This window comes from Chenopodium album, chromosome 2 (assembly GCF_948465745.1).
Source record: "Chenopodium album chromosome 2, dcCheAlbu1.1, whole genome shotgun sequence".
Classification (NCBI taxonomy): domain Eukaryota; kingdom Viridiplantae; phylum Streptophyta; class Magnoliopsida; order Caryophyllales; family Amaranthaceae; genus Chenopodium; species Chenopodium album.
The window spans coordinates 30,616,733-30,688,821 of record NC_137835.1 but is presented as its reverse complement, the minus strand read 5'-3'; the positions used below and the strand labels follow the sequence as shown (position 1 = coordinate 30,688,821).

The 72,089-nt window shown below is 37.2% G+C and overlaps 1 protein-coding gene across 1 annotated transcript; it reads left to right on the top strand.

Moving 5' to 3' along the window:
• The first annotated feature begins 37,738 nt into the window (after positions 1-37,738).
• LOC145597953 (aspartic proteinase 36-like) lies at positions 37,739-53,285 on the top strand. The gene is made up of 10 exons (XM_081654236.1): positions 37,739-38,143; positions 38,794-38,923; positions 40,224-40,471; positions 41,951-42,181; positions 45,338-45,500; positions 45,576-45,649; positions 46,958-47,045; positions 49,769-49,844; positions 50,784-50,855; positions 52,946-53,285. The coding sequence occupies exons 1-10, from the start codon at positions 37,857-37,859 to the stop codon at positions 53,098-53,100; spliced, it is 1,524 nt and encodes a 507-aa protein (XP_081510362.1). The 5' UTR covers positions 37,739-37,856; the 3' UTR covers positions 53,101-53,285.
• Positions 53,286-72,089: the final 18,804 nt, after the last annotated feature.

Genomic DNA, 72,089 nt, shown 5'->3' with positions numbered 1-72,089 from the left:
CAGAATGACAGTTAAAGTGCTCAAACAGCATATGTTGACGCAGGTCAAAATGATCAAAATGTGCAAAGTCAAATCGACAATGAAAATGATCAATCCCTTACCCTACGTAGGTCTCAGAGGCCGAGATCTCAACCTGATAGATATCTTGGTTTAGTATTAACCGAGATCTCAGAGGAAATCTTGATTATGGATGGAGATGAACCGGCAACCTACAAGCAAGCGATGGAAAGCACCGACTCTGTTAAATGGCATGAGGCCATGAGATCTAAAATGGATTCCATGTTTGAAAATCAAGTCTAGGACTTGGTTGACTTACCCGAAGGTTATACACCTATCGGTTGTAAGTGGATTTTCAAGATGAAACCGACAAAGATGGAAATGTATTAATTTACAAAGCTAGATTGGTGGCAAAAGGTTACAGACAAGTTCATGGTATTGATTACGATGAAACCTTTTCACAAGTCGCAATGCTTAAATCCGTTTGGATCCTCCTGGTGATTGCTGCATATTACAGTTATGAAATATGGCAGATGGACATCAAAACCGCCTTCCTTAATGGTATTTTGGAAGAAACTGTGTATATAACACAGTCTGAAGGTTTTGTCGACCAAAACAATGCTGGGAAGGTTTGTAAGCTCAAGAAGTCCATTTATGGACTAAAGCAAGCTAGCAGAAGTTGGAATTTGCGATTCGATGAAGCCATTGGGAAGTTTGGTTTTATCAAGAATCCAGATGAATCTTGTGTTTACAAGAAGGTCAGTGGGAGTGACTTCTTCTTCTTAGTCTTATATGTCGATGACATATTGCTCATTGGAAACAACATTCCGTTGTTAGAGTTTGTAAAGGCCTGGCTTGGAAAATGCTTCTCAATGAAAGACTTAGGAGAGGCTCAGTACATACTAGGCATGAAGATCTATAGGGATAGATCAAAAAGGATGATTGGATTGAGTTAAAGTACCTATATTGATAAGGTACTTGCTCGATTTGGAATGGAGGAGGCCAAGAGAGGTCACCTGCCAATGTCACATGGCATAACCCTAAGCAAGAAGCAGTGTCCACAAACACCTGATGAGCGGGAAAGAATGAATCTGATTCCATATGCTTCGCTTATTGGATCGATCATGTATGCCATGATATGTTCTAGACCAGATGTATCGTATGCATTGAGTGCTACGAGCCGTTACCAATCAAATCCAGGAGAGGCCCATTGGACTGCGACCAAGAATATCCTAAAGTACCTGAAAAGGAACAAGGATATATTCCTGATGTATGGTGGTTTAGAGGAATTAGTTATTAAAGGTTATACCGACGCAAGCTTCCAGACAGACAGAGAAGATTTCAAATCGCAATCTGGATATGTGTTATGTCTAAATGGAGGAGCGTTCAGTTGGAAGAGTGCCAAGCAGAGTACAACTACAGATTCTACAAATGAAGCCAAGTACTTAGCAGGTGCTGAAGCGGCTAAGGTGGTTGTTTGGATTCGTAAGTTCATTAGTGAACTTGATGTTGTACCTTCCATAAAGGGTCCAATAACCCTCTATTGTGACAACAATGGAGCTATTACTCAGGCTAGAGAGCCAAGGGAACATCAGAAAGTCAAACATGTCAAACGGCGGTTTCACATGATTCGAGAATGGAAATCAGAAGGTGAAATCAGAATTTGCAAGGTTGGAACGGATGACAATGTAGCAGATCCACTTACTAAACCTTTGCCTCAAGTGAAGCACAACAAGCACGTTGAGGAAATGGGAATCGGGCATGTAGGAGACTGGCTTTTATTTCATTATTTAGTGTTTTAGTTAAATTTTGAACATTTAATGTAAGACACTAAGAAAAATCATTCAAGTTTTGGAGTAATATAAATTTCATGCAATATTTTATCACTTCGTTTGCTATTTAATTTTGGTTTAGGATTAAATAATGAGTCCATTCGGTTCTTGGAATATTCAAAATAGGGTATCAAGACCAGTCTTGGTAAGGAAACACCTATTAAGTGAACGTTGAATATTATAATCGAAAATTATCCCTAATCGAGGTCATTTAAACGATGGACGATTAATGACCAATTGAGATTAGTGTATAGTCTGATTTATAGCACCGTTTCTTATGCTACGAGGACATGATTGTCATAAATCATTTGCACAGGTATTGGTTTAGAACCATACTGAATCGACCTATGAGAATACTTTAAGAAATTAAAACGTCATAAGTATACTTCTCATTATGGCTATCGGAACCTATTTCCTCGACCATGAGTATTGTGAGTTCTCTTGTTTGAGTAATAGTACGCTTTGATGTTGTCAAACGTCTGTCGTAATAGGGGATTATAACGGCAACACTCGGGCGGCTAGGTCCTCTCAGTAGAAAGAACTACATTACAAGACTGGGAATGTCCCCCTACTAAAATAGGGAAGATGTCTTTGTTGTATACAAGGCCTCTCGAAGAGCGAGACTGTAAAAATGCATGGCCGTGCTCGGATGGATTTTAGAAATCATCTGTTTATTGACAGACGGACTCGGAATCGAGAAACACTTCTGGACGTAATAAGGATGACAAAAAAAATCTTACCTTATAGTTCATGAAGAGACATTAAGTCACATAGGAAAAAGGTTGTACACTAAATGCGCACTTGTCCGGAAGGACAAGTGGGAGATTGAAAGGAATGGTGTCCTTCGAACAAGTGTACTATTCTGTTAGTGGGTTTAGAATTATTAGAAAACTAATATATTCAGTAAGGTCAAGTGATCGGAATGCCTGGGTGGAGGCCGCTTCCGATCAGTAATATTAATACATAATTAATATTACAGCTTAATCTTGACTGAACCCTTCGGGTCACACCCAAGCAACTAACGAACCAAAGCGACTAATTAATTATGAATTAATTAATAAGTTAATCAAGTAATTAATATTTAGATGTCGGGAATTCGAGCTTAGAGCGTCGAAACCGAACGTCGAAAGTCGAATCAAAAAATAGTAAAAGACGAGACATGAAAATAATAATAAATCAACAAAGACCAAAATACCCCTAGCATCGGGATGCCCCGAGCAAACCGAGTGCTAGGGGCATATGACCTAGCATGGTGGCTAGCATGCGCACCAAGTCGAGCATAGGCTGGCTGGTGCGTGCTAGCCCACCAATGCTAGCATCGTAAGGCTAGCAGCGCCAACCGCAACAATGCTGGGCCAAGGCGCAAGGCCAGCAGCAGCCCGCATCTTTGGTGCGTGGCTCGCTGGCTGAGAGCACGAGCAGCCCGCACAAGCTGCTAGGCTTGCTGACTGGCAGCGCTAGCAGCCCGCACGCTTGTGCTGGGCTTACTGGGCAGCCGCGGCAAGGCAGCCCACCTTGGGTGTCTTGGTGCCCAAGTGTGGGTGCCATGTGGCGCGAATTGAGAGGAGGTTGAAAGGGTGTGTTGGCCGGTTTTTGGAGAGGGAGTGGGGAGCAAGTTTGGTCCCCCCTCCTCTAAATGGTCCTCACCTAAACACTCGCATGAGCTTGCAACTTGTTGATTTATTACTAGTTTTATTATTAATTTTATTTTAGCTTTAAAATAAAATGGAAAAATCAAAATCTCCTACATTAATGGGAGAGCTTTTCACTTTCTTATTTTCCCTATAAATACCCAAGTTGGGGTATTGGGAAAATCACTTGAGTGAGAGTTGAAAAGCCATCACCATTGTGAAAACCTTTGAACTCATTAATCACTCGGGTTTTTGGTCAGGTCTTGATAACTCCAAAGCATTGGACCATTTTCGATGGTCGGGTTGTGGGTGGACTATCGTAGGAGGTCGTCGTATTTTCGAGGCTTGCTTTCAAAGTAAGAGCCCGTTCCGTTTGGGCGAAGCACGCTCCAAAGGTAATTATCTTGTCTTAAACTTGTGATTAATTTATTTATGCTTTATGATTTTATTAATTGCGAGTGGTTCTTTGGGTCGGGGTTGTTTCCGCAGTAAGTTGGACTTAATAAACCCCAACATTTCATGCTTGAGGTTTCTCACTCTTTTTTTAGCTCTTTTTTTTTTGCTTTATTTATTTTATTTTTATAAGTGTGGGCAATCCCGATCATGCGGTCTATCACTCACTTGGCATTCATGTTTGTCAGGCACGGTACCGAGCACTCGATAAGAAACGCAATCTGAGACGTGTTCATATCAAAGACATTTTCATGTTAAAGACATTGGAACACTTACCCTTTTGTAAACTTTTATTATTATTTTTTTTGCTTATTTTTTTGTTATTTTAATCTTTTGAATTCACTCAAGCTTTTTATGTAACTGAAAATTGCATAAGTTGCACACCATCCCATCCCAAGGTTAGGTAGATATGGGTTGAAAAGTAAAAGGTCTATCGTTAGACGAGGCTCAAAGTGGTTTATCAAAAAAGGATTGTATATTTGAAGGGTGAAAGGTAATATGATGTGGCTACAAGGGGTGCCTCACATCATTGGTATACCTCGTGCTTAGTTCAACATGGAATTTTTTATTTTTTTTAAAGCAATGTAATGAAATGATCATATGCAAGAAATAAAAGCACATTTTTATTAAAGGAGAAGAAATAATGATCCTACAAAATCAATCTAAGAAAAAAAAAGGTGTCTATGCTAGACTTATTGGGGAAAGGAAGAATAAAAGAAATAGAAAAGAGGAGGTCACGAAATCTCGTCGTTGAGGCTCGCCTCTGTCTTGTGTCGTTTGCTTTATCATCACTTGCTCTTCTTGCTAGCTGGAGGCATGGGAAGCTTGTCATTATTGATCAAATGCTGGATAGCTTCCTTTAGCTTCCAACAACTCTCAGTAGTATGACCCCTACCTTGATGATATTTGCAATGTTCATATGGATTCCAACTAGGCAATCTCTTTTCAGGTGCGAGATCTTGAATAGGTCCAATGGGAGTAATGAGTCCCTTAGCATGGAGTCTATCGAAGGCAGTATCGTAACTCATCCCAATGGGGGTGAAGTATTTCCTTAGTTGCTTCTTAGATCCTTGGTTATCCATGGCTAAAACTTCATTGAGATCAAAGGTACTAACATTGTTACTAGAGTGGGCGTTTTCTGAAGAAGAAGGATTTTCGTTCTTCTTTCCTTTCCAGCCACTGTGGTTACTATTGTTAGTATCTTTTTGCTTTGCGAGGTCATCTTCGATCTCGATGCCTATGTCATAGACGGTTTTGAAAGTATTCAAGTTGTGTTGATATTTTAAGTGCTTTGAATACTTTTCTTGTAAATTTTTTATGAACATCCTCACAGATTCTTTTTCGGAGGGCACCTCAATCATTTTAGCGGAAGTTTCCCTCCACTTATTGAAGAAAGAAGTAAAGCCTTCATTCTCTTTTTGTCTTAGCATCTCAATTTGTCTATAATCAGTTTCGACTTGAATATTGCATTTATACCTATCAATGAAAGTGTATACTATCGATTCCCTGGTAGAGGTTTTCTCTTTGTCAAGGGAGAAGAACCATTGTTGGCAAACGGTTTCAAGAGATAAGGAAAACAAGGAATGAAAGACTTTCCTATCAATCCCCTTAATGTTCATTATAGTTTCAAAGGCTGTTAAGTGAAGATAAGGATTATCTGTTGCCTTCAATTTAGGGATGTCAGTGTGTAGACACCCATTTGTGTCTCCCCAAAACCAAACCCAGTGATGAGTACCTTTCACGTCGAATCATAATCGAATAAAACGAAAGTGTGGAAAGGTCTAGTGTTGCGGAAAGTTTTTATTTTCTTTTCTCTTCTCTCTGTTTTTGAAAACCTATTTTAAGAAAACAGCCAATCCAGTTTGGTTGGTCCATGATATGGGTCCAATAGTAATGTAGTTGGATGGGGCTTGCAAAGACCTTTCCAACGATATATTATAAGCCCAATTCCGATGAATATTGAGGAAATTATGGTCAATTTACTAAACTGGGTCTGGTTTGAGCTTTATGTACGGCCCAATGATCTAGAGGAGGGCCTGATGAGTGTCATTTATGGCACTCATAGGGTAGTCTTTTAGGGTTATTTCTTTCCCCTTTTCATGCTTTCTTCTCTTATTTTTGGTCCTTTTTCCTTTAGTTTCTCTTTTTCCTCTTTTCTTTATGATTCTCGTGTTTTTATCGTGTTTTCCTTTATTTGGCTCTTTTTCCCTTTTATTTCCTTTCTTTGTTTACTTGTGTAGGTATTGTGAGAATCACTTTGGCAAAGGATTCAATTTGGGACCTTAATGAGCAAGCAAGGAAGAAGCATTTGGCTAGAGAGGGCTTAGAGAGGCCTTGGAGAGGCCTCGGAGAGGTTTCCAAGGCAAATCCAGCAGGCCGCGGGCGCGGGTCATCTTGCCGCGGGCACGGGCCTATGTTACTCAAAATTGCCAAAACTTGGCAGGAACTTGCCGCGGTTGCCCCGCAGGCTCTCCGCGGGCGCGGGTAAAATGGAGAGGCCACTCCATTCAGAGAGACCGCGACCCCCTGATCAGGCTTTGGGAGCAGGGGATTAGCCGCGGGCGCGGGTTTCACTGCCGCGGGTGAGGGTCTCTGTTGCCGTGGGCGCGGGGTCTGCCCAGATAGCCCGCGGAGGGTTCCGTACCCATTTCTCCGCGGGCGCGGGTCTATCGAGAGAGGGCGCGGGAGCTGCCGATTTCTTCTTTACTTATAAATAGAATTGTATTTCCTTTTTTTGAAACCAACTTTTTGATAATTTTCATTAGCTTAGTTTTAGAGAGAGAATCTAGAGAGAAGTTAGAGAGAAGTTCTTTGTTTTGGATTTGTAACTCAACATTTGATCAATCAAGTTTGGATTTCTACATTTTCAATCATCAATATTAGTGAGAATCTCTTCCTTCTTTCATCTTTTACTTACTTGCTATTTGATTTTTGCTTGTTGCTTGTTCTTCTTTGGATTGGAATTAGATATTGTTGATTATTTTGATTTCCCTTAGATATTGATATAGAAATGAAGATTAAAGCAATATCTAGTTGTTTGTTCTTAAATTTCACCATGATTAGTGAGTAGATTAGTTGCTAGGGAAAGGGGGAAGCATGTTTGATTAATGAAATTGCTAGTTGATGCTCTTTGATTGATTGATTTGTTGCAATTAAATTGGTTGACATAGTTTTGCATGTGATTGATTAGACTAGGAGTGATCAACCTATAAGATTAATCTAGATTGCATTGCAACTCTTAATGAACAATTGAATTGAAAGTTGCTCTAATTGATTGGGTTTGCTTGTGATTCTTCTTGATTTGCCTTTCATAGTGACACCTAGATTGACCTATAGGAGATAGCATTTGAACTCTCTTGATTGCTACTATTGTTTGTCCATTGCAATACTTGAATTAATTGATTGAGCTTTAAACTAGCATTATCATTGAACTTGTATGTGGAACCCATATCCCTAGTGTTTAGACCTTTGTTTTACTTGATTAGACTTGCTTTATTTTACCATAGTGCCAACCATAATATCAACTCCATCTTCGAGGTAGCTTGACTTAGACTCTGGTTTTCATCATTGCATTCCCTAGGGATCGACCCTTAACTTGCCCTATATTCATATAAGGTTGGTTAGGTGTTTACAAATTTTTTTTGACTTGGGGGAAGGATACATAACGACATACATTTTCCTGTTGTCAAAATGGCGCCGTTGCCAGGGAGTGCTATTGGTGCTTAGCTTTTGTTGTTGAGTGTACTTCATTTTAATTGAAAAAAAAAATACAAAAAGATTTTGTTTCTTTAGGCTACACTTGTAGCCGTGCTACTAATATTTTCTTTGAAGTTTTGCATGCATAGAGCTCGTGATCGATCCATTGTGCCTTTTGACCCGGAAATTGAGAGGACTCTCTCAAGAAGAAGAATAGCTAATCGATTCTCCTTGGGGTATAGTTCTTCAAGTGAAGAAGAGATTGAAGAAGAGCAAGGCATGAGAGAAAATCCGAGAGTGGCCTTGAAGGAGCTAGGAATACCCGGTGCTTATAGGTTTGAGAGCGGCATAGCTCCGCCTACAACACCGGCAATTGATTTCGAGATTCGGCCGACCATGATCACCTTAATTGAGAGGAGGCAATATAGTGGGGCTAAGAATGAGAGCCCGTTGAACCATCTTAAAGAATTTGAAAAATATTGCAACACCATCAAAGTCAATGGAGTTTCTCAAGAGTTCATACGCCTCAAGTTGTTCCCCTTCTCTCTCATAGGAAGATCCTTAGAGTGGCTAGATAAAGAGGTGAAGCCCAATTCCTTGAGAACATGGGATGATGTTACAAAGGCCTTCTTGTCCCGTTTTTACCCTCAAAAGAAGACGGCGGAGGCAAGAGCCTTGATTCAAGGGTTCAAGCAAAGGCCAAATGAAAGCCTTTACGAATCATGGGAGAGATACAAAGAGTATCAAAGGGAGTGCCCTCACCACGGAATCCCAACATACCAAGTGGTCCAAATCTTCTATGGCGGTTTAAGTCCCCAAGGCAAGTCATGCCTTGATGGGGGGGCCGGGGGTCCTATCATGAACAAGACCGAAGAAGAAGTGGTGGACATCATTGAGGACGTGGTGACGTACTATAGAGATTGGCAAGATGGGGAGAGAGACTCTTCAAGCAAGCAATCTTCATTGTACTCGGTAGACCATCTAAATGCGATCAACAACCTTTCCTCCCAAATGACAAACTTGGGAAAGGAGATGACCGCAATCAAAGCCAAGTTGGAGAGCACTTCTACTTCATCCCAAGCTTCGAATCTTCCCTCCCAATTTAAGGGGAGAGGTACTCCTTCTAACTCTCAACCCCCTCCCTCTTCACATAATATGCCTATGGGTTGTTTGTTTTGTGATGCATGTGGATCGTATGATCATGACTCTAGTAATTGTCCTAATGAATGTGTTGATGATTTTGATAACAATGAGAGTGAGCATGTGAATTATGTGTCAAATAATAATGCTCAAAGGTTTGATAATCAAAGAGGTCAATGGAATAGGAATTACCAAAACCAAGGCAATTTTGACAACTATAATCAAGGTGGTGGTTATAGAAACCAAGGGAACCAAGGTTTTCGTGGTAGCTATAATAATCAAGGTTATAGTGGCCAAAATCAAAGCCAAAATTATGGAAATCAAAACCAAGGTTATGGAAATCACAACCAAGGTAGTGGTAACCATAATCAAGGTGGTGGTAACCATAATCAAGGTTATGGACAAAATCAAAATAGGGGTACTTGGAACAATCAAGGGAAGGGCAATTTTCAAAATAATGCTCAAAGAGGTCCCCCACCCGGATTTGTTCCAAGGACTCAAGGAGAAAATTCCTATTCCCAACCTTCTTCACCTAGGACCAATTTGGAAGAAATAATTGAGAATCAAACCAAGTTGTTGAACACATACATGGCCAACTTGCTAATGCTTTGAAAGATCATCCAAGCCCTTCTTCTTTACCTTCCCAAGGTCTTGATCCCAAGAAACACGTGAATGCTATTGTTACTAGGAGTGGTAAGGTTCTTGAGGAGAGATTGCCTAGGAAGGGTGAGGATAAGAAGATTCCTAAGGAAGCCTTGGTTGAGAATGAGGGGGATAGGGCATCATTGGATGAGGTTGTGGTTGAGACACCTAGAGAGGTGAGAGTAGAGAAAGAAATTGTGAAACCCAAGCTCCCTTACCCACAAAAATTCATGAGACACAAATTGGATGAGCAATTTGGGAGATTCATTGATATGCTAAAACAACTTCATCTTTCTCTACCTTTTACCGATGTGATCAACCAAATGCCAAATTATGCCAAATTCCTCAAGGACATTTTGAGTGGGAAAAGGACTTGTGAGGTTGTGGAAACTATCAATTTGACCGAAAGTTGTAGTGCTATAATCATGAACAAAATGCCACCCAAATTGAAAGACCCCGGAAACTTCTCCATCCCTTGTGCTATTAACAAGATGCAAATTGATAATGCCTTATGTGACTTGGGAGCTAGTGTTAGCATAATGCCATATTTGGTTTATCAAAGGCTTGAACTAGGGGAACTCTTACCTTCTAACATTACCTTGCAATTAGCCGATAGGTCAATCAAGTTTCCAAAAGGTAAGGTAGAAGATGTTCCATTGAGGGTTGGGAAGTTTGTGTTCCCGGTGGATTTTATTGTGCTTGAAATGGATGAAGATGCTACCATTCCAATCATTTTAGGTAGACCCTTTCTTGCTACCTCGGGTGCTATGATTGATGTGAGGAGTGCAAAGATTTCCCTTAAAGTAGGAGATGAGGTCATTGAATTTGATTTGAATGAAAGCATGAAATATCCATCTTCTTCTATAGAAAATTGCATGATGATTGATTCACTTGATCATGTTGTGTCTTCCATGCATGAGCACTTGCTCACCTCTAACGATGCTCTTGAGAATGTTTTGTTGAACAAGGACAAAGTAGTTACACCATGCAAGGAAGTGGCATTCTATGAAGAATTGCTTAATGGAAGCATGGAAGAAGTGGATGAGCAAATGTGCTTGAAAATGAGAAGGGTGAGCTCATTCCAACTAGGACGGTCACGGGTTAGCGGATGTGTATAGACTATAGACGTCTAAACACATCCACCAAGAAGGATCACTTCCCTCTTCCATTTATTGATCAAATGCTTGAAAGACTAACAAGGCACAAGTTCTATTGTTTCCTCGATGGATATTAGGGATTCTTCCAAATCCCCATTCACCCCAATGATCAAGAGAAAGCTACCTTCACATGTCCTTATGGGACCTTTGCCTATCGAAGAATGCCCTTTGGGTTATGCAATGCACCCGCTACATTCCAAAGGTGCATGATGAGTATCTTTGGGGATATGTTGGAGGAGGAAATGGAGGTCTTCATAGATGACTTTTCAGTGGGGGGGTGTCTCATTTGAGGAGTGCCTTGTGAATCTTGAGAAGTGTTTGGAAAGATGTGTTAAGGTCAATCTTGTTTTGAATTGGGAGAAATGCCACTTCATGGTGGAAGAAGGTATAGTGCTTGGGCACAAGATTTCAAATAGAGGCATTGAGGTGGATAAGGCGAAAATAGAAGTTATTGAGAAACTTCCACCTCCGGTGAATATCAAGGGTGTGAGATCGTTCCTTGGTCATGCGGGTTTCTATAGAAGATTCATCAAGGATTTTTCACTTATTGCTAAACCCCTAAATGACCTTCTTCAAAAGGATGTTGAGTTCATTTTTGATGACAAATGCTTAAAGGCATTTGATAAATTGAAGAAGGCCCTTATCTCCACTCCTATTGTTCAAGCCCCAAGGTGGGATCTTCCTTTTGAATTGATGTGTGATGCAAGTGATTGGGATATTGGAGGTGTTTTGGGGCAACGTGTAGAAAAGAAGCTTCATGTGATCTATTATATGTCCAAGACACTCAATGGGGCTCAAAAGAACTACACAACAACGAAAAAAGAATTTTTAGCAATTGTGCACTCTTTTGAGAAATTCCGTTGTTACTTGTGGGGTTCCAAGACCATAGTCTTCACGGATCACGCGGCCCTCAAATATCTCTTTGCCAAGAAAGAGTCCAAGCCTAGGTTGATTCGATGGGTGCTTGAATTGCAAACTTTTGAGATTGAGATTAGGGATGAGAAGGGTGCGGAGAATGTTGTGGCGGACCATCTTTCTCGCCTTGAGGGTGATCACATTCATGATGATGGTTCACCAATTGAGGATAGAATGCTTGATGACTTCTTATATGCCATAGAGGTGAAGGAACTCCCGTGGTATGCCGACTTGGTGAATTTTCTAGCATGTGGGGAGTTTCCACCCTCTTTCTCAAAGAACCAAAGGAAGAAAATCAAAAGGGAGGCAAGACATTACTTGTGGGATGATCCCATCCTATACAAACGAGGGGTTGATGGCTTACTTAGGCGTTGTGTCCCAAATGAAGAGGTGCCTAGTGTTTTAAGGATGTGCCACTCGGACCCTAGTGGTGGGCATATGGGTGTTTCCAAGACCGCTACCAAGGTTCTTCAATGTGGTTTGTGGTGGCCGCATCTCTTCAAGGACTCATGGGGCTTTGTGAAGTCATGTGACCGATGTCAAAGGGTTGGGAATATCTCCAAGAGGAATGAGATGCCTTAACAGCCCATTCTTGAGTTAGAGGTGTTCGATGTTTGGGGGATTGACTTCATGGGACCGTTCCCATCTTCATATGGTAATCAATTTATACTTGTGGCTGTGGACTATGTTTCTAAATGGGTTGAGGCCATTGCCTCCCCTACTAATGACCACAAAATAGTGTTGAAGTTGTTCAACAAAATCATCTTCCCAAGGTTTGGCGTGCCTAAGGCTGTGATAAGAGATAACAGATCTCATTTTGTTCACAATGCTTTCCAAAAGATGTTGAGGAAACATGGAGTGCATCAACGGTTCGGCCTTCCATATCATCCTCAATCGAGTGGCCAAGTCGAGGTCTTCAATTGTCAAATAAAGCTCATTCTTGAGAAGACGGTTGCAAGGAATAGAAAGGATTGGTCGAACAAGTTAGATGATGCTCTTTGGGCTTATAGAACGGCTTTTAAGACGCCTATTGGTACCACTCCATATCGCCTTGTCTATGGCAAATCGTGCCATCTCCCGGTAGAGCTTAAACATCGTGCCTTATGGGCTATCAAGAAGATAAATTTTGACTTAGCTAGTGCGGGGGAGAAGAGGTGGTTGGATCTTCATGAGCTAGAGGAACTTCGACTTGATGCTTACGATTGTGCTAGCACCTACAAGGCTCGCTCCAAAGAGGTTCATGACAAGTTGATTGAGAAAAAGGAGTTCTGTGTAGGTGACAAAGTCCTCCTCTAAAATTCAAGGATGAAGTTGTTTCCCGGAAAGCTCATGTCAAGATGGAGTGGACCATTCTTGGTGAAAGATGTTTTTGATAATGGTGCCGTGGAGGTTTCTCCTTTGAACTCCTCATCTTCATTCAAAGTTAATGGTCATCGGCTCAAGAAGTACTACGAGGGAGTGTTTGTTGGACTTGTTCACAAAATGATTCTTTTCAAGCCACCTTGAGATGGTGGTGCACGTCGAGCTAACGACGTTAACCAAAAGCGCTTACGGGAGGCAACCCGGATTCTCATCTCATTTCTTTTTCCTTTCTTTTCTTTTATTTTTCCTTGATTGGTTTTTGATTTTATTTTTGAGTTAGTTTTGTGTTTGTCTTGTAGGTCGGGCATTATCATCGCTTGTTGGAAAACAAAAAGGGGTTTGAAGAAAAGTTAAGAGTGCTGGAGAGGGCTCCCCGAGGGCAAGAAGAGACCTCGAGGGCAATTTCTCCTCTTGAAGCACATTTGGAACCCCCCTTTCCAAGAACTTCCCGCGGTTGCCCCGCGGTCTCTCCGCGGGCGCGGGAGGTTCTGGAGAGGACGCCCCCTGTTAGAGAGGGCGCGGGCCTCAATTCGACCAAATTTAAAGCCCCATTCCAGGAAGTCCCCGTGGTTGCCCCGCGGTCTCTTCGCGGGCGCGGAAGGTTTTGGAGCGGGCGCTCCATGTTTGGAGAGGGTGCGGCCTAAATTCAAGCAAATTTGGAACCCCCTTTCCAGGGACTTCCCGCGGTTGCCCCGCGGTCTCTCCGCGGGCGCGGGAGGTTTTGGAGAGGGCGCGGCAAATCAGGAGAGACCGCGACCCCCCATCAGGTACAAAAATTCTGAAATTCCAGGAAGTCCCCGTGGTTGCCCCGCGGTCACGCCGCGGGCGCCGGAGATTTGCCGCGGGCGCGGCATTTTCGGGAGAGGGCGTGGCGAACTGGGTTTTAACCCAGGGCACGCCCCTCTTCTCCCTCTCTCCTCTCTTATTTTCTCCTCTTCTCCTTATTTTTCCCCTTTCTCTCTCTACCTCCTCTCAAACCCTAACCCCTAAACATCAATTTCCCAAAAATTTCTTCACCTTTTGCCCAAATTTTTCACAATTTCTTCCATAATCCTCCATTTTCATCACTCCTCCTATTCTTTCTCGTGCTCCTTCGGGAAAATTCGAGTCTTTGAAGTGCTTTGAGTTTCATTTGAGTCTCCAATCTTGGTATACTTCTAACCTTTGTAATATTTTTGTCAATTTCAATTGATTTCTTTACATTGGTTTGTTTACCTTGAATTTGAGCATGATTTTTGTGTTTTATGGTTGATTTATGGAAAATTGGTATATTTGGGTGATTGTTACTTTTCCTTGTTGATTCATGATTATATTGTTGAATGATTTTTGATATTGTTGTTTGTTGTTGGATTTTTGTTGTTGTGTTGATTGGAACAGGTACCTTGTAGTTTGTGGTGGTTTGGTTGGATTTGTAAGGAGGTTTGTGAGTAATTTTTGGAGGAAGTTGATTTGTTTGAGGGAGTTTGTTGTGTTCTTGTGACTTGTGTGACTTTTGTTAAAATGGATTTGATAAGAAGAGTCAAAAGTAGCAAAAAGCGCTCAAACCAATCCCCCGGCCAATCTTCTCAAGGCCAATCCTCAAACCCTCAACCCCAACCGCATTCCTTAACTCAAGATGATGCTCCTCCTCCTCCTTTACCTCCTCTCAAATTTTGGAACCGGTCTAAACAAACCCCCATATATAACAAAATGAAAGACCGGAAGTTTAGACCCTCTCGGCATTACTTTCGTGAGGATATGGCCAAGTTAGGAATTGAAAATGACCTTGACATCCTCCTAGATAACCTTAGCTTGGGTGAGTTTCTAAAATCGGCCCCTAGAACCTATTTGGAGCCTTCCATTGAATTTTTCTCCACATTTGAGTTCAATAAGGTGGGGGAAACCGATTTTATTATTTCCTTCCAACTCTTCAATGTCAAACACACCATGAACCTAGCCGAGTTCAATTTAGCCCTTGGTTTCAACCCCAATGGTGATATCTTCGAGCCCCTTATCTCCCTTGTCCAATCTGAGTATAATGAGGTTTCTTGGTGGAGAACCATATCCAACAAGAGGGAGTTTGATTCGAAAAATTCTCTTGCTAGTGAGATTATCCATCCGGCCCTTAGGATCCTTCATAGAATTCTTGGGTATTCGGTTTTTAATAAGCAAGATTTGGGGAAGTTGTCTAGGGAGGAGATTATGGTGTTATGGATGGCTACCAAGCCGGAGTTAAGGTCAAGGATTAATTTTGGCTATATCTTCATGAATTGTTGCAAGGATATAATGCACGGGGTCAAAACGGGGGAAATTCATTGTGGGGGCATGGTGACACGTCTTGTGTCGTATTTTAAGCAAGAGGGGTTCTTGAAGTCTTGCACTCCGGTTGGGAGGAGTGAAGACGTGTGGATTAGTTTGAAGCAAGTTAACACTTTACGTTTCATAACTAGCACTAGGAGAACCGGCACCTACTCTTGGCTAGTGAGAAATACCCACCATTGCCTTCTCCCTAACCCGGTCGCCACCTCCATCCTTCGTGAGGCTAGGAACATTTGGATGGTCCCTAGGGACAATGGGAGGATTGAGGATGAGATGGAGGAGGGTGATGAGATTGATGAGGATGATGAGAATGATGAGGAAGAGGAGGAAGGAGGAGGAGATGAATATGATGAAGAGCAGCAACATCCGCCACTACAACAACAACATGATCATTTTCATGATGATGCTCAAGGAAGAAGAAGAGAAAGAAGACGACAACAACAACAACAACAACAACAACAACAACAAGAAGGTTTCCAAGGGGATGCTTATCTCCGAGAGATGGAGGCCATGAGATACCAAATGGAGCGCATGCAATTGAGCATGCAAGGTATGTACTCGGACCACCAAACTTTGTCTTATCGAACTAGCGCATTGTATGACGCTAGTGTGCGTAGGGGGGAGGTCACACCTCCGGTCAACTACCCTTATGTGCCGCCCCAACAAGGGCCGGTACCTTCATGGGGTGGTGACAACCTCCCTACGTACCCATATTGGCCCGGGGTGGAGGACCTCGATGTGCCAAGGCGCGATTTCCCTTCTTATGATTATAGGGTCTCGGGGGGGAGTGATTATTGGGGTGATCCCGCATATTACTATGTTCACCCCCATCACCCCGAGCCCCTTGTTCAGCCTGAGCCCTATGACCAATTAACCCGATCCCAACTTGACCTATTCCAGGGTCACTATGGTTTTCCTCCCGGTTACACCGGAGGTTGGGATACGGGTGATGATGGTGCCGGCCCTAGTGGCCAATAGTCCCTTTATGCATGTTTGTTCCCCTTTTTGTTCCCCCCTTTCCCTATTTTGCATGATTATCGGCATCGTGGTCGATGCTTTCTTTTTGTGAGGGGGGAGGGTCAAAAAGGATGTTTTATGTTGGTTTGGGGAAGCACCTGGAGCTCGGTGGGAAGTCTTTGATAAGGCTTTTGGTGGATTTTTGCTAATGGTCTCGTTGGTCTGTTGCTTGTTGTTTTGGTTCATTTCTTGATGTTTTTGGGAGTTTCTTGAGAAAAAAAAAACAAATAAATAGAAATTTTGATGATGATGGTTTCTCTAGGTCTTTGTATATAATTTGTATCTAAGTGTTTTATTGGTTGCTTTTGTTTGGAAGTTACTAATAATTTCATTTTGTATATATAGCCTTTTTCTTTAACTCACCTTGCTCGTAGCCTATGCTTTGGATTGCGGAACCTTTTGGAGATGCACATTCCTACTCCTTGGGTACTTTAATTTAGAGCGGATGCTTGGTGAGGCCTTTCTTATTTTACCTTTTTATTTTCATTTCTTCATTTTCTTGGTTGCTTAGATTAAGATTAGATTTAGGAGAAGTTGAACGGTTCGAGGATGTATGATTTTAACACCTAGTGTGTTTGGGGTCTTTGGCGATGTGGCCATTAGACCGCTTGTATGTCGATTGGGATAAAAGTGTTATGATTGCATCTTTGCTCTTTTCCTCTTTCCCTTTCTTGTCCTTGTCTAAGTTTTCCATTCTTTTCTTTTCTTTTCTTTCCTTTTCTTTTAATCTTGTTTGTGTGCATAATTTTTTTGAGGCTTTATTTTCACTCTTTCTCTTTTTGAAAATTGGACTTGTATGCACTGGACTTTTGCTTTTGAATAATGGTCTTCTTAGGTAATAATGGTATGCACGGTTTGAGATTACGTTTGGTTGATTTTAGGATAAAGCATGCTAAGATAGTTGTCTAGAACTAGGGGGATCATGAAACCGGATTCTACTCGTTTGCGGCATGTTGGTAGTTGCTCCCTATCTTTGATTTGACACCCTTAGTGAGTCTTTGCTACAACCATGTGAGATTTATATTTGTTCAAGCTTTCATCATACTATTGCATGAGCGGCATGGATCCTTGATTTTCGCAAACCTAATCTAGAATCTTAGTGTATGATTCCTAAGACCGTGACCGAACTACCTAGGGAGGACAAAGGCAAATTTTTCGGGGAGGTATTTTTCTCTTTCTAGGATAGTCCCTTTTTGGTTTGGGATACATTTGCCTACTTGTTACCCCTTTGAACCCTTTTCCCTCTTTTCAAGCCGCATAATTAGATATCTTGAGCCTTTTGTTTCGTTCTTCTTCTTTTTGGTTTTTGTGAAGCAAGGGTCAATGTTTGGTGATTGTGGTCTATGAAGTTGGGGTTTGGTTCGAATTGGTACACATAATTGAGTTGTTTATATTTGGTAAATAATGGCAAATGCTTATGTAAAACCCGTCCTTAGTAAAAAAAATAAAAAAATAAAAAGGTCAAGGACTAATGCTTTTAAGGAGTTCAAGGAAATTCAAACAATTTTATTAATGAGAAAATTCAAAAAAAAAAAATAAAAAAATTGAAGTGTCTTTCTCCTCTCTATGCATTGAGGACAATGTTTCTTTTAGCTTGGGGGGAAAGCGCTTGCGCTTTTTGTTCTAATGTTTGTAGATTGTTGCTTTGAATAAGCTTGGGGGTGTTAATACGTTTTTGTTTGGTGATTACTTAAGTTTGGTGTTGAGATTTGGCCGGTCTTTGCTTCACAATTTAGGATAACCACCAAATTTTAAATTTTAAGCCTACCTTAACCTTTCTTGCCTTACGTTACAACCTTGGGGAAGACCTTTGGACCTAGGAGTTGAGTCTTTCATCGGTGGAGGGAATCATAGGTTGTAGGCTAAGGAAAGGGGATGCGAAATCAAGATGTCGAGTAGCCCAAAAATTTGATCCTTTTCCGGTTCCTTCGCGGAATCTATGAGATGCTCACTAAGGGGAGACATGAGATTAGTAGGGGAACGCGGTAAGACCGTTTGGGATGAAAGTGGAATGTGATAACTAGTTCCTATGCTTAGCATGTTTATGTTTCAATCAACCTTAGGTATCTCATAACGTGCATACCATAATTCTCTTTAGAAAGGTTGTTATTCATTTGAATTATAGTCTCTTTGTAAAGTCCATTTCGTAAAGATTTTGTTTCCTTTTTCCTCTTTCTTTTCCTTCTCTGGTTTGCCTCTTGGGGGTTTGGTGGAGAGTTATGGGTAAACTCTTAGGATACCCTTACGAGAGCATCACTCGTCCTCTAGAGCGATCTAGGGGTTTAAATGGCTTGTTGTAGCTAAAAACAACCGTGATTCCTACGACAGTGAGTCTTAGTGTAAATTCTCGCCCCTCTTTTTCTTTTTGCTTCGAATAAGCCCTCCTTATTCCTTTTTAGCCTTTGTTTTGCTCGGGACGAGCAAAAGTCTAGCTTGGGGGAATTTGATGAGTGTCATTTATGGCACTCATAGGGTAGTCTTTTGGGGTTATTTATTTCCCCTTTTCATGCTTTCTTCTCTTATTTTTGGTCCTTTTCCTTAAGTTTCTCTTTTTCCTCTTTTCTTTATGATTCTCGTGTTTTTATCGTGTTTTCCTTTATTTGGCTCTTTTTCCCTTTTATTTCCTTTCTTTGTTTACTTGTGTAGGTATTGTGAGAATCACTTTGGCAAAGGATTCAATTTGGGACCTTAATGATCAAGCAAGGAAGAAGCATTTGGCTAGAGAGGGCTTAGAGAGGCCTTGGAGAGGCCTCGGAGAGGTTTCCAAGGCAAATCCAGCAGGCCGCGGGCGCGGGTCATCTTGCCGCAGGCGCGGGCCTATGTTACTCAAAATTGCCAAAACTTGGCAGGAACTTGCCGCGGTTGCCCCGCGGGCGCGGGTAAAATGGAGAGGCCGCTCCATTCAGAGAGACCGCGGCCCCCTGATCAGGCTTTGGGAGCAGGGGATTAGCCGCGGGCGCGGGTTTCACTGCCGCGGGCGAGGGTCTCTATTGCCGCGGGCGCGGGGTCTGCCCAGATAGCCCGCGGAGGGTTCCGTACCCATTTCTCCACGGGCGCGGGTCTATCGAGAGAGGGCGCGGGAGCTGCCGATTTCTTCTTTACTTATAAATAGAATTGTATTTCCTTTTTTTGAAACCAACTTTTTGATAATTTTCATTAGCTTAGTTTTAGAGAGAGAATCTAGAGAGAAGTTAGAGAGAAGTTCTTGGTTTTGGATTTGTAACTCAACATTTGATCAATCAAGTTTGGATTTCTTCATTTTCAATCATCAATATTAGTGAGAATCTCTTCCTTCTTTCATCTTTTACTTACTTGCTATTTGATTTTTGCTTGTTGCTGGTTCTTCTTTGGATTGGAATTAGATATTGTTGATTATTTTGATTTCCCTTAGATATTGATATAGAAATGAATATTAAAGCAATATCTAGTTGTTTGTTCTTAAATTTCACCATGATTAGTGAGTAGATTAGTTGCTAGGGAAAGGGGGAAGCATGTTTGATTAATGAAATTGCTAGTTGATGCTCTTTGATTGATTGATTTGTTGCAATTAAATTGGTTGACATAATTTTGCATGTGATTGATTAGACTAGGAGTGATAAACCTATAAGATTAATCTAGATTGCATTGCAACTCTTAATGAACAATTGAATTGAAAGTTGCTCTAATTGATTGGGTTTGCTTGTGATTCTTCTTGATTTGCCTTTCATAGTGACACCTAGATTGGCCTATAGGAGATAGCATTTGAACTCTCTTGATTGCTACTATTGTTTGTCCATTGCAATACTTAAATTAATTGATTGAGCTTTAAACTAGCATTATCATTGAACTTGCATGTGGAACCCATATCCCTAGTGTTTAGACCTTTGTTTTACTTGATTAGACTTGCTTTATTTTACCATAGTGCCAACCATAATATCAACTCCATCTTCGAGGTAGCTTGACTTAGAATCTGGTTTTCATCATTGCATTCCCTAGGGATCGACCCTTAACTTGCCCTATATTCATATAAGGTTGGTTAGGTGTTTACAAATTTTGTTTGACTTGGGGGAAGGGTACATAACGACATACATTTTCCTGTTGTCAGGGCCTATTATTAATTATCATTCCTAAAGCTATTAGGATTGATTATAGTCTTATAGAATACTCTAGAAGGTTCTTTTAAATCCTAATGGAGTTAGGATTGATAATTATGTTTTAAAGAGTTTGAAATTGAATAAAACTACTCCTTTTAAGAATCCTTGTTTTGTATGAAATGGAATATATTCAGATTTTATTTTCGTGCCTCATAAATTTATCCAAATTTTATATGGTTGGATAGATCTTTAAATTTTCTTTCCAATGATATATTATAATATTAAATCCGAGTTATAACGAAAAAGATATGAATGGGACATGAAACTTTATCCAAAACTGACACCCTTCCACTATTTTGGCCATATATTTTTATCTACAAAATATTTTAATCTTATTCTAATTGGGTTGGAAAGTAGACTTTAAGAGCTTTCCAACGACATATTATATGCCTTATTTGGACTTTCGGATCAAAAGATATGATAAAAACAAAAACGTGTTAAAAACAGGCTTGGCGCCTGGAACCAGGCCTGGCGCCTTGCGCCAGCCATTGGCGTCTGGTGCTAGCCATTGGCGCCTGGCGCCAATGGCCAATGCCTGGCACCAACCTCGTTTTGCGTGCGCCAGACTCTGTTATGTTAATTTTATCTTTTTGGCTGATTTTCTCTATAAATAGCGTATTAAAACTCTGTTTTCGATAACGAGATTTCATCAATTATTATTTCAATTCACCAACTCTCATCAAGACTTTCTTGATTATTCTCTCTCTCTCTCTTTTTCTAAACTAGCCTTTTCTCAAATACAAAATTCCGCATTCACAAGATCTAGAAACACCTAGCCATATTCGAAGTTGCCTTCACCCAAGACGTGAAAGGTTTTAATTTCTGAGGGTTTGGTCCCAAATCTCTCTTTCAATTATTTAATTTAATTGTTTTGATTATTATTTTCCTTGAAGTTACTAACGTGTGTATTTTGTTATTAGAAAGAGGTACGAGGCATCAAAGTAAGTACTTTAATTGATTTATTGATATTATGATGTAGATATCATGTTTACATTGTTATTATGATATTCCTAGTATCAACTCTAGGGTATTTTTAATATTGAATATGATTGTTACGATGCTTCCTATGTTCTTCCTAATATTTATGATTGTTAGTATCATGTTAGGGTTAAAGATTTGATTTTTATTGCTTAGTGACATGCTAGGGTTTGTTATTAATCTTGTTAGTATCATGCCTAGGATCTTGTTATTTTTATTATGCTTTAATATTAACATGAACATGATTATGATTATAATTGTTATAATTTATTATTATTTTGATGATAATTATTATTTTGATGATATTATTATTATTATAATTATTATTCATGATATTGATTATTGATTATATTGCTTGATATTATTTATTCTTTATTGCTTGATCACACCTTTCATGCATGTTTAAAGGGAATTGGTACTTGTAATCACGCTTAATAAGATAATTAATAATCTTGTTTAGAGTTAATGTGATTATAATTCAAGTGATCGCCAATAATAGATTTGTTTGTGCATTAATATTCAACCAACATAGATAAACAGGTTTAGGGTTAATCCTATTGATTGCATGTTAATCAGAAAGCGCACATGAATACGATCAGAATAAAGTAGAGGTCTATTATTAGGGCAGGTTCAATCTCTTTTAGGTTGGATTTGTACCTTCATCCCCGGACCCTTATTTGGTTCATGACCTTATGGAGTTGACGATCTCTTGGATCGTTAAGGGGTGTAACCTTCATCCTATGAACGGTTTACAAGTTCCTTAAAAACTTGTTGGCGACTCTTTTGCTCTATCTTCTTCCCTTTTGGACGCCACCGTACTTTAGTGTATGATCACAGTGGGGTTCGAGCTAGTGGGATTTTAAAGGCTTGAAATTATTCCCTACACAGTGGCATTGAACTTCTGCGGAAGAAGCTCCTTGTCCACCGAGACCCCTTATGAGCTAATGCCCCGAAATTTATAGTCATTGGATATATTGCTCAAGCTCTCTTGCATGAGCTCCATTTGTTGTTGCTTTATAGGGTCATTGATTTGTAGGGTTAAAGCCTTCAACACCTTAGTCACATCAGCCATTTGCTTCTTAAGTTCATTGACTTCTTCTTGACTTGCCATTATCTTCTTAGCTTTTCTTTTTCGACCAACCGGTTTATCAAAAAGTTGTATTTGAATAAAGGTGTTATCCTTGATTAATCGCCCTTCTCTCCTTGACCAAGTGCTGTGGAAAGGGAAATTAGGGATATTCACTGTTAATTAATTGACTCAAACTCTATTCAACAAAGGAGGCTGGAAGAAGAAAGGTTGTGACATGGAGAAAGCACGTGGAAAATGGAAAGATGATGTAGATGGAGGGATGTGAAAAAAATTAGGAATATAGTGTACCCCCAATTCAAATGACGGAAAAAACCGACTCATGCATGAACCTAAGACATGGTCATGGTGACATATACACAAAGTGTGTGCTACGACTAGTGAGTGTAAGTGATATGCTTTGACTCTTGTGTAAGACCATGTGGCTAGACTATGTGACTGGACTCAATTAAGGACTTAACAAAGGTACTGTTATTAACAAAATAATCGAACTGATTAGCAAAACTGTGGAGTTAGACTCGTCGTGCTGACTCGAGTAAAATGTTGAACTGTCGCCAAGGCAACAGGACTATCGCTGCACTCTGCAGTGCAGCGCCAGACGACAGAGTTGTCGCCAAGCGTTGCACAGCATAGTTTGGCGCTGCAGCCCAAATCGTAGCGCCATTACTGGAGCGTTAATCTGGGACTATTTTCAGTATTTTAACTCTACGGGACATGCCTAAAGTCGTACTAAGTCAATTCTGATTAAATTATTAGACTTTAATTACTCAAATTAATTAATCAGGTAAAGTCCTTTTAGTCATTAATCAGTTTATTTTTGTCTTAAACACAAGTCAAACAAACGGTTAGGAAAAACACATAGAGTATGCACAACAAATAATGCACAATTAGTCAAATAGGCACAATATGATGCAATGAGTTTGCAACCTAACCATGGCTCTAGTTCTCTAAAGTTCGGGATATAGGTTAGTTAAAGAGGGTCCATGGTTACTTGTCTGGATGCACCGCGCGGAAGCCTTACCTTTTGAAGGGTTGGCGCGAGTGGATGGGACACCACGAGTTAAAAAAAAAACTCGCTTCCATGGTTTAGTGAATTCAACATTCTCGGATGTACCCTTTGTTACACAGAGCGTTCAATCAGGTAGATGGAGCATGAATTCCCAGAGGGTTATGTCCATATGTAGAACACATATGGGTTTCAAAAAAGTGAGAAACACTCAATTAGGAAGTGGGATCGAGCAAACAGTGCTAAAAATTGGTCAAAATTAGAACGCATATTTCTGGCTCGGTATTGGAAGAACTTGGCGCCAGCGAACAGAGGTTGTCGCCGCAATATGGCTCTGTCGCCTAGCGACAGAGTCATATCGTTGGCGACAGACTCTTTTTCTAGACGCCAATTCCTACATGCCTCAGCAGCTTTCTGTGCTCGATAAAATTTTCCAGTTTCGCGCAGCATTATTTCGATCCTAGTTGTGAAAGATATTCCGCAAATTTCCTACGTGTAAAAATCCTATGTTTTTAACTCATTACGAATGGTCTTTCCAATGAGGTCTTTTTTATGCATATGACCATAATGTTAATCAAAATTACGCACATGAAATACTTAGAACTTTTCGAGTCTCATCCACTCATTCTAAATCATTGCCTTAAATAAATTTTAGTAATTAAATAGAAATCCTCCCCAGTGGAATCGCCAAAAACTGTAGGAAATATTTCAAGCATTACCCCAAACTTGAACCCCACTGTGATCATACACCTAAGCATGGTGGCTTCCAAAGGGAAGGAAGCTAGAGCAAAAGAGTCGCCAACAAGTTTTAGGAACTTGTAAACCGTCCACAGGGTGAAGGTTACACCCCTTAACGATCCAGGAGATCGTTAACTCCAGTAGGTCTGGAACCAAGACTGGAAGTTCGGGGATGAAGGTACAAATCCAACCTAAAAGAGATTGAACCTGCCCTAATAATAGGCCTCTACTTTATTCTGATCGTATTCATGTGCGCTTTCTAACTAACATGAAATAAATAGGTTTACCCTAAACCTGTTATGTTGGTTGAATATTAATGCACAAATAAATCTATTATTGACGATCACTTGAATTATAATGAAATTAACCCTAAATAAGATTATTAATTATCTTATTAAGCGTGATTACAAGTACCAATTCCCTTTAAACATGCATAAAAGGTGTGATCAAGCAATAACAATAAATATAATCAAGCAACATAATAATAACCATAATCATCATAATAAAAATAATCATAATCATAATCATAATCATAATTAATAATCATCATCATCATGTTAATTAAAGCATAATAATAGCAAGATCCTAGACATGATACTAATAAGATTAATAACAAATCCTAGCATGTCACTAAACAATAAAAATCAAATATATAGCCCTAACATGATACTAACATGAATATTAAGAAAGAAAATAGGAAGCATCGCAGGAATCATAATAAACATATTTGATATTATAACCTTTTCCCTAAACATGATACCGGGAAGATCAAAACACCCTAACATGAATCATAATAACAACCTAGACATGATTTTTATATTCATAATAACAATGCAAACAATTAAAACACTTACTTGGATGCTTCATACCTCTTTCTAATAACAAAATACACACGTTAGTAAGTTCAAGGAAAATAATAAAATTAAAAAATTAAATTAAATAATTGAAACAGAGATTTGGGACCAAACCCTCAGAAATTAAAACTTTTCACGTCTAGGGCGAAGGCAACTTCGAAACTTGGCTAGGTGTGTCTAGATCTTGTGAATGCGGAATTTTGTATGAGAAAAGCTAGTTTAGAATAAAAGAGAGAGTAATCAAGAGATTCTTGATGAGAGTTGGTGATTGAAAACGGAGGTTTTAGGGGGCTATTTATAGAGAAAATCAGCCGGATATGATAAAAAACAAATCAGAGTTTCGAAAAGAATAAAACACGACTGCAGCGCCAAATACGCGCCTGTCACCAGACGAAAGGTCTGTCGCCAGACGCTAGGTCTGTCGCCAGGCGACAGACTTGTCGTATGACGTTGCAAACAATTTTCCACGCGTTTTCTTATTTTGATAAAATTTAGGCGTATGAGAGGATAAAATTGTATTTTCCTTAAAAATACTTCTTTTATTCTAATTAAAACTCTTAAAAGTCAATTTATTAATGCTAATTAAATTGGGATTCAAAAGAACCTTCTAGAAGATTCTAGAAGACTATAATCAATCCTAATCGCATTAGGAATGATAAATCAATAATAGGCCCTCCTCTAGATCATTGGGCCACATATAAAGGTCAAACCGGGCCCACTTTAGTTATTTGGTCATAACTTCCTCATTATTCATCGGAATTGGACTTATAATATATCGTTGGAAAGCTCTCTTTGAACCCGACCCAACTACACTATTATTGGACCCTTTCCATGGACCAAACCAAACTGGATTGACTGTTTTCTTAAAATAGGTTTTTCAAAATAGAGAGAAAGAAAAGAAATAAAAACTAACCGCAACACTAGACTTTCCACACTTTCACTTCATTCGATTATGATTCGACGTGAAAGGTACTCATCACTGGTTGGTTTTGGGGAGACACAAATGGGTGTCTACAGATACTAACCTGATTAATAACAAATTCTAGCATGTCACTAGAAAGATTAGAGCTTTAGCCCTAACATGATACTAACATGATATAAGAAATAGGAAGCAAACTAAACATGATTCTAGAAACATGATATTAGAAATATTAGTTAATACCCTAAACATGATACTAGGAATCATAAAGATATCCCAACATGATACTAAGAATTAAAATAATCTAACCAAGATTCCTAAAGAAATAGAGTAATTAGATTACTCACTTTGTTGCCACGTATCTCTTTCTATCAAAAGAATACATACGTTAGTTAACTTCAATAAAATATTAAATCATACAATTAATTTTAATAATTGAAATAGGGATTTGGGACCAAACTCTTAGAAAATATCAACCTTTTCACGTCTAGGGTGAAGGCAACTTCGAGCTTGGTTAGGTGTCTAAGTCTCGTGAATGAGGTATTATGTATTTTGAAAAGGCTAGGCTTAGAAATCAAGAGAAAAACAAAGAATAAGCTTTAGATTAATGAGAGAAGAGGGAGATAATGGTTTTTGGTGATCAAGCTTGTTAATGATTGTTGATGATGTGAAAACGGGGAATAACGACCCTATTTATAGAAAAAATTGACCAAAAATGATTAGAAAAGAGCTAGAATTAGAATCATAATAAAACTGGTTCTGTCGAAGAAATGTCGCTACGCGAGAGAGCTATCGCGGCGCGATAAGACAGTTTTTTGCGGATTTGTTTTTATCATATCTTTTGATCTGGAAGTCGAATAGGTCATATGATATCTCGTTGCAAAGCTCTTGAAGTCTACTTTCCAACCCAATTAGAATCAGATTAAAATCTTTATTAGATAATAATATATGGCCGAAATAGTGGAAGGGTATCAGTTTTGGATAGAATTCCATATTTCTTTCATATCTTTTTTCGTTATAGCTCGGAATTAATATTGTAATATCATTGGAAAGAAAATTTCAAGAGCTATCCAACCATCTAATATTTGAATAAAGATTATGAGGCACAAAAAGAATATCTGACTGTCTTTGAACATATATAAATTCGAATAAAATTAGGACTTAAAAAAGGAAAGTTTTATTCAACTTCAAACTATTTGATCTTTAAGTTTAAAAAACGGATAATTAAGATATTTTAGAAAATTAAAGATACTTATAATTAATCCTAATTGGTTTAGGAATGAGATCAAGGCTTTGGACCCTCCACATTATCATTGGGTCGTAGCCTCGTAGGTAAGGCTCGGTTTGGGCCCAGTTTAGTATTTTGGCCATAATTTCCTCATTATTCATCGAAATTGGGCTTATAATATATCGTTGGAAAGCTCTTTTCAATTTCAAGCCCTATCTAACTACAAAATTATTGTATCCATTTCATGGAAAAAACTAAAATAGAATGGACATTTTTCATAAATAGGGTACGAAAAGAAAGAATTTGGAAATTGAAAGAAGTATTTTTTTTATTAAAAATAGAGAAATCACGAGACTCTTTCACATTTCACCTTGTTTGATAATCAATGACGTGAAATATATTCATCACTGGGTGTTGTTTTTGGGGAGACACAATCAGGTGTCCATAAAAGCCCCCACTTTGACTAAGTTTGGAGAAACGTAAGTTTCGATAACAAAAGTCAAAGTAGCGATAGGGACGGGGAATGATTCTGAACATTCGGAGATCCTAAATCATTCTTGTAATGCCGATACCTACAAACTAGCGTTAGTTAAATAGATAAAATAGTTAAGAAACGCGTATCTTGCACTATCGAGTACACAACTCAGGGGTAATCGATTTTGTTGCTGCATTTTTTGTGACGACCTTCCTCAAGGTTTGGGATATCGCTGAAGACTGCTCTTCTTGTAGTTGTCTTCAATTTTTTCTATGAAAATCGTCCACAAGATAGAGAACACCATCGAAGATTTCTCTGCTTGTAGCGATCTTCCGTTTTGTAGTGACAATCTTTTGCAAGCTAGGGAACACTGTCGAAGGTGACTCTGCTTGTAGTCATCTTCAATTGCGTGACTATCTTCCACATCCTAGGGGAACATCGTCAAAGATTATTCTGCTTGTAATGATCCTCAGTTTGCTGGCGCTTTGCTTGAATGCTTGTTGTGTTGATGCTTTGCTATAGTTTTGTTGTGCCAGTACCTCGACGCATTTAGTGTAATGAGCCAATACTTTGGCGCTTGTGCTTGCTTGTGAACCAGTATCTTGGTGCTTGTTCTTTCTTTTAAATTAATATCTTGGTGCTTTCGATGATCTAATGTTTAGGCGCTTAAGTGAAGTGAGACAATCGTCGTCAGGTCAATCACTTACTGCGATTGTAATCGAGCCGACTACTAATCATGTCAATTTTCTTATAGGGGCTAACTAGCGTACCAAGGAACCCAAAAATGCTGAACAAGGTCCACATAAACCAATATGGCCCATATAGTTCATCGCCGGCAGTGTATCGCGCAATTTATATCTTCATCGCGTCGCAATGGTTGTATCGCGTATTGATGTGAGCATCGCTTAGCAATAGTTTTGCATTTTGCGGGTTTGAATCACTCTTTTTCCTTATTTGAAGCAATTTTTTTCAAATCCTTTTATCTTCGCTCCTTGGAAGCAATAGATTCTCATGCATTGGAATCCTGTCGTAAAACCTTATCCTTCAAGATTTTATCGAGCCCAAATTAATTTCTGTAAAGATCTGCCATCTCAGGAAATTCGTGATTATGAGCAATCAATATTCAAATGATGTGCTTGATCAAAACCCAAATGTGTTCAATCAATCAATATGATTGTCGTCAATCAAATGTGATTGCAATTAGGCTGATTCCAGTTGTTTTGCTAAGTTGCTTGCGTCCTTCTGCTTCAAATCCTTTGTAAAGGTTACTCGTCCATTAGGGACTTAGTGAACCTGCATCTATATTTTGGACAATAGGACTTTGTTCATTTTTTTAGGGTTGACCTAAGGTTTGGTGTTCTTGTGTCATTGTGTGATTCAATGTGTTTTGACACGTGTGTATAGGGCGTTGACTTAACTCGACTCAAGGTGAAAAATCAACTCGATGATGACTCAATGTGTGTGACTCGTGTGTGTAGAGTGTTGACTCAACTCAATGTGATGACACGACATGACTGGACGTACATGACTCGTGTGTGCATTTGTATTGCAATGTGCTCGTGTAACTCGAAAATGCAGAAAAATAAAAAAATTCCGTCATTTTTGTGGAGGGTACCAACTTTCTCCCGAAAAAGAATCAAAGAAGTGAAGTGTTGAGTGTTTGCGGTGCATGTTGATTGAGCTTAATTAAATTTATACCTCGATGTTATATCTTAGGGTGCGAGGATTGTAACATCCTATGTTATCTCGATTGATGATTCTAGATTAAAGTATTTAGGTAACTCAAGCAAGGAGGCTAAGTACTTCATACTTTGTGATGTAATGATGATTATGATAATGAGTGATCTTGTTATGATAAGGCATGCTTCAACATTGTGTTAAGATTTCATGACAAAAGGTTCCTAAGGTAAGGTTTATTTGGTCATGTATGTGTTGTGTGTGAAAGTGTCACTAAATTTACGCTATAAAGGCTAACAGTGTGGAAATATATATTTTTAGAAGAGTCAAAGTCAAACGATGGTGACTCTTGGGCTAGGTTGGCTAATGATGTAGGGATCAAGCCCCCAAGTCTAGCTCTAAATGGATAGGGATGAGCATTGGAGATCCCTTGATATGATCATGTAAGAATGCAAATATAAATGTGAATAAATGCATTTTATTACGGCCGCACCCCAATGTGAGGTTGCCTACGTATCCGTTAGGAATCAGGCCTAACGTAGCACTAGCTGAACCTCGCCTAAGTGTGTGTATACCTCAAATAGGTCTTTTAAGGGTTTTAAGGTGGTTAGGCTAAGAGTTGAAGTAGAAGGGGATAAAGGCTCAAGATCCTAGATAAGCTCACAAGGTGTGCAACATTGCTTTTAAAAATATTTGTATTTGTATGCTTGAGGTTTCCTCACTTTTAAACTCTCTTTTGTCTATTTTTTGCTCTCTTTTTGCTTTTTCATTTTTCTATATTGAATTTTTTTATAAGTGTGGGCAATCTCGATCATGCGGTCTATCACTCACTTGGCATTCATGTTTCTCAGGCACGATACCAAGCACTCGATAAGAGACGTAATCTGAGACGTGTTCATATCAAAGACATTGGAACACTTGCCCTTTAACACACTTTATTGCTATTTGTTTTCTTGACCTTTTGAAATTTTTGTAACATTACTCAAGCTTTTGCATTTGGAAATTACATAAGTTGCACACCATCCCATCTCAAGGTTAGGTAAATGTAGGTTGAAAAAAGAAAGGTTAATCGTTAGACGAAGCTCAAAGTGGTTCATCAAGAGAGGATTATAAATTTGAAGGGTGAAGATGATACAATATTGGGGAATGGTTTGAAAAAAGAAGAAGAAAGCATAAAATCTTTGTGAGAAGCTTGCATCGTGCTTTGTCTCATGATTCCTCTTTTTTTATTATTGTCAATCACATGACTCGAACTCGATTCAACATGCGTAGAATAAGGGGAATGATATGGAAGAAATTAGGAATAGAGTGGACCCCAACTTAAATGACGGAAAGGATGACTCATGCATAATGAACCTAACACATGGTCATGGTGTGAAAAGGTATGTACAACGTGCGTGAGGACTTGTGGGTGTAAGTGACATGTTAAGACTTGCATCTGAAAGGAATGGTGTCCTTCGAACAAGTATATTATTCCGGTAGAGGGTTCAGAATTATTAGAAAGCTAATTATTCAGTGAGGTCAAGTGATCGGAATGCCTGGGTGGAGGCCGCTTCCGATCAGTAATATTAATGTATAATTAATATTACAATACATTAATATTACAGCTTAATCTTGATTGAACCCTTCGGGTCACACCCACGCAACTGATGAACCGACACAACGAATTAATTCGGAAGGAATTAATGAGTCTCCCGAGTAATTAATATTTAGATGTTGGAAAAGTCGAGTAGAAAATAATAAAATACGAGACGAAAAAATTACTAATAAATCAACAAAATTACCAAAATACCCCTAGCATAGGAATGCCCCGAGTAAATCGAGTGCTAGGGGCATATGGCCTAGCAAGGTGGCTAGCAAGCACACCAAGTCGAGCCTAGGCTGGCTGGTGCGTGCTAGCGCACCTTGGCTAGTAAGGCTAGCTAACACCCCGCACAAATGTGCGAGGCGTGCTAGCAGGCCACGGCTAGCAGCCCGCACAAATGTGCGAGGCATGCTAGCAAGCTGCAGCTAGCAGCCCACACATGGTGTGGCTTGCTAGCAGCAAACTTCGGCCAAGCAGCCCGCACATAGGTGCGTGGCCTGCTAGGCCGAAGGCATGGCAGCAGCAAGCAGCCCACACTTGGGTGCCTTGGTGCCCAAGTGTGGGGTGCCACGTGGTGCGCATTGATTGGGGCTTGAGTGTTTTGTTGGCCGGCTATAGGAGAGTAGTGGGGAGCAAGTTTGGTCCCCTCTTTTCCAAGTGGTCCTCACCTAACCTCCCTTATGAATATACTACTTGTTGATTTATTAGCAGCTTGATTATTTATTTTATTTTTGATTCAAAATAAAATGGAAAAATCAATTCTCCCACATTGATGAAAGAGCAAATCTCACTCTTGCCTTTCCCTATAAATACCCAAGTTGGGGTATTGGGAAAGACACTTGAGTAAGTGTTGAAAAAGGCATCTGCATTGTGAAAACCTTTGAACACAATTAATTACTCGGGTTTAGGTCGGGCTTAGCTAACTCCTAAGCATTGGACCATTTTCGGTGCTCAGGTTGCGAGTGGACTTCGCTGGAGGTCCTCGTGTGAGCGGGGCTCAAAGCTTTCGAATTAAGAGCTCTTTTAGTGAGAAAAGCACGCGCCTAAGGTATTAATCTCTTTCTTAATCTTGTTGTTTAAGTTAATTATAATTTATGGTTATAATTATTGTGAGTGTGGTCTTGGCTCGGGTTTTCTTCCGTGGTGAGTCGGACTCATCGAAACCCAATAGTATCATGACCATGTGACTAGATTATGTGATTAGACTCGAACAAAGACTAAGTTAAGACCTCATGTATATATAGTAAACTAGACATGCAGTAGTATTTCAGTCATAACTGGACAATCAGTAGTATTTCTGATTGGAATGAGACTAATGCCAAATTAAAGATAAAACTCGGGGCCACAGATCCATAGGTTGTACGACTCATAATTATTTATAGAATTCCAGATATGATCAAAACAAGTCAATGCTTGTGCTGTACACGGGAATAAAAATCCGGGTTGACTCAAAGGAACTATGACTCGGTTTGAGACATATATATAAGTTCAAATAAATTAATTAATTAAGAAAATTCCTTTAGTCATTAATTAGTTTCTTTAGACTTTAGGAATGAGATTAAGGCTTTGGGCACTCCCCATGATTGTTGGGTTGTAGGTAAGCCTCGGTTTGGGCCTAATTTAGTATTTTGGCAATAATTTCCTCATTATTCATCGGAATTGAGCTTATAATATATCGTTGGAAATCTCTTTTCAAATCCTATCCAACTACACAATTATTGTACCCATATCATGGACCAAACTAAACTGGACTGAACGTTTTTCATAAACAGGGTACGAAAAGAAAGATTTTTTAAAACAGAAAGAAGTATTTTTTTTTATTAAAAACAGAGGAATCACGAGACTCTTTCACATTTCACCTTGTTTGATAATCAATGACGTGAAATATATTCATCAATGGGTTTACTAAGAATCCAATATTTCATTTGAAGGCCTTTTCTGCAACCATGGCTCTCAAGGGTTTGGATGTAGCACTCTTCCCTATGATGTTCCCTCTCTCCTTAGAGCATGCTTGAAATTAATGGTTTTATTCTCTTGATGCCAAGCACACTGTAACTTGGAAATACGTTGAAAGTTTTATGAATTGTTACAAGTGTAACATTCAAGCTAGAACTTCTGATCGTGAACCCTCCATTCTCAAACAGAAAGAGAATGAAGGATTCACTTCTTATCTGAACAGGTGGCGGGAAACAGATGCACTCTTGGTAGATCCCCCCAAAGAAAAAGAGATGATTCGTCTCTTCATACAGAATCAGACTCACAATTACTGGCAACATCTCAAAATTTTTCCATTGAACACTTTCAAAGTTGTATATGATATTGGCATCAATATTGAGGATGAGCTAATAAAGATCGCTGGTAGTAACAATAATAATAACACTTAGAAAAACAAGAAGAACAACCTTCCTTATTCTTTGTCTTCTAAGCCTGAAAATACTACCAACAATGTAAGGTAAGTGGATCTCAATGAAGTTTTAGCTCTCGATGCTCTATTGTCCAAGAAAAGGAGAACTTATACTCCTTTAGGAATGACGTATGGCATTGCTTTTGATTGCCTCTACAGTAAAGGCTTGATCACACATATTGGGCCATTTCCAGAGCCAAAATTGGAAGAAAAGAGCGCCAAGTGGAATCCCAATGCCCACTGCAAGTTCCATCAAGGAAAGGGGCCACACAATTGAGCAATGCTAAAATTTAAAAGATGTCATTAAAGACTTAGTAGTTGCCAACAAAATTCTCGTCCCTCCAGGTGGTAAGAAGTGACAAGCAATAAGAAGACAAGGTGCATGGTGAGCCCTTCGTGCAAGATTTCATGATTTCTTTTTTTTATTATTTTATTTTTTATACATTAATTTCCCTTTCCCCATTCATGTCTAGCATAGGTTTTCTACCCTAAATTTCTATATGTTTCTTATGTTTTGTTCACCTTTGTCATCAATAAAATGAGCATTCTTTTCCTTTTACATCTCGATCATTCGCAAAAATAATTAAAAAAAAAATCAATTGCCGAACTGAACACAAGGTATACCAATGATTTGAGGCACCTTTGCAACCCATTCATTCCCCTTGAACCATTCATTCAATCACATTTCCATTTCTTCATTATCCACTTTGAGCCTCGTCTAACGTTTGACCTTCATTTCTTCAACCCACATTCACTTAACCTTGGGATGGGAAGGTGTGCAATTTATGTAACATTCAAAAACAAGTTAACTAAAATGATAAAAATAAAACAATGTCTAAGGGTAAAAGTTCCAATGTCTTTGATATGAACATGTATCGAATTTCGTCTCTCATTGAGTGCTTGGTACCGTGCCTGAGAAACATGAATGTTAAGTTAGTGATGGACCGCATGATCCGAGATTTCCCATATTGAATCAAAACAAAGAAAAAAAAATCAAAGCAAAAAAAAAAAAATTGTTGATAATAAACTGAAAAATTCAAATTTCAAAACACAATTGCATATCTTTGGGGGGCTTTTCTCGGGTCTTGAGCCCTTACCCTTTTATTCTTTAAACCATTAGCTTAACCACATTATAACCCTTAAAAGACCTCTTTAAGGTGTACATAAACTTGTGTTAAGTTCGGTTAGAGCTACGTTCGCTCTGATTCCTAACTGATATGTAGGCAACCTCACATCGAGGTGCAGCCACATTCATATGCATGATCGAGTCAAAGAATATCCAACGCTTATCCCTATTCATCTATAGCCAGACTTGGGGGCTTGAACCCACATCACTTAGCCTACCCAGCCTAAAGAGTCACCATCTCAACTTTTCTCACATTTCTTTCCATCACCATAACCTTTGCAGCCAACCTTAGTATCATATTCACACACTCATGGCCATATCCTCCTTCCCTTAGAAACCCCATATCATGAAATCTTGTTTCAAGGCAACATTTATTAAAAGAAACATATTATATTTGCTTAGCTTTATGACCTGAGCAATTTTCATTGTTTCACGTGTCGTATAATGTGCTTAGCAACATTTATCAAAGATATGTAATCATACAAAATTGTGCTTAGCTCCTTAACCTAAGCACCATTCATTATGCAATACTCGGCAATCACATCATCTATATACGTGCTTAGCTTCCAGACCTAAGCAACGTTCATCAAGATTATTTTACATACATTGTCAACAAAATACCGTGCTTAGCTTCACGACCTAAGTGCATTCATTGATCGTGTCACATGATGTTATTGTCCTTAGCCTCCTGACCTTCAAACATTCATCATGCATACAATATTTTCAAGATGATCAATTCGATTTGACAAGAAGAAAATCCATGCGATTCATTTCTCTTTGCTCATCGATGGAAGTTCAAAATTTCTTCCCTTTTTCATGTCTTTTCTTTTGAGGAAGTTCAAAAACTTTTTCAAAATTTTCTCAGTGAGGAAGTTCAAAACTCCTTTCCTTTTTTCATCTTTCTTATTTTGGGGCAGTTCAAAAACTTTTTCAAAATCTTTATCGAGGAAAGTTCGAAAACTCTCACTTCATTTTTCACATCTTTCTTTTTTGGGAGAAAATCAGTACCCTCCACTCATTATGACAAAAAATGACTCCATTTTTAAATTTTTGCTTTTGCTTTTGCCTTTTCATTTGCTTGTGACTGCACACACTCTCAAATCATACACATACACACACAATCACAAGTCATATACATGTCATGTCAATTCAAGCTAGGCCAAGTCAGTTGGTCAAGTCAATCACAGTTTGTGTGAGTCCTTTAGAAAATCCCATTTTGCGGGTCTTAGGTACAACCCATTTTCGGGGATAAGCGAACCATCAACAACCTACGTTTGGGGATAAGAAAACCATTTTACAACCTATGTTCGGGGATAAGTGAACCATCTACAGCCCACATTCGGGGATAAACGAATCATCAACAACCCACGTTTGGGGATAAGCGAACCATCCATAGCCCACATTTAGGGATAAGAGAACCATCTACAGCCCACGTTTGGGGATAAGTGAACCATCTACAACTCACATTCGGGGATAAGCGAACCATCTACGTCACACGTTTGAGGATAAGCGAACCATCTACGACCCACGTTCGGGAATAATCGAGCCTTCTATGGTCGACGTTCGGGAATAATCGAACCATCATCATTCTGTAAATACTCAGTGATCATCATTCAGTAGGCTACTCAAGGCGTACGAGTCTACGTAGAAAACTACCAAACATATTTGTCATCGATACATCAGTGTTAGATACGTATTCAATGTAGGAGTTTATAAGTACGATATACGGAAAAAAACATGAATCATATTCATAAGAACCTATCCCAAGATCGCATGCATAACACACAAGACACATAATCATACATTTGAACCGTAAATTCCACAAAACTAATCAGTTGGTAAATCAGGGAGAGAATAGAGCCTCAAGCGTTGCTCCTCTACATAGCCCATGAGATTCGAACGAGCCATCCACCAATAGTAGATTGGTCAAGTAAAAGGGAAAACCACGATCACCACCTTTAATGGACTAAACCGACCACCACGAAACACCACCACCACAAACCACCATAACCGAAGTCGAGGGGAGGAGAGAGCCGTGAAAGAGAGTATGTGAGGGGTTAGGTTTCGTGTTTTCTAAATAGGGTTTGATCTTACTGATCATTGAATTGCATCACCAAAACCCTAGGCACCTAGTCTATATATTATCCTATTAAATTAGACTAGGTTACAAAGTCCAAAACCCTCCATACTACTTCATATGGCCGACCATCTTAGGGAATAAGGCCCATCATGGGCCTCGCCCTCTCGTGCTCGATCTAGGCCCTTTGTATGACCTTATAGGATCTATCCAATTGGGATTTGGCCTATTTTACTATTACATACTTTACAACCTAGTGATTGACAAACTGATATTAATTTGCTAAACATTTTCGATTCCTAGATTCAACCTGTTTGTAAAATATTTCCTTGACTTTTCATCTTAATACCGGCTACGAGTTCCGGGCCTCTTCACCACCTACTGGAGTGAAAATCCAGGGCCCTTCACTACTTACCCCAATTAATTTCCGGGGCCCTTTGCCACCTACGAGGTTATTTTCCGAGGCCTTTACAGCGTATAACTTTCAAAGTTTAATGGCATGAACATCTGATGCTCGATTGTTTTTAGACATTTAACTTTGTTTTTCATCTTTATTATATCGTAGGATGATATAGTTGAATTAATTTAATTGTTTAAAATTTCCAACCTTAAAATCCAACAAAGAACACACACACACACCAATGGGTATTATTTATTCGTCTCCCCTTTCCCCTACCATAAAAAAAAGTTTTGTTTTGCCTCTTCTATTTATCAAATTACCAAAAAGATGAAACTTTGAGAAAATGAGCCAGGGGAAGCTTTTAAGGTTGTTCTTGGTTGTAGTATATTTTTTGTTTGACAACTTGGTTATACTGTACTATGTACAATGGAGAGTAGGAGAAGAGGAGCAAACTTCTCGGTGATAGAGGGCGAATGAAATTAATTTGGGTTTATAATAAACGGTAATATAGTCTTTTGAATATTTAAAGGTTATTTTTAAAATCATTAGGTTATTTTATACTGCATTTAGGTCTTGTTCACTTCACCTTACAAAAATAATATTAAGTAAAAATAATTTCAGTTGAGCAAAAATAAGTTCAATTCAGTAAAATTAATTTCAGCTAGTAAAAATAATTCCACTTCAGTAAAATTCAGTTTTCTTAAAGAAAAATTATAATATAACATCAGTAAAAATAATTTCATTTCAATTTCAACTCAGTAAAATTAATTTAAGTTAAGTAAAAATAATTTAAATTAAGTAAAAATAATTTTATTTTACTAAAAATAATTTCATTTCAATAAAAATAAGGTATAACGGAGCCTCGATACTTGCAATTTATATACTCCGTATAAAGGAAGTGCATGAGAAAGAAAAACAACCTTTCTAAAGGGAAGAAAGAAGGAAAGTAAAATACTTATAAGAAGATTCCAAACACCAGGAGAGTCGTCGCACCAATCTCTCTCCTACCTTCCTCGCCTGCTGACAACCATGATCATCTCCACCACCTTCCATCTTCGCGCCGGAGGTACTGGTTCCAGAGGTCGAGGTTCTCCCATCATCATCTCTTTATCGCGCGCAATTCTAATCATTGCAACAATTGTGTTGATTACAATCTCTTCAACTGTATCTTCAAGTGCAATCTTCAGTTTAAAGTTCAGATATGCAGGAACTAATCGGTCTTTGAATTCTCTTAAACTTCATGACACTAATCGTCTTCAAATGCTTTCTAATGTTGACCTTCCTTTGGGTGGTAATGGTCGCCCTGATTCTTCTGGGTATCTTTCTAATCCTTTTCTTTTTGTTGTTCTTGTTTTTGACCTTTCGATTTCGAATTGTGCTGGTTTTTTTTTTTATTTTTATTTTTTATTATTATTGTTGTATGCTTTAATATTGATTGGGTTTTTTTTCACTTGATTAGGCATTATTTTTCTAGGGTTGTCTTAATGTTGTAAATATTGTGGTTATTTTAGCTATTTTGTATGATGGGTATTAATTTAATTGAGTATGTTCTAACTGTTATGTAATTTAAGTGATCAATAGGAGATCCAAACTTTCTATCCAGGCTGCCTTTGTATAAATGCTTGTTTTGTTAGACATTTATTGATATATTGTATCATATCGTGAACTTTTGCATCCCCAAATTCTAAGAAGCTCTAAACTCGGCGATTCAGTCGCGCTTGTGTTGGCCTTGACCCGCTCAGCTGTTAGCCCTGAAGGCCCGACCACCCTGGTTCTTGTCACTTAAGGCAAGAGTCCCTTGTCGAATAAGACCCTCATTTGTGTTGTGACATGCGCACAAGCCCCTTCTTCACTAGGCTAGCGCCCTTGCCATCGGATAAACAAGAGCGTGCTGCATGATTGTTAGATTGATTTTGTCTTGTGCTATCTTATTTGGTTTATTGGTTTCCTTTTCCTTGATTTGCAGGTTGTATTATGCAAAGATGGGTATTGGCACACCTCCAAAGAGCTTTTATATGCAAGTGGATACAGGGAGCGATATTACATGGGTGAATTGCATTGAATGTACTGAGTGTCCTAAAAGAGGCTATCATGGTGTAAGACTCATTTGCTCATGTCGTAGTCATACTATTTTTGCATAGCGTTTTTTCATTTTGTTTTTCCCTTTTTTTTTTCTACACATTACAGGAGTTTTGTTTTCTCATGCATTAGGACTGAATGGGTCCTTTTGTCCATGGAAGTGAGTTTGTAGATTTTAATTTATATATAATCTAATTGTTAACAACACTCCACCTTGTTTCAGTTGTTATAAAGAGTTCATAGATACTGCTAATTTGCTATGCATTTGATGAAAGCTGTCAACTTGCCATTGACATTTGGGAAATAACATCTGTTAAACCTTTTATCTTCTGGACTAGACTGTGTGTTTTGTTTTGGCCTTTGGGATGTGTTTAGTTTGTGTTATGTAACTTGCCATGCCCTTGATTTAAATTCCCTTCAAGGATGAATACATTGCTTATCCCGATCCTTTCAAGAGAAAGAAAAATTTCATTATTTGCAGAAATGGTATAATGGCTGCCAATAATAATTAAAGACTTCTAACCTGTAACTTCCCTGAGTATAAAATGTTTGGGCTTTAGAGGGGCTTAGAGTGCATTAAATACAGTTGGAAGTAACATAATGTAATGGAACCGAATGTACGAGGGAATGGGTAACAATAACCATTGCTTTTATGGATCGTTTGGTATTACGGTTAATGAAATGGAAACAAATGACAGAGGAAAAAGGGACATGAGCAGGGTAAAATGATGTGTTACCATTGGGCAGGGGAGGGTAATCAGTGTGTGGTGTGAATTACCCTCAAGTAAGGGAAAATGTTAAGGCACCATTCAAACCAAACTACTTTCTATGATTAATATTTTTCTGATTCAGTTTCTTGCCAAAAAATGCATTATACTAAAGATGCTTTAATGTGCTGTTAGAAACGAAAAGGTAAAAAGAAAGAAAGAACAAGTGCGAGTCTGGTAATATTATCGAACTATTTTAATCATATCCTTGAGTGGTTGCTCCAAAAGTAAAATTATCTGTTTTGAACCTATAAAGTGGCCTGGTAGGCATACCATTTGAGCAAGAGCTGCTGATGGTAGAATGATAGATTTACAAATTAACCTAATAAGACGATAGATCAGTTTGGTTATAAATTGTTAGATGAAAATTTTTCAGACCAGGTATGGTGATGATAATTTGATTGCTATTAACATTATAATTGTATCAGATTTTGCTCAATTAAGTAGGTTATGGAAACAACCTCAGTCAAGAAACTTGTTATGCAATTAGGATCATCGTCTAAGCAAAACTAACTTATTGTTACTTTATAATGCTGATTTTTTCTGGCAGATAGAACTCACACTCTATGATCCAAAGGACTCTTCAACTGCTCAAAATGTCTCTTGTGATGAACCATTCTGTTTAGATGTAAATGGTGGTCCTTTTCAAGTATGCAGAGCCAATGAATCATGTTCATTTGCTGAGTTTTATGGGGATGGGAGTTCTAGCACTGGATACTTTATGGAAGATATTGTGCACTATGACCAAGTGTCAGGGGATCTCCAAACTACTACTGCAAATGGAAGTATCAGTTTCGGGTGAGATGTAAATCTATTTTCTGGAAATGCAAACATGCAGTAGTTATATCTGGTTTTTACTATGCTTATAGTTTGACAATTGAAATAAAGAATTCTTTATCCTATGTTTCAAATTTGATACAGTTTTGTTTTTATTTTATTATTTTTATTTAAGCGTGACAGTTGTCTTTTATGGAGATTTCACATCAATTGCAACAATTCCCCTTTGGGAAACAATTTAAACCTGTAGAACAAATTTCCCTCAATTTCCATGCTTTTTCTCCTTTTGTATAATCTCATGGGTTGTTTTGACCACCCCATATCTCTTTTCCCTTTTCCTTAATCTTTGTGCCATACCCAATTGTAGCATGAATAAATAACGATACTAAAAGAATTATGTAGTGATGTTATGTTTGAATTGTTAACTGGAAGGACTGTTTAGGTACTACATGGGTTGGAAAACCATGATTACCATTTCATCAATTTAAGAAAGCAAGAGCTTTCTTAGTGTTGGTTTGTCCATCTTAGATTAATAGTCTAATCTCATCAAGGAATGTTACATGGGGAAATATGGTGTATAGCTCTAGGATATTTTGTTTAGATCTCTTAGCTTAGGTACTTGGACGCTTAGTTCCTTTGAATTGTGATATTTGTTTGAGGGTTCAGAAAAACTAGCTTGGATTACTGAATGTAGGTTTTCATGACATGCCTTTCTTACTTTTGGTTTGTCCATCCCAAAATAATAGTCTAATCCCATCGAAATATGGTGTATAGTTCTAGGATAGTTTTTTTTTATGTTATTTTAAAAAAATTGTATCTTGTAAGTGAAAGGCATGAGGAAATTCATTTAGTTCATTGTATATGGAAACCAAACTGCAATTTAGGAGACGTGAAACACAGTATTGCCAAATTTTCTTCATTATTAGTCATTACCTCTAGTAGTACTTGCATATGTTTTAAAGGATATTTTTTAAGGTAAATGCTATATGCATCCCTAAGAGTTGTATATAAGCAATAAATACACTTTCTAAAATTGTACAAATTTAGGAATTCATGACAAAAACATGCGTAGATCAGTGTAATTAATGCTTATTTTTTCTAGAAACTTGCGTAGATCTACACTGATTTACACGTGTTTTTGTCATGGATTCCTAAATTTACACACTATTTTCGGAAGTGTAATTAATGCTTATATTAGCATTACCCTTATTTTAATATAACATTATAGACAGTAAATTATTGTCTCATTAGTGGTATTATGAGAGCAATTCAACATGCTTCATAATCCGGAGAATCTCTTCATTTTTGGATTTTTCAATTTTCTTTAGTGATCAATCATGGATATGACATGTATATGGTCAGTTTTATCTGTTTACCTATTGTTCTGTGACTCTTTTCTCTTTTATGATCAGATGAGAGCTTGCATCTTATAACCAAGAAAGCCTGCATGCATCTTGTTAATAAGGTGGTTCACAGTGTATATGATTCGTCTCTCAACAGGTGTAGCGCTGGACAATATGTGGACCGAGGTTCACCTAATGCTGATGAAGCCCTTGATGGTATTCTTGGATTTGGCAAGTCAAATTCATCTGTAATTGGACAACTAGCTTCATCAGGACAAGTGAAAAAGATGTTTGCCCATTGTCTAGATGGTGTAAATGGTGGGGGCATCTTTGCTATTGGAACTGTTGTGAAGCCGAGGGTTAACACAACTCCATTGATGCAAAATGAGTATGTAGTTCTTCTACCTAAATTTAGATGACGTAAAGATGTTGAACCTAGGATTTTCACATCATTTCAAGCTTTCTTGGCTTTAAATCTGTTAATTTGACATTTCATAGATTTCCGGCTCTCTGTAGTGGTTGCACTCTCTATTTTCTTATTTTTGTATGAAAGTGTGTATGGTACAAGCAGGTTAAAAAATATGCATCATTACGTATGTGAGTGATTTTGTAGACCAATGCCACTTGCAAGTTTCAATTGTCTATAAGGTTATGTTGTATTGTTGCCTGAACACACTTTAGATATTGGTTAGGTTATTAAAATTGAACATGGTGTGAGAATGCTAAAGTTTTTGACAGAAGATACTTGCTAATAAACAAACTGCTAGGTTTGTAGTTTATAGTGAAAGCTATGGTTTGTTTAGGATATCATAATATTAGTATATTTAGATCCTTCATGCTCACCTGCTACTAAGGTATGTGCGCAAAAAAAAAAAAAAGGGGGGGGGTGTTGGATCAATCTTTCAAGTATGAAGACAAAGAGTTAGAATTTTTACCAAGGGCTGGAAAGATTAAACATTTACTTTTTCAGTGTGTTGGTTCTGCCGTCATGTTCAAATGGTTTTTGTTCTCCATGACTGCAAGGGGAGATATTGGTTGGTGGGTATCACTAGGAATTAATTTTATTGATTAGACCCCAGGAGTGTTTGAACTACTATTGTGTAGGTTTTGGAAATCATAAGAGTTTCTTAAAAAATTCATATTATGGTTATAATCATCATTTAACTGGGGTTTAGTGATAACTATTACAATGAAACTGTAACAGGAAAGTATATAATCTGTTAAAAGCTGGTAAAAGATAATGTGGCCTGTGAATGCCTCTCATGTGCTCCAAACCTCCCTATCAGAGGTGTACAAATAATGATAGATTGGCGTGAATGATTTAGGCAGTCTGGTCAATTTTAATACTAGGAAATTTTTGATAACAATGGAGAGAAAGTAGCATATAGGAGCGTCAAGAGGTGTAGAAGTTACAAAAGAATAGTCTGCAGGGAAAGCATTATTGGTAGACAACTAGCAGTTGCTGATATTGTTATAGGCCTATCGAGAGAAAAAGGCTTTACGAATGAAGCTAAAGGCTCGACCTCATATTGGCTGTTCCAAAGTTTATTAAAACTATCAAGGACTCTGAACCATGCCTAATCATCATACTAGAAAAGCTCCTGGCTCAAGAAAAGCTGTAAGACTGTCCACGTCTCTATCAAGTATCAACACTTCTGAATATCTCTTTTCTAGCGTCACAAGGCCCAAACCAAGGCTTAAAGATTCTCATTTACTTTAAATGAGGTTTGAAAAGGTGGCTTTAAGCTGCTATCATCAACTCACTTACCTACTGGCTATAGCACCCTAGATTAATTTTGTTTTTTATACATTACCTAAGGTGCATCAACAGATCCTATCATATGCTTTCTCAACCTTGAACTTAAAGCCAAACTAAATGAACTACGTATTTGTTATGTTTTCAAGAAGTCTCAACCAACTAATGTTTGGCTAAGTATAGAAGCATACTTGTAAATTATACACTGTCACTTATTCAGAACAGTTGATCTGAGAGAGTTCTATTATTGATATGATCCTTTGGTTTCCAATATTATGTTTTGAAATATTGGAATAAAGGAAGTCATCAATCTCTTTTTTATTGTTGTTGGAACTTTGATTTAGCTCTTCTGCTGTTCAGCGCCTCAGCCGTTGGTAGTTTGTGTTGATAAATATTATGACTCATTAGCCACACAGTTTTTTCTTACAGCATTCTTTGCCTAGATATCTAAGCTTGGAGGTGAAATCGCTAAAGTGCCATAAGCAAGCCATGCAGTTTTGTTAAGATTCTGGAATGACCAAGATTTTTCATGGCAGGCCCTTTTTAATTTATTTTATTTGTAGCCAGACTGCTATCTGTGATCAGACCATAATCTATTTGTTGCTTTAGCAATTCCAGTGTAAAGTTTGAGGAGCAGCAATTAGGGGTTGTAAGGTTTCATTTAGGAAAGAGAGAGAGACCTTAAAAGTGTCAACAAGTGGCATCTTCAATGTAATGGATAGTGTCGTTGTCCTATTCCATCAAAATAGTTAACATAAGTAATGAATTGTCACAAGCTATAGGAGCTCAGCAAGTGGCATATTCAACTGATTGGCCATTCTTTCAGAAGTTTATGTGACAAATAAAAAAAAAAAGGATGAAAGGTTGTATGGATGTACTTTGAATATGGCTGTGGTGGCTTTTGATAGTATGCTGCAAAAGAAAAAAAAAGAAGCAGCTGTGGGTCATGCTTCAACTTAGGTTGTGAGCATAATGTACTCCGTATTTCTCATTCCCTCCTTTGTTCCTGGTTCAGACTGATTATTTATTTATTTATGTTATTACGCATCCCAATAAAAAGATTTCTCAGTAGCATCCCCTGCCTGCTGGATCTTTAGATGCTGCATTATAAGATGTTTTTCTTAATTACTACCTGCCTGCTGGATCTTTAGATGCTGCATTATAAGATGTTTTTCTTAATTACTACTATAAAGTGCTTGCTAAAGCATTTGCATTTTGTTGGCATTGCATTACTTTGTTGGTTCTTGCTATCTACTCTTTAATAAGATTAGATGAATACTCGATATCCTCTATTTGAGCAAAACATAATTACTGATAAAAATGAAGTAATTATCAAGTGCGGTGCATTGACCATAGGGCGGGAATGTGGGTCTTTAGTTCTAATTGGCAGATTCCGGTGTAAAAAAATTTCATGCTCATATGTAATTGTTAATGCCGGTGTGTTGTGTATTTTTCGTGTGTGTGTATTTTGGGGGTGTGTGGTGAGGAACTATGTTACTTGGACTCGGATAAAGTGTCAAATTAGACACGGGTGTCCAAGCATCGGACTTGCCCATTTTCTTGAAAAAAGTTTTGTTTTTAGTTAAAAATGAAGTGTCCAAGTGTCGGTGTCGGTGTCCGACACGAGTCGTGTCGACACGGACACGTGAGGTAAATGAAAGAGTCCGAGTAACATAGGTGAGGAATATGTCTTGACTATCCATTTTGTTTCGTTATGGTCACTGTATTATGTCTCTAATCTTTTATGCAGATTCAGAGCTAATATTAGTTTCTTACAAATATTTTCAGGCCACACTACAATGTGAACATGACTGGGGTAAAAGTTGGAAATTATACTTTGAATCTTCCATCGAATTTATATGAGTTAGGAGGCAAGAAAGGAGCCATAATTGATATTGGTACTACCCTTGCTTATCTTCCTGAGATTATTTACGAGCCACTTGTTATTCAGGTATTTATTGGCTTGCTCCTGTGAATTCATGTTATGCATTGGTGTTGAATGTTCATATATTTGAGAATGCTACAGATACTCTCGCGACAACCTAACGTGAAATTAGTTACTGTCCAAGACCTTTATACATGCTTCAAGTATTCTGAAAGGTATAATTTTTCTGATCAGATCATTTTAATGCTCTCTTCTTTTTTTCTTTTTTTTTTTTTTTTTTTTTTTTGCATGGGTGCTGATACCAATGTATAAAAAAGCTCATAGCGCACTAAAACAATAGACGTATTGTTACACCAAGTGCGCCTCATTTAAGTACGGAACACTATATAAACATTTAAAATTTATGATTGATGTGCACTTCAGATATGCCTCTGTATTTGGGGTACCTCACGCACCTTAGGTGCTCCTATATTAGAGCAAAAGAAGCTCTCTATCGTAATACGCCTCAGTGTGCCTCTTGCGCTTCTGGTGTACAACGCGCCTTGCCTAGAGTAAGACAAGTGTTCTGCCCCAATCGCCAAGTACAATGCGCCTTAGGCACTCTCTTTTACACACTTACTGATGTCACTTATGGTAGTAATGAAATGGGTCGCTGTTTGTGAGAGGCAGTTCCCCTTCAGGCTGTTTGAGTGTTGTGCTGCAGCTGAAGGTAGTCTGTAGATTACTTTTGTAGTCAAGATTGTTTTGCTTTCTTTGTGAAAGATGCTTTTAGAGTGTATGAGCCATGAGGGTTTACAAAACTTTTTGGGTTAGCCACGAGGAAGGTATATATAGAGTGTTTGCTAACTAGTGAAAAACATGAGTTAACAGTGATGAGCATAAGATGTGAAGGGATAAAATTTAATCCTATAGCTTGTTCAAATTATTAGTCGAGAAAGATGATATTATAATGAAGCTTGTCATATCTTCTGATAGAGCTATTCTTACTATGTTGAATATCTTGATTAATTGTGAATATTTAGCTTTTTATAATCCCTGCCTCTGGAGAGTGAGTGGTTTGGTGGACGGTGGACCAAGAGTTCTGAATAACATATAATATACTTCCTCTATCTCATACAAGGGAATAATTGCTTTACCTGCTATATTAATTGTGTGATGCAAGAAGTTAAGCCAATTTCAATCGCATTTTGGGAGAACTCAAAATGTAATTTTACCTCCTTTATGGAACAGAGTATTACCTTTCTTTGTGTCCTGGGTCTACTGAACAGAATGATTTGTCAGAGAATATGTTTGAGGTCTAAGTCATCCTTACTGTGTTTTTAGAAACTTGTTCAACTTGAGATACACTTTCATTTCTTATGCCAACATCATATGATTTTGCAAGGAATCAACTGCAATGGTAATACTGTCACTTTTGACTTTTTGGTGGTTAAGGGGGAGGGGTAATCGGAGGAAGAATATTGATATGCAATTTAAATACCTTTGACGGCTCTCTAATGCACTTTTTTTCTTGGTTTCTCCAGTGTTGATGATGGATTTCCACCTGTTACATTTTATTTTGGCGGTGAGCTCTCGATGACAGTTTACCCCAATCAGTATTTTTTTCCGGTTGTAAGTATTTTCTTAAGCCATCGTTTATTGATAATCAATTCAATGCTACTCTTGAAGTGTGAATTTTTTTTCCTCATTTGATTTGTTGCAAAATGTTTGCTTTTGTGCTACACTATGCTCATTTCTGAATTCTGTAGCTACTTATTCCAACTAAATTATTTATTGATCTTGATTTTTGTGCTATGTATGCTGCTTTGGAAATTAAAATTTATGCCTTTAGTAAAGTATGTTATTCAGACTCTATTTTTCCTTAAGGACTCTGTCCATTACTTAGCACTCCAATAATTTGGACTAAATATGCAAAATTAAGATGTCTGAGTTTGACTTGTCAACATGTAGACATGTCTAACATGAGTACTTGAGTCTCAAAAGTCTGGGTAACATAGCTGGTAACTAGCCATGTTTTTTTCTGGTAGTGTAATTTTCTCTTGATGATGACTTGATTTCTAGATTTCTGTTGCCTGTTCCCAAAGACCTCCTAAGCCTTTTTATTTATTATTCCAAGTTGATTGTAGAAATTATTTTGTTTTTACACCATTGACAATATTAGTGTTCTTGTTTGTCACTGTACCATGCCTTTTGCCTTTTGTACAGCAACTTTGCTGGCTTTTGGCTGTCTTGACTCTTGAGATCTCATAAAAGTTATAAATCTCCTCTCCAGTTCGTTATAGTAAGATAAATTAGACCACACTTCATATTTTTATGTTTCAACTGGAGTTATGCACACGCATATGGAATTGCACCTCGATGATGGTCATTGCTAAATGGACTAATGATTTTTTGAAAACTGTAGAGCACTTCTGACTAAACTTTTTTGGCTTTGTTCTCCACTGGAGTGTGAAAACTTAAATCTATAGCCAGCAGGATATGTTAAGGGATACAATAATTTGAGATGTAGAAGTCAAGTTTCTGAAAGGAAATATTTTTTCGAAATATGGGTAAATTAAATTAACAAAAATAGTTCAGCAAAGTGGGATCAGCCGTGGCAGAAACAATCTTATGTATAGTTTCACCGTCTTCCCAGAAATGTAGTGAAGAGGAGATATGAAAAATCATATATGAGGGAAAAAAGAAGAATTGCAGTCCATTTGATGGCATATTGTACTCCAAGCTTTAAAGGTTGTTCGGGTCCACTTTTGTGATAATAAAAAAAAATAAATTAAATGTGGTAGTCTAGTTTCCATTGTTTCCAGTTTGGTTGTTATTATTCATTTTCCTGAGGCATTGTGCAACCGATAGTTTAAATGGACAGCTAAACTATGTAAATTAATAAAATGTGATTATTAAAAAAAAAAAAAAAAAAAAAAAAAAAAGGGGAAATCACTGATGCAAAGCTATTGTTTATCCAAATTCCAAGTCTGAAGCTTCTCTCTCATCCTTATATTAACAATAGTCGGTCTGTGTGGTCTTGATAAGTAGTCCCTCAGTTGGATCTTATTTCCCTACTTTTTTGCTCTTTTTTTTTCCCCTCTTTTTTAATAAATTGTGGCCTTGTTGTCATGCCTTATGTGACTTTCAGTTGAATTTATTTCAGCGCTGGACATGTGAGATTGGAGAATTAATCAAAGTTTAGGGCTGTAATTGGAGGCTGAACAACTAATCTATATGCATAAAGTTACTTCCTTTTTTTCCCCGGGGGGGTGGGGGGGGGGAGAGATGAAGTTCCTCTTGGGATAATATTATGATATTATACTACCTAAATTTTTTTTGTCCGCCTCACTACTGTAGATATGTAGTTTAAGAAAAATTTAATGAAAAGATGATTTAGTGTAAGATAATAAAGTAAGAGAGTGTAAAAAGATGGGTGGGTGTAAAAAAACTAGTAATGGAGAGACTATGGAAAGTTGTAAATTTATTGGGGTAAGATGGAAAATGGAGCATGCAAAATATGAAATAATATCAAGTGAGTAGAACAACAAATAATAAGACAAACTTTAATGGAAAGTAAGTAGATAGAGAAAAATAGAGGTAGTAACTAAGTTCTTGAAGTACTCCGTATGCTTTTAACTACCCCCCTCCTCTTTTGTGGTCTTATATTTGGTATTCCCCAATATCAATCATTATCTTCCTTACAATGCTATATAACATCTGCATTGTGTAAGATATAGTCTTGTGAGGGAACTAGTGAGAAATTGATGTTAAAGCTTGTTGACAAAAATCTATTTGAAATGTCATGTTGTCATAAAGTTTATTGCTTGATGTGTTTCAAATAGTTTCTTTCCTTTGACTTTCATGCTTGCAATCATATTTTTTACCATTAATATATATTTTTTAAATAATGATTAATAATTACATTTTTAAAATTTGATATTAATCATAATGCATTTTACATAATCACATTTGTTACTTATATACCTTCTCTGTTCCATATAATTGTCTTTTATTTTAATTTTTTTTTTTTTTACGTGAATAATTGTTGCTATTTATATAACGGAGTATGTTCTAACTTTCACCACATTTTTTTTTTTAGTTTTAAATAAAAGTCTACGTAATTTAAATTTTTGTTTTTTTAGATATCAATGATCAAAGTTGTTCATGGCATACGTAAACATCAAATTGTGCAAATTATATGAAACAGAAGAAGTATTAGCATAAAAAATAAGGTCAAAATTTGCTCATGAATAGTGCAAAAGTCATAGTGTTGTTTTGACTGATAGTTATCTGTTTTGTGTGAAGTTATATCTTCATCATTAACTGTTTTTATTTTCCACAAAATTTTGTAGGATGATTTTTGGTGTATTGGTTGGCAAAATAGCGGAAGGTTGTCAAGGGACAAGAAGAATCTCACTCTTTTAGGAGGTACAGATAAATACTTGTGTTGGTCTGGAAATACTATCTGTGCAGCTTAAGAGGTTTTCTACTTTCATTTATTGATTATATTCAGTTAAGAACTTAAGATGGACTCTGGGTCATGCTCTTGTAGTTGGCTTCATAGGAAAGAATTGCTATATTTCAGTAACAGCTCAATTTTTTTTTTTTTGGTATACATTTGAAGTTTTACATATATGCACTTTTCTAGTGAGAGCAACTCATTTATACTTACTGATTTGATAAATTCCTCTATACTCCATCCATTTGTCCTAACTTTTATAATTTTGGGCTTATTACAAAGTACTTTTTCCTCTTCTGCATGGTAAAAAAACCACGACTATTCTTGTGATTTCTTTGAACTTCTCAGAATAATGTCAACTTGCTGTCTCCAAAAAAAAAAAAAAAAAAAAAAAAAAAAAAAAAAAAAAAAAAAAAGAAATAAAAGAAAAGAAAAGAGTAGTGTCAAATCTAGTTTTTTGATTGGACGATGTATATCCATTCTTTAATTTGAAGTATATACTACCTTCTGCCTATCTGGAAACATTTTCTTATAAATTACGGTAGTCTTTTTGGCTTTATCTAGCCACAGATTTCTGAAAATGTTGTAATTATTATATTTTTTCTTTAGCCTGCTAGTTTGAAATCTTTCTAATATAATTTTTTTTGTTTTAAAAAAAAAATTAGAAACAGCTTTCCTTTTCAATTGTACACTCATGCTCAGAGGATTTGGTGCTAGTGGCTTCAGTTTTAGATATGTGTGTGTGTGGTGACACAGTAGTCGAAGGCTATGAAAAGGAATAAGATACAGTAGCATAGATTTTATAATAATTTTTTAGTTTGTACATTTTTATTTTAGAATTATTTTGACTTTTTCCTTTTCTCACTGTTGATACATGATTTCTTTTCCCCCTTTTTCCACACTTGCAGATCTAATGCTTTCAAACAAGCTGGTTGTATATGATCTGGAGAACATGGTGATTGGATGGACAGACTATAACTGTGAGTATGATGACATATCATCCTTACCAATTCTTGATATTACTCACAGAGTTTATTGTCAGTGTCCAAATGCATGAGCGTAGCATTTCAGAATTATCTTCATAATTGATTTGAATGTCACGACTAGAGTAAATTGATGTGTGCTGCTCTTGCTTGCTTTAAAAGCTTTTCTTTTCCTTGTTTTTTCAATTTGGAGATGGTACATTGTGTCTTCTGCCCATTCTTAGGTTGAACTGTATCATTAACAGTTTGTTTGGACTTTGGATACAAAGAGCATGAGGCAATTTAAGGGGAGGGAACATCGCATGAGTTTATTTTTCTTTCCATTTTGCTCCTGCTAATTCACACACAGTCAATGGGAAAAGTAGCCATTGTAAATTTGTGATAGAGCTTGAATGAACTGATCAATTTTATTTAGCACTCTAAATTCATCAATTGCTTGAATTTTTTTTTTTCCTCCCTTCCATTTTTCCCCTGCCAATTCATGCACACCGTCTGTGGTAGTCATTGAAATAGAGCTCGACATAGCTGACAAACAGCTTTAGCACTTTTAATGTCTTCAATGCCTTCAAATCTCCTTCCACCCCTCCAATTTCTTGCCATCGGTGATGGTTACAGATGTGAAGGCACCGACCTTTATCACCTCTGAGCACTTTCCAATGTATGGGTGATTGTGATTATTTCATTTAAGATTCCACCTACCTTAGTCGTTCTTGATGTTGGCATCGTGATTTTTTTTCATCAAAGATGAAATTAGAATCCTTATTTTAAATTGAGGAAAATAGTTTGGTATTTTCAGTTGTAGAGCAGAGGAGAGTTAAAGTGGCAGAGCATTTGCAAAAAGACGAAAAATGAGCGGACAAAATAGTGATGGACTGGAATGTGAGAAATGGCTGTAACTCTGTGTTTGGATAACAATAGTGAAGGGAAAGGGAGGGAAAGAAAAAAGAGGGAAGGGGAAGGGAGGTGAGGGTAGGGTAGGGTTGGCAATCCCTAACCGACCCGATAACTTGAACGAACCCGACCCGAAGTTACTGTGAGAAACCCGAACTGATCCGAACCCGAATAACCCGAATTCGACCCGATTTGACCAAAATTTCATATTTCGTAATAATATTAAGTTTTACACTATTTTTGATTGTTTCTAAGCATAACCCGAAATCTGACCTGAAACCGACCCACTTACCCGAATTGCCACCCCTAGGGTAGGGACAAGGTGACCTTCCATTTTCTTTCCAATTCTCTCCAACAATTTGGTTTGTTAAAAGGGTAAGGAAAATGGATCCTCCCAATTCCCTCCCCTTCCCTCCTTGCATGAGGTATCCAAAAAAAGTATGGTGCATGCTTTCTTTTCTCTTCTTTTCCTTTCCCTCCATTCCTCTTTATCTAAACATAGTGTAAAGGAACATTAGAAATAATAAGGGCAAAAAAAAAAAAAGTTCCGTCATTATTGTTTGGCCTAATTTCAATTCATTCCATTTTTGGAGGGATATGTTTCTTAAAAAAATTAAGGTTTATAAATTCTCTACAACAAAGGATGAGCAAACGGGATATATAGATTATAGATACATAAAACTTCATTCCATTTTTATTCCTGCAGGTGGCTATTGAATTATGGGTCTATTAGAAAATAGAAACTATTTATTTCACTTAAATAATTCATATATAGATTATAGATACATAAAACTGCACTATTGTTAAGGGCGTATATGCACTTCTGAGTTAATCAGTATGCTGAGGTTTTATCTCAGCTATGAGAACTCCATGTGTCTTAGATTTTTCATCTTCTTGATCAGCCAATGTTTCAAGTTCTTTGCGGTCTTGTGTAAATAGTCATATTGCAGAAGTAGATCTCAATCTTCGCCTGGAAACCATCAAATAAGATTTACTTTAGAAATAGTTTAGCCCTTTGGATGAAAGATATATTTTTGATTTGCTTGAACATTTCCTACCTAGTTCCTAAAAGTACACAGTGAAGACTTTTAGTTTACTACCTTAAAATTACAGTTGTAAACTTGTCAAACTGGTTATCAGAAACCTTGCATTAAGGTGGTTATTGGAGTCTAATGGGTTTATACTTGATGTCGCAGGCTCTACAAACATTCAGGTCAAGGATGAGCAAACGGGAACAGTTCATCTTGTAGGTCCCCATTTTATATCCTCTGCTCCCATTGTAGATATACAAACACCCTTAATTGTGCTGTGTATAAGCTTAGCTCTTCTATTTGCATCGTCATTAGTCTGAGCTGCTGATGTTGATAAACTGCATATAATATGACACAACATGAGCAGTTTCAGAAAGTTAATACAGATTACAGATATAGGAACTCGGTATAAAAATTCCTATGTAAATATTCCTAGTACTGATGCAAACCATTTTTGCACAAAAAGAATGCAAATCATATTTGCACCAAAAGAGTGCATATTGTAGCCTTCGTCCATTATGCAAATCATAATTTTCACCTCTTAGTTGTATGCGTACTTTTATTAACTTCCTATTTTCTTGTTCTTCTTGCTTGAAAGACGAGCAAATTGTTCTTTTGTCAACTAATTATTCTAGCTTGGCTAGAATTTATTTAATTACTTCCAAAGTATGGAGTAGGGGTGCTAATTGAGTTGAGCAACTCGTACTCAACTCGGTCAAAACTCGACTCGAATTCGACTCGGCTCGAATTCGACTCGACTCGAGACGTTAACGAACACGAGTTGAGCAAGCTTAAACTCGACTCGATAAGCTCGTGAGCAACTCGATAATATATTATTAATATAAAATTTACAAACAAAGTTAGTATGTTTAAGCAAATTTGACACTTATTAAGTCTTAATTTATATCATAAGAAAAGAAAGAGTAAATCTTTAATAATATCTGTATATAATAAGGAAAACAATATAAATTGAACAAAAAATAAATAAAGACATATAATAATAGAAGGACAAAAAATTTAACGAGCAGATCGTGAGCTACTCGACTCGACTCGAAACTTTAACGAGCACGAGTTGAGCAGGTTTTATTTGCTTGAAACTTTAGCGAGCACGAGTTGAGTACATGTAAAAAGTTTTCGAGTTGAGTCAAGCACCCTTCAGCTCGTGATTGACTCGCTCGATAAGCACCCCTAGTATGGAGGTTTGTTTTTATGTTAAACTAACAAGTAAAATTGAAATAAATTAATTTAATTATACTGAATTATTTACACTATTACATCTCTATACTAATGAAGCCATATTTTGGAATATTTTATTTTATTTATTTACTTATTTTTTTTGGAAAGGGATTGATTTTTCATGAAATTGAACTTTCTAGGAAATTCTAAAAATTATTTGGTAAACTAAGGGCAGTGGAAATTTCCTGGGAAGTTCCACTTACCTAGGCCCCCCTAGGTAATTAACTTCCCCCATTTTGTGGGAAATGGAAATTCATGGGAACTTCTACTTTCCATGAATTTGTTAACCAAACAACTTCAAAAAAATTTAATTCCTAGGATTTTCAAATTCCCATGTTTTTCTTTGGCAACTAAACAACCCCTTAATGTATTGTAGATTTACCATTTACATAACAAGGAAAATAAATAAATTAATGTAAGTTGGAATTTGCCATAACTTCTGCATGGAAAAGAGTTATGATTAAAATTATAGCTCAACAAAGTGGGAATTGAAGGTAAATAATCATTTTAACCACTTTTTACAACCTTTCAAAATCTATGCATTTTATGAAGATTGTTATTCTTCCCAAAAAAAAAAAAAAAAAAAAAAAAAAAATCATATTTTGACTTTTTTTTTTTTTTTTTTTTCTTTTTTTAAGAGTAAATTACAAGGAGAGTCCCATTCTATCACGGGAACGGGGGGCTGTGACTCTGTGCGGAATCGAATCTCCATCACATGGAGGGAGAAAGAGGGACTACTATTCTTCATGACTCCATCCATTCATTCCTAAAAAGAAAATAGTGTATTAGTACGAGTACATGGCTACATTCTAGTTTTATGAGACAGGAAAAAAATAAAAGTTGTTAATAAAAAAAAATTAAAATAAATTGAAAACACCATTAAATTTTTATGATAAAACCATAAGAAAAATAGTTTATAATACCCCCCCTTTTTTTTTTGGTCAAAGTTCATCATTGGAAAGGTGCTGGAATTATAGTTTGTGTCTGCTCCCCATGTGACGAGCAGCAGTACCATTAGTGTTTTTCTTTCTTTTTTTTTAAAAAAAAACATTTAGTTTTTATTTAATTTTTTTTGATATTCTGTTACTCCATCCGTTTTTAAATACTTGTTCAACTTTTCGTTTGACGTCGTTGTTAAATATTTGCTCCACTTTCCGTTTGCGGTCCTCTTTAAATACCTGCTTTATTTGGAAACTTTTATACGGAGTAATATTTAATTTATTTTTCTCAACTAATGGAGCCCAATTTTATTACTTTTAAATTCTCTCTCCTCCTATTTACCTTCCACTAACCCTATTATCTCTATATTTTATTGCTTTTTGTAATTTTTTTAAAAACTCCGCACATAAAGAAATAAAACTAGTATTTAATAATGGAGGGATTATCATATAAAATAAGACAGAACCATAAAGTTCACAAGGCAGCAAAAAAATACTTTATTTTCTGACATCCAATATTTTTATTTTGTTTTCATCTATAGAAGATCAACTATAAAATCTTGAAATATTTCCAAATTTTGAAGTCAACTGAATAATCTCGATGCTATTTTTGCTTCTTTTGTAAAATATAATCGGCTTATATTTTGTATTTTTATTTTTATTTTGAATTATTTTTAATGTCCACAGTGTATTAAAATTGAATTATTTTTTGTATTATTTTTAATACATGTATGTTTTTAATGCATAATTATAAATTATAAAAATGTATTTTTATAATATAAATTAATTTTCAAATTTATAATTATAATTAGAAATCATCGTGATAAAATTGTTCATCATTATTGTTCGATCATCATCCTTCATCATTCATCATTGTTCTATCATCATCGTTCATCATCATTCGATCATATGGTTCATCATTGTTCGATCTTTGTTGGTATGCGTTCATCATCATGGTTCATCAGTGTTCGATCGTCACCGTTCATCAATCATGTCATAGATTAGCCCCTATTCCCAAATTCAATGTTAGTTGTTGATAAATTCGCAAATCCCAGCTAAAATCGTGATAAAAATTTGAAAATAAATTGTGTGTTTGCATTTACCTTTTGCAACTTTTGATTTTAAGTTTTTGTTCGTAAAAAAATCTCAATAACAATCTCATTTATAAGTATTTGCAAATGACAAATTCCGCTTTAAATAGTTTGAAAATATGATTTATGTGGACTCAAATTGTGCAATTTTGTCAAAGAACAAAGAGTATCAAATTTGTAGAAGATGAAGTGGGTCGAATTTTTTTTACCTACCGCAACCTCTGTTTAATCTTATAAATGTAATTAAGTTTTCTAGAATTTGTTTGAAGGTTAGGTAATGACTTAAACTATCTTTGGTCATTACATAGGATTTGATAAAGAACAATACTCTGTATATAGCTAATACGAAAAAAAAGGTGAATAAAAGCTAATTAGGAATATCCCAATATTATAACCACTAATTTATATGCCCAAGATTTCAAAAATATTTTTTTCCTAAAATATAATAAGATAATTATCCCATAAATATTTTTTACGTGATAAAAATTTTAAAAATATTTTTTCCAAAATTTAATAAGATAATGATCCTAAAAACATTTTTTGCTAAAATTATATGATAAAATTTCATAATATATATATATATATATATATATATATATATATATATATATATATATATATATATATATATATATATATTTATTATAAGATTAGCGTACAAGTAGATTCCAACTACAAAATTAAAACTAACTTTTTTAAGGTAATGACCTAACTAAATACAGGTGATTACCTAACCATAAACAGATTACAAAAATCGCAAAACAAGATTTCGGATCAAAGAGCAAACCCTCATTATCCATTCATCGTTTAAAAAAAATGAAAGATCTGCATTTTATATCATCATAATACAACAAGTTCCTAATGTTTTTTTCATTCTCAAAAGCATCAAATAATGTGATTTTTACATTAATCAAAATTATCAATCAAAACCTAAAACAAAATTTGTAAACGAATATGACGGGATTTTTGACGGAATTTTGGTCGGAATTTTGGTATGCGTTGCGAATAGATTATACAAGATTATGAGTGTGGTTAATTATTACTCCATCCGTTTTTAAATACTTGCTCTATTTCTCCATGCGCTGAGTTTTAGGAGAAATTGGAGAAAGTAATAAAATATAGAGGTAGTGGGGTAGTTGAGAAAATAAAAAATTGTAAAAAGCAAAAGTAGTGGAAGAATAGGAGGAGAGAGAGTATTATGTTGGGTCCACTAAGTGTGAGAATTGAATTAAATATTGTAAAAGCTTTCCAAAAAAGGAAATGGAGCAAGTACTTAAAAACGGCCGAAAAAGAAAAGTGGAACAAGTATTTAAAAACGGAGGGAGTATCATGAATGATTCTTCAAAAAAAAAAAAATACTATCATGAATGAAAACCGATAATGAACAATGATGAATTTTTTATTTCTTAAATTTTAATTATTATTTAATTTTCGAAAATGATTTTAATAAGAAAAAAAAAAGATTTTAAAAAGCTATAATTATGTATTCTTTAAAAAATACATGTATTTACAATTATACATACAAGTATTGTATATTTAGGTTTTAAAAATAAATAAAAAATAGACCAATCATAACATGACACACCATCATGTTATGGTGTCATTTTTTGAAGAATGACACAGTAAAAACATCCTACGAATAATGCATTATTATAATAAAAACAACGTAAACAAAAGCAAATTAATTTAGACAACAGGTTTTCTCGGTTGACAAAATTACAAGCCGATAGAGTCTATGTTACTCGAACTCTTCATTTTATCTTGTGTATCTTTGTCAGACTCTCGAAACTCGAATATGGGTATGATACTTGGACAATTCATTTTAGTTTTCACAAAATAATCCAGTCGAACACATACCCATGTTGGACATGGGTATTCGAGTCCGAGTCACATAATAGGTTAGAGCTTTGAATTACTTAGTAACTAATAATACAATTCTTCAATATGTCAGAAACAGCATAAACTTACAATTTGATAAATCAAATTACAATAATACACTCATATTTCAATATTTCATCATCTAAAAAACATTAAAGCAACATAATCATAAAATTCGCGGTCTTCGGATCAATCACTCACACTGAAAGTACCAAGTGTTGGGGTGCAAGGGATATTTAGTAGGATGAGAGTAATAAAAAGAGATAATCTGAAGTGGAAGCAATGGCATGCCATAATTAACAACACAATCATCAAACTTCAACACCTTAAAAAGCTTTGGATCAACTTGATTTTGTGAAAAATTGCCACATTTGATATGAACATCGATCACCGGACACGTTCCACAGTTGTTCTTCACATCGACTTGATACTTTCCTTTCCCTACTTGTGTCTGTTTGATACTTGGTACGTTTTTCTCGCACCTACTTATCGTGTCGTCTTTACCTGTTACATAAAATCAAGATAGTTAAATTAGTTTTAACTCGACTCAAAGTTACAGAGAGAAACTCAAACTTGACCTAACAGAATTTAAAATAACAAATTGAAAATTGACCAATTGTATTATTTCACATCATATATATAATGTATATAACGTATTTTGACCATAAAAGCAGACACGAACACGACACGTTTACTCGAATGAGCAAGGAGGGAGGGAGAGACCATGTGAATGTGTGACGAGAAAGGCGAGGAAAACAAGAGAAGAACATAGGAGGAGCTTGAACAAGTTTGAAGAAGATAGTTGTTTCATTTTGTTGGTTTTTTGCAAATGTAAGAGTGATGAGTAGAGTGATTGAGGTCCAATTATAGGTTTGTTGGGGAGGTAAGGTATTTGGTATCGGTGATTAATATTTTGCAGTTGGATTGTGTAGATGGAAATGAGAAAGGGGTCAGGTCACGTGCAATTTACATGGATAAATGCAGGAGTTGGGTCAGATAAAATGGGGGAAAACTAAATTTGTACGTAAACATATAAATCTGTTAGTTGCCAGGTTTGGCCTACTTTCACTTACTCACATGAGTTAAGTCAGAGAATACTAACGTATGGAGTTTGGATTGCTTCACAACGGGTTGGGTTTGTTCACGTTGGGTATGTTTGACTCAAGATTATCCTTCTAACCTGCTTTGGGTTAAAGTCGGGAAAACTTTAGGTCGATTTGGGTTTAAATCGGGTTTGACCGGATTAATTTCTGGTTGGATGACTTTAGGTTGGGTTCATGTCAATTCGGTTAAGTTCAGTTTGATTATAATAAGGTTAATTCAGGTATTGGGTCAATTCCGATTCAGATCTTTTTTAAGTTTGGCTGAATTTTGGGTCGGTTTGACTAAATTCAGTTAAATATTGGGTTCATATCATATCATTCATGTGTTATTTTCATATGACGAAGTAATTAGTTTTCTCATTTGACGAAGTTTGTAGTTCCACCACCACTAGTAAATTAGTGATTTAGCCTCCACCGCGATGACCGTTGTCGACTTATTTGTTCTCTGCTTCCTCCTAAACCACCAGCTGAACTCCAACAAACATGAGCTTCTTTCGTTCAACTGAAACTGCAATTACATCAAATCAAATCAATATCAAACAAAAATCCAAATTAATTCAACAATTGAAAAAATCTCCAAATCCCAATGAGTCTAACCAGAACAAGCTTTTCGTGGGATATAATGAGAATTATTATTGGGAAATTTTGTGTAGAACTATCAGATAGAGTCATTTGTAAACAACTACCCATTTTTTATTTGTTTAGAACTATCCGCAAGTTTAGAAAAGTTTGGGTAGCATTACCCACTAACGTTTTTCGTCCCATTAAAACGTTATTTTGGCCCAATTTTTTTACTTTTTTCAATACAATGGTCAATTAATGCTAAAATAAGCAAAAACCCCAATTTAATTAAACCCCTAAACCTAAGAAATTATAATCCCCAAATAATACTACACTCATGAATCCTAAAATAAATTATGATTAAAACCTTAATTAGGTTAATTAAGGTAAATTAAAACCTTTATACAAACTGGGAGAGTTAATTGGGTGACAAAAGTGAAAAAACCGAGCTCCGATAACGTCTTAATTGGACGAAAAATGTTAATGGGTAGTGCTACCCAAATATTTTCAAACTTGTGGGTAGTTCTAAACAAATTAAAAAAAAATAGATAGTTGTTCACAAATGACCCTATCTTTAGGGTAGTTCTACACAAAATTTCCTTATTATTGTGATGAGGATGTTAGCAATAGCAAGGTTGACGTCAATTCCGCCAGAAAGTTCACCTCCGCCTTCGCCGGATTTTTTGTCTAGATATTTCCGGTAGGGAGGTGGGGGCCGGGCTGGTGATAATTTCTATTTCTTTTGTTTTTTTCCCTTAATGTTTTTGACTAATTAAACTAAAACACGTGTCATTTGGGAAAAAAATAATAAAAAAGTACTCCCTCGTCCTAAAACTTCGACCCTTTTGGGTTGATTTCGCAGTTATTAAGAAACTTAAATACTACATCCGGTTCAACTTAGTCGCAACAAATTCCATTTTGGGGTGGTTCAATTTACTCGCAACAAATTTATTTCTTTCCTTATTTAGTAACTTTTAGCTTGTAAATTGACATTTATGCCCTTACTTTTTTTTAACCAATCATATTAGTACTCCTAATTTTATTTGCTTGATTAATTAGTTTTAATTAACTATCCTAACTATTCCAACCAAAGTTACCCCAACCCCTTTAAACTAACCCATCTCCCAACCACCTTCATTGAATCTCCCAACCCCTTTAATCGAGCGAACAATGCTAAAAACTGGTCGAAATTAAAACGCATATTTCTGGCTCGGTATTATATTGGAAGAATTTGGCGCCAGCAAACAGAGGTTGGCACCAACTTTTGGCTTTAGCGCCTGGCGACAGAGCTGTCGTCTGGCGCTACAGTCAAAATTTTGGCGCTAACTTCTGTTCACTGACGCTAATTCCTACATGCCTCAGCAGCTTTCTATGCTCGATAAAATTTTCCAGTTTCGCGCAGTGTTATTTCGGTCCTAGTTGTGAAAGATATTCCTCAAATTTCCTACGTGTAAAAAATCCTATGTTTTAACTCATTACAGATGGTCTTTCTAATGAGATCTTTTTTATGCATATAACAATAATGTTAATCAAAATTACGCACATGAAATACTTAGAACTTTTCGAGTCTCATCCACTCATTCTAAATAATTGCCAAAATAAATTTTAGGAATTGAAATAGAAATCCTCCCCAGTGGAGTCGCCAAAAACTGTAGGGAATATTTCAAGCGTTATCCCTAGCTTGAACCCCACTGTGATCATACACTAAAGTACGGTGGAGTCCAAAGGGAAAGAAGATAGAGCAAAAGAGTCGCCAACAAGTTTTTTTAGGAACTTGTAAACCGTTCACGAGGTGAAGGTTACACCCCTTAACGATCCATGAGATCGTCAACTCCAATAGGTCTTGAACCATGACTGGTAGTTCGGAGATGAAGGTACAAATCCAACCTAAAAGAGATTGAACCTGCCCTAATAATAGGCCTCTACTTTATTCTAATCGTATTCATGTGCGCTTTCTGACTAACATGCAATCAATAGGATTAACCCTAAACCTGTTTAATCTATGTTGGTTGAATATTAATGCACAAATAAATCTATTATTGGCGATCACTTGAATTATAATCATATTAACCCTAAACAAGATTATTAATTATCTTATTAAGCGTGATTACAAGTACTAATTCCCTTTAAACATGCATAAAAGGCGTGATCAAGCAATAACAATAAATATCAAGCAACATAATAATAATAATAATAATAATAATAATAATAATAATAATAATAATAATAATAATAATAATAATAATAATAATCATAATATTCATCATAAATATGTTAAAGCATAATAATAATAGCAAGATCCTAGGTATGATACTAACAAGATTAATAACAAACCCTAGCATGTCACTAAGCAATAAAGATCAAATATGTAGCCCTAACATGATACTAACAATCATAAATATTAGGAAGAACATAAAAGGCATCATACTTTTAATCATACTTGATATTAAAGTTACCCTAGACATGATACTAGGAATCAAAATAACAATTTAAGCATGATCTCTATATCATAATATCAATTAAACCATTAAAGTACTTACTTGGATGCCTCGTACCTCTTTCTAATAACAAAATACACACGTTAGTAACTTCAAGGAAAATAATAAACAAAGAATTAAATTAAATAATTGAAAGAGAGATTTGGGACCAAACCCTCAGAAATTAAAATCTTTCACGTCTAGGGCGAAGACAACTTCGAATATGGCTAGGTGTATCTAAGTCTTACGAATGCGGAATTTTGTATTTGAGAAAAGGCTAGTCTAGAAAAGAGAGAGAGAGAGAGAGAGTAATCAAGAAAATCTTGATGAGAGTTGGTTAGAATTGGTGAATGAAAACGCATTTTTTAGGAAACTATTTATAGAGAAAATCAGCCAAAAAGATAAAAAATCAAAACAGAGTTCTGACGCGTAAAGCGAGGTTAGCGCCAGATGCTGACATTAGCGCAAGGCGCTAACGCTAGCGCCAGACACCAAGCTTAGCGTCAGGCGCTAATGCTGGCGTTTGGCGCTGACTAAAATATTGACGCGTTTTCTAAAATAAGATAGAAATTTCCGTACAGGAGGATAAAATTGTATTTTCCTCAAAAACATTCTTTTATTCTGATTAAAACTCTAAAAGGTCAACAAAAGTCAATTTATCAATGCTAATTGAATTAGGAATGAAAAGAACCTTCTAGAAGAATCTAGAAAACTAAAATCATTCCTAATTGCATTAGGAATGATAAATCTATATTAGGCCCTCCTCTAGATCATTGGGCCGCATATAAGGCTCAAATCGGGCCCAATTCAGTAATTTGGCCATAACTTCCTCAATATTCATCGGAATTGGGCTTATAATATATCGTTGGAAAGCTATTTTCAAGCCCTATCCAACTACACTACTATTGGACCCATATCATGGACCAAACAAACTGGATTGACTGTTTTCTTAAAATAGATTTTCAAAAACAGAGAGAAGAGAAAAGAAATTAAAACTATCCGCAACACTAAACTTTCCACACTTTCACTTCATTCGATTATGATTCTACATGAAAGGTACTCATCACTGGGTTTGGTTTTGGGGAGACACAAATGGGTGTCTACAGAAGCCCCCACTTTGACTGAGTTTGGAGAAACGCAAGTTTCGAAAACAAAAGTCAAAGTATCGATAGGGACGGAGAATGATTTAGAACGTTATGCGATCCTAAATCATTCTTGTAACGCCGATACCTGCAAACTAGCGTTAGTTTAAACAGATAAAAGAGTTAAGAAACGCGTATCTTGCACCGTCGAGCACACATCTCTGAAAGTAACCGATTTGCTGCTGTATTTGCTGTTTTTCTTGTTTTTTTTACGATCTCCTGCAAGCTAGAGAATGCCATCCTGCTTGAAGACTACTACACTTGTAATTGCCTCCAATTCCGCCATGATAATCTTCCACAAGCCAGGGAACACTATCGAAGATTGCTTCGCTTGAAACGATCCTCTTCCGCTTTGTGACCATCTTCTCATCTTAGGGAACACGATCGAAATTAACTTCGCTTGTGTAGAAACCCATTTGTGTCTCCCCAAAACCAAACCCGGTGATGAGTACCTTTCGCGTCAAACCATAATCGAATGAAGCAAAAGTGTGGAAAGTCTAGTGTTGCGGATAGCTTTAATTTCTTTTCTCTTCTCTCTATTTTTGAAAACTTATTTTAAGAAAACAGCCAATCCAATTTGGTTGGTCCATGATATGGACCCAATAATGGTGTAGTTGGATGGGGTTTGAAAATACCTTTCCAACGATATATTATAAGCCCAATTCCGACGAATATTGAGGAAGTTATGGCCAATTTACTAAACTGGGCCTGATTTGGTTTTTATATGCGGCCCAATGATCTAGAGGAGGGCCTATTATTAATTATCATTCCTAAATCTATTAGGATTGATTATAGTCTTTTAGAATACTCTAGGAGGTTCTTTTAAATCCTAATGGAGTTAGGATTGATAATTATGTTTTAAAGAGTTTGAAATTGAATAAAACTACTCCTTTTAAGAATCCTTGTTTTGTACGAAGTGGAATATATTCAGATTTTATTTTCGTGCCTCATAATATTTATCCAAATTTTATATGGTTGGATAGATCTTGAAATTATCTTTCCAATGATATATTATAATATTAAATCCGAGTTATAACGAAAAAGATATAAATGAGACATGAAACTTTATCCAAAACTGACACCCTTCCACTATTTTGGCCATATCTTTTTATCTACAAAATATTTTAATCTGATTCTAATTGGGTTGGAAAGTAGACTTTAAGAGATTTCCAACGACATATTATAAGCCTTTTTTGGACTTTTGTATCAAAAGATATGATAAAAACAAAAACACGTCAAAAACAGGCCTGGCGCCTGACTCCAGGCATTGGCGTCTGGAAACAGCCTTGGCGCCTAGCGCCAGCCATTGGCGCCTGGTGCTAGCCATTGGCACCTGGCGCCAATTAGCTGGTGCTGGCGCCAACTCTGTTTTGCGTGCGCCAACTCTGTTTTACGTGCGCCAAGGGTTCTGTTTTGATATTTTATCTTTTTGGCTGATTTCTCTATAAATAACGTATTAAAAACTCCGTTTTCATTCACGAATTCTCACCTACATTCAGTTTTCATTCGCAATCATTAATTCTTTAATTCTCCCTTAATTATTCACCAACTCTCATCAAGATTTTCTTGATTATTCTCTATCTCTCTCTTTTTCTAAACTAGCCTTTTCTCAAATACAAAATTCCGCATTCATTAGACTTAGAAACACCTAGCCATATTCGAAGTTTCCTTCGCTCTAGTCGTGAAAGGTTTAATTTCTGAGGGTTTGGTCCCAAATCTCTCTTTCAATTATTTAATTTAATTGTTTTGATTATTATTTTCCTTGAAGTTACTAACGTGTGTATTTTGTTATTAGAAAGAGGTACGAAGCATCAAAATAAGTGCTTTAATGGTTTTAATTGATATTATGATGTAGAAATCATGTTTAAATTGTTATTATGATATTCCTAGTATCATGTTTAGGGAAAAGGTTATAATATCAAATATGCTTATTATGATTCCTGCGATGCTTCCTATGTTCTTCCTAATATTTATGATTGTTAGTATCATGTTAGGGTTAAAGATTTGATTTTTATTGCTTAGTGACATGCTAGGGTTTGTTATTAATCTTGTTAGTATCATGCCTAGGATCTTGCTATTTTTATTATGCTTTAATATTAACATGAACATGATTATGATTATAATTGTTATAATTTATGATTATTATTATTTTGATGATGATTATTTTATTATGATTATAATTTTGTAATCGCTATAATAATTATTATTATGATTAATATGGGTGTTATCATGATGATTATTCTTAATTATATTTGTGATGAATATAATTATTATTTTTTTATTATTTATTATGTTGCTTGATTATTTATATTTATTGCTTGATCACCTTTTAATTGCATGTTTAAAGGGAATTTGGTACTTGTAATCACGCTTAATAAGATATTTAATAATCTTGTTAGGGTTAATTTGATTATAATTTCAAATGATCCCCAATAATAGTTTATTTGTGCATTAAATTCAACCAACATAGATAAACAGGTTTAGGGTAATCCTATTGATTGCATGTTAGTCAGAAAGCGCACATGAATACGATCAGAATAAAGTAGAGGCCTATTATTAGGGCAGGTTCAATCTCTTTTAGGTTGGGTTTGCACCTTCATCCCCGAACCCTTATTTGGTTCTAGACCTTATGGAGTTGACGATCTCTTGGATCGTTAAGGGGTGTAACCTTCACTTCGTGAACGGTTTACAAGTTCCTAAAAAACTTGTTGGTGACTCTTTTGCTCTATCTTCTTCCCTTTTGGACGCCACCGTACTTTAGTGTATGATCACAGTGGGGTTCAAGTTAGGGATTACCGCTTGAATTATTCCCTACAGCTTGAAATCACCTTCAATTGTTTGTGACAACTCTCCGCAAGCTAGGGAATGCTGCCGAAGATATCCTTGCTTGAAGCTATCCTCATTCATTGCGATAATATTCCAAGGAAAATTACCAAAGACCCACGCTTGTCGATCTTTAAAAGCTCGCTTGAACTTTGCTTCCGCTGTGCCTGTACGTCGGCGCTTTGCTGCTTGTGAACCTGTGTGTCGGTGCCTTTTGTTGAATTATGAACTAGTATGTCGGTGCCTTTTGCGATGAGCCAATGCTTAGGCGCTTTAAGCTAAGTGAGACGATCTTTCATCAGGTCGATCACTTTATGTAATCAAGCCTATCACTAAAATCGTGTCAAATTGCTTAGAGGGGATAACTGGCGCACCAAGGAACCCAAAAATATACTGCATAAGGTTGGAACAACCGTACTGAGTAGCTGGATGTTCTGGCGCCGCTGAAATAACATCAACGCCACTTATCTAGCTTTAGCGCTAGTCGCTGGAGCTAGCGCAAAGCTTATCGACTGACGCCAAGGTCTGACGCTTGACGCTAGAGTTGGGTTTTCCTTAAATACCCTTCTCTTCTTCATTTCTACTGCTGTTGTTCGTGTTTCTTGCTCGAGAATTCTCAGAACTTCATTTGATTCGTTCTTGCTCGTTTCTCAACCAAATTCGCTCAAATTTGTTGCAAATCAAAGCTTATTCCATCCATTTTCCCGATCTATGTAAGTTTCCTCCAAACTCACGCCGGTTTTAATGAATTTTTCATGTATTTGTTCACGAATTTCTTGAAAATTCGAATCTAGAATTGCTTAATTCTCTTTTTTTTTTTATCAAATTTTATGCCATGAAATTGCTTGATTATGTTTATATATTGCCTTGGGAGTAATTTGAGACTTGTTTAACTCAATTTGGTGAAGAAATGAACAAATCACCATTGTTGAACCTCTTAAGGTCGGGAAAACAATGTGGCTTGTTCTTGATGTTTTTGCTAGCAACTCTTGTCCAATTTGTCACAATAATTACTATAGTATTGCAAGAAATTGTTTGATTGCTTGAAAAATGCCGTGTATGCTCAATTTGAATTTGTGCTCTGTTTTAGTACTACGTACTCTCTTTTTGCGAACATAGTATCATGCGGCTAGGCGAACCTTAGATATTATAGAACCTTAATTAGTAAAGATTTTGCACAATGTAGCATGGCTAGACAGCGAGGCTCTGGTTCACGGTCCCGAGACGTTCGACGGGAACATGAGCCTATAGAGGACGATGCTGAACCGTCCACTTCGCTCAGCCGACTCCCTGAGTGGGATGAGCGGATCTTGTACTTTTCTCCCGTCCACCCTATCTCTGAGAGGGTGAGACGGGGCAACACAGTTGGGAGGACACACTGTCATGGTTCTGGTTGTGACGGTTTGGGCGATCTGTACAAGATGTACATCGCCAGAGACGATCAGACGAGAATTCTATGGGAGTCTTGCGGGCTTACGACACTGTTCGAGACCTCTGAGGCCATGATTGCTTCTAGCGGGGGTCACCATGTAGTCCGTGCTCTGGTGGAGTTCTTTTGGGACACCACCAACACTTTCCACTTCCCCTGGGGTGAGATAATGGTCACTCCTACCGACTTCAGTCTCATTACGGGATTGGAGTTCAGCTCCGTGGCACTGCCGTTCAATATTGGGATTGACGTCTTTTATCCTGAGGTCGAGGAGCTGTTGGGTCCGATTGTTATTCGGGATCGAGCTAAGGTAGAGTCGACTCAGTTTAGTGCTAGGGGGATTCGCCGCTCGACTCTAGCAGCGGCTTTTGACGATGGTGCAACTACCCGAGAGCAGCGGGTGTGCATCTTTGCACTTATCTTACTGTCAGGGACATTCTCCCCTAACAAGGGTAGTAGGGCGCTGCTTTACTACCTTCCTGCCGTCCGTGATCTACACCGGATTGGGACTTATGACTGGGCCAGCTTGGCCTATGCTGATTTCATCCGAGCGTTGCGGGACTCATGTCGGCACCGGTCCTTCGCGGGAAACATTGCTTTATCCGGCTTTTGGAGGGTCGTAGAGGTATCCTTTATTCCCTATAAAGTTTAGCTCTACATTTTAGTGAGCACTCGCTGATAACTTTTGCCTCTTGTAGATCTGGTTCTACGAGTACTTCCCCTCAGCCGTGCCGGCGAGACCGTCACCGCGCAAGCTTCCAGTTAGTGCTTCCTAGGGCAGCCGCCGTGTGGGGATGTCCACTGCCTATGTCCGAGATTGGATCATCTCGGTATGATTCATTTCTTATTTGACATTTTGTGATGCCTTAGCTAGATTCTTGCCTGATAGACACTCTTTGCAGGAGCCTGAGGTGCTGTACCGACCGTGGGTCGACTTGGCAGTTCCTGGGTTAGCCGCGCAGTATTCTGCTGAGCGTCGCTATTTCTTGGGGACCTAAGGAGCGGCCGCGTATCTTGGAGAGAGGGTTTCCATTCAACATTCCTCGGATACCTTTGTCGTTCCTGCTCCTCCACCACGTCACATGTTTAACACCGCGAGGTTGGTGAGCATGTCAGAGGGAGTCGGTACCCCTTGGCAATCTTACACGATCCCTGGGCGATGCTATGGGGAGGAGCTACTGCCGTTGTTAGCTCCAGTTCCTGTACCTGCTGAGGATGTGGCGGTATGATTTTCAACTTTTACCTTCCGTTAAGTAGCCCCCGAGTGATGCTTTACTGATTTTGTTTTGCCTTGTCAGGATGATCCTGCTGAGTTTGTGCCACCCCGTATGTCTATCCATTATCAGGGGACATATGGGCCGATTGAGGAGTTGATTCCTCCGGCTCCTGAGGGCGAGCGCTTTGTGGAGCGGTCGATTCCTCGTCACCAGACTCAGGTAAGCTTGTTTATTTACAACTTTTTGTCCGTATATGTTATGCATGTTTACTAACTTATTTCTTTGACAGTTCTCACGCGAGGTGGTTTCGGCGATGGCACGATGCATAGATGCCTTCCGTAGCCAGCTCGTTCGGATGAGGAACGTGGCTACCTGCCATCGAGACGATGCCGTTCAGGAGGTAGTCTTCCCTTCTTATGTTTTTGTATTACCGCTTCTATTTTGCATGTTTCTGATCTTAGTTTCTTTTGCAGGGTCAACCCATTCCTTCTCGTACCCGTACGAGACCTGAGGTGCGGAGGGATCCGGCGAGGTCTAGCTCGAGACGTCGCCGCACTTGTTCGGGAGGTCGGGGTGGTCGTTCTGATGCTTCTCGTACCGAGGTGGTAGAGGGCTCAGGTTCTTCATCTGAGGGTGCACATGCTGCGCCGGTAGGCCAGGGAGAGGCTACCTCGGCTCTTAGAGGTGGTGGGATGTACAAGGTCGGCTCTTCATCGCAGCAGCCTCCGCAGCCTCAACCTCAGGTTGATCTTAGGTGGACGGATCTCGTGTTGAGATTTCCTCCCCTCGAGGAAACTGGAGCTGCCACTGGAGCTGGTGGAGAGGTTACTCCTCGTACGGCGCAGTTTTATGAGATGATGGGTGTACGTCCCCCGGCGCCGTAGTTTGTTCCTGTGCGTTTTATTATTTTATTTTGACTTTGTATAGAACTTTGCCTTTTATTAGACTCATTACTTAGACATGTTTGTATATACATACTATTATGAGTTTATTATTTATTTATCATTTTTTCATTTTTTATTATTGTTATGTGCATGTTTGTGTGTGCAAGGAAATGTGAAAAATAATTTTGCGCAAAAATTCCGTCATTTTTATTATTGATGGAGGGTATCTGACTTTCTCCCCCAAAAAGAAAAAAATGAAAAAGGAAAAGTCAAATAAAATATTGGATTTATAAAAACTTGGAAGTTAGTCTAAATAAAATCAGAAAAAAATATAATTAATATAATAGCTATATTAATTAAGAGGGAGGAATAAATGAATTTTTAGAAAAAGATAAGGAAACTGTAAAGTCATTAGCAGACTCGAATCAAGTCAAAAACGCGGTTTTTTAGAAAGCGCGTACGATGAGACATATTAGCGCCAGCTGGCGCCACGCGTTTTGGTGTAGCGCTAGGCGCTACACTTAGCGTTTGGCGCCAGGCGCCAATATTGGCGTCTGGCGCTAATGAGCGTTGACTCCAAATCCTTCCTGGATTAAAACTGCTCCGATTCTGTGCATAAATAGCCCCCTGCCCAGCCGATTTTCTTCATAATTTCAGCAGATAAAATATTTCTTGACTTTTAGAAAAATAACATCATGTCTCTAGTCTCCAAAAGTTTTACCAACTACACCCATGAATGGTGTCGGTCTCTTAATGCCAAAGAGAGAAAAGAGTTAGATGTGTTTCACTTGGGGGGTATTTATGGTGTCAAAGGGGTAGATCTTGATTCAAATTTTATTCATACCGCTCTAGAATATTGGGATGTAGATACTCCTTGCTTTAGAATAGGATGAAATTAGCCCTTTGCCGGAAGAATTTGGTGCTATTTTAGGCTTCCATGCACTAGATCTTGTAGTAATCCCTAGAATAAATGAATATTATTATAAGGATTTTGAACGGTTCTTCAATTTAAAAGACAAAGATCTATCAAAAATAGTAGATGGTAACATAGTAAATTTGAAAGAATTTTCTTGCCATTATTTTGATAGACCGTATTCTGAATGTTTCCATGTTTATAGAAGAAGGGCTTTCCTGTTTTGCAATCAATTTTTTCTTACTAGTGGTAAAAATAATGAGGGTCAATCAATTATATCCACTGTTTTAGAACAAATTGAGTATGGGAGAAATCCAATGCCTTTACTAGTTGGAGAGACTATGCTTAGTCTTAATGAATTAAAGAAAAATCCAAAAGCACCTTTTCGGGGCTCTTCAATTTTATTACAGGTAGAAAAATAATATTATTAATTACAGAAATCAAAAATATATTTTTGTATAGTAATAATAATTTATTTGCATTGCAATTTTTACAGATGTGGCTAATGGAAAGACTGGAATTAATTAGCCCTCCGGACAACATTAAGAAGTATACTCCAAATTGCTTCGTGAGGAGGAAGAAACGCTTCTCTAAGATGGGGCGCCATGAATGGAAGAAGGTCTTCGAGTCTTGTAATTTTATTATCAAGTGGGTCATCCCTTGGTGGAAAATAGAAAAGATGATTGGTGTCAACAAGCAACCTTTCTGCCGCCTTCCAAGCTTGTCCCGTATGACTTTTTATTATCCCTGCAGGGTAAAAAGACAATACAACTTACTTCAGACCATTCCTTTCGGTAATCTTCGTCGTCCCTACGAGTTCCCTGTCTCCTAGGATGTAGACAAATTTGATGCTTATTGGAGTTCCAGACCTTTATGGGAAGTAATTACCCAAAAGGTTCCTCCTTCTTTGCCCAATGATGTGAAAAAGTGGCTTTTGAAGAAACCCTCAAAGGACATGAAGAAAAATCAGAGTAAAACTGATGTGAAGAGCCGTCTAGGTGACAAGGTGATTCCTGTTAAGGAACGCTTAGGTGAAATAATTGAGTTCAAAACACCTACAATGCCTAAGAAGAAGAGTACTGCGAGAGATAAAGGAAAAAGGAAAGCTGACACCACAGAAAAGAAAGCTTGGGTAGAAAAGAAGCATGGAGTCCTAGCTGAGGGGGAAACTATTTACTGTAAGATTGAATGTAGGTCCTCTAGAGGATGCCTACTAGCTAAGGTTATGGATGGGGAAGAAGAAGCAGACAAGAATTGGAAAAGGGCTAAGAAAGAGAAAGAAGATTAAGAGCATTGCTTAATTTTCAATTATTAGACTTAATTTTTAAATTTAAAGTTAATTTATTTTAGCCTTAAATTCCATCAATAATGTAATTTATTTTATTAATGATATTCCAGCTTTTTAATTAAATTATTTACTTTAAATTTATTTTATTAAAGCAATGAAAACCGAAGAATTAATTTTTCCAGAAATTTTTTCGAGTACGGAAGTCGAAAATTTCCCGAAAAACATCGAAATATTCCCAGACATTTAACTGTAAATTGGCGCCACAATTTTGCGACTGGCGCCGGGTGCGGCAGTCTGGCGTCAGGCAACAGATGCCGTCGTCTGGCACT

Excerpts from the sequence above, each read along its gene's own strand:
- LOC145597953 (XM_081654236.1), top strand. The coding sequence starts at position 37,857 with ATGATCATCTCCACCACCTTCCATCTTCGCGCCGGAGGTACTGGTTCC. Across the intron at positions 38,924-40,223 it reads CTAAAAGAGGCTATCATGGT|ATAGAACTCACACTCTATGA; the intron begins GTAAGACTCATT and ends TTTTTCTGGCAG. Across the intron at positions 47,046-49,768 it reads ATCAGTATTTTTTTCCGGTT|GATGATTTTTGGTGTATTGG; the intron begins GTAAGTATTTTC and ends AAAATTTTGTAG.